The sequence below is a fragment of the Dermacentor silvarum genome, chromosome 5 (genome assembly GCF_013339745.2).
Source record: "Dermacentor silvarum isolate Dsil-2018 chromosome 5, BIME_Dsil_1.4, whole genome shotgun sequence".
In the NCBI taxonomy this organism is placed as follows: domain Eukaryota; kingdom Metazoa; phylum Arthropoda; class Arachnida; order Ixodida; family Ixodidae; genus Dermacentor; species Dermacentor silvarum.
The window spans coordinates 62,000,660-62,072,748 of record NC_051158.1 but is presented as its reverse complement, the minus strand read 5'-3'; the positions used below and the strand labels follow the sequence as shown (position 1 = coordinate 62,072,748).

Below are 72,089 nucleotides of genomic sequence, written 5' to 3'. Positions count from 1 at the left end.
TATATAATCGCCATGAAAGTTTGCATTGCCTTTCTGTATGGATAACACTGAAAATACAACTCGATCCTACCAGCAGTGGCCGCAATGCAATGATTGTGGACAAAATGCAAAATAATGCTTGTGTATAATGCACTTTGGCTGCATGTTGGACTCCCAGGAGGTCAAAATGAATCCATTTTCTTCCACCACACCATTTATCACCGCTACGTACACGCCTGTTGCTTAGGGACATCAAACCCCATGAATCAAATCTTTTTATGCGCAGCATTTGGTCACTTGTATGAGCTGTTATTATTGTGCACAATGTAATGGATGACTGTGGCATTTTTTTTAATGATGAATTCAAAAGTCTGTGATGACACGTGAATATGTGTATGTTTCGTGTTATATGATTTGTTGCCATTGAAGCTTCTAACATGTTTTAATCCCGGCACATTAGCCTCAACCTCACTTCACCAATGCTGCTATATAGTCGCCTGTTAAGACAGGGGGCGGCCTATACTGCAAGCTCACCCTCCGCTAAGTACAAAATAAATTATTAGTCATGGCTAGGTTGCGTGTGCCGCCGCCCGATTTAAAGGGTGCAGCCTTATCCACCCATCCATCCACACTTTTGTGAGCATGTCTCGGAAGTCCCCGATCGCGGGATCGAATCCCGGCCACGGCGGCCCATTTCGATAGGGGGAAAAATGCGAAAACACCCGTGCATGTTAAAGAACCCTAGGTTGTCCAAATTTCCGGAGTAGCCCACTACGGCGTGCCTCATAATCACATCGTGGTTTTGGCACGTAAAACACTATAATTTAATTTTCTTCGGAAGTCCCCCAGAGATGCTAGCACTTCAGCGGCATTTCTCCCAGTAACCACAGATTAATTGGGGTGAAAACGCATGGAAGTACAAACGTTAACCACGCATTAATAAGCAACTAAAAAAAGAAAAGGTAAAAAAGAGGAGGATTCGAACACGCGTCTTGCCGAGAATGGTGATAAGGAATCCGCACCCCACGCACACGACCACCTACCTACACGAGACAGTCAGTGCTGCATTTTACGTAGTGATATATATATATATATATATATATATATATATATCTTTTTTCATCAGTTTTTGGGTTTACAGAATCAGTCACGCTTAAACGTCTCTTTAAGGTTCGATTTGATAAGAAAGACATTGCATCGACCTGCCGTCGACAGCAATGATCAAGTCGAGTGCCTCTTCTGCCGACGGCGCCAAGAAAAGGACTTTGCTATTCCATCGGCTGTCGTGCGAAAACTTGTAAGCATAGCATTCTAGCGAACATTGCAAGGTCGCACTGTTTTGTTTGCTTCTGCCCAAAGTGACGCGAAACAAATTTTGAGTGCTTATGTACACGCTTTAAGCACTCGGCAACCGCCCATACATGGAGCCACTTGCGATTACTGTACTACGTAATCCTCTGAACGCGTAATGTAAGCATACGTTCCTCGTAATAATTTTTTATCATAAGGTCATTCACAAACCATTGCTTAATTATCACGTGCGGAGCACACTTAAGCGGCAGGCGCCAGTATATACCCGCGCCCTGCTGTGAACAACCCGCGGTCTGTCACAGCAAATCGATCAGCCCGTCCCCCGTGACAAGTAAGCATATCAGTGAAGCTGTTATTAAATCTCAAAGAAAGTATCATCGTCAAGCGAACTAATTAATTAACCAACGTGGTATCAGCTCTGTTGAAGGGGTCACAGCTTGCAAACGTATTTCTGGTTCCTGCGCAGTGTGCCTGTGATCAGTGCATTAGTCTTTCAAACATGCTATTTAACCTTAGCAAGTCGTACCAGAAAGTATTAAAAATTGATAAGGCGTAAATTGGCTTATTACGGACCAATGTAGCCCAAAGAAAGCCAACTTAGTAACCCATGTTGGCAAGTCCATATCAAAGTTGGTCCAATAATTCCCGCCTTGTTGAATGGACGAGCTCATATTGTTTACTGAATGTGTAATGCGGGCCAGCATTGGATCTCTATCAGAATGGTACAGCCTATATTCGCGCCACACTGTTAATCTTAGGCCATCATTCGGCCAGGAATTAGAATAGGCCAGTCCATATTGTAACCACGCTGTTAACCTTAGGCCATCACTCGGCCAGGAAGTGCCAATACGTATCGAACGTTGGTCCGAGCTGACGTGCCGCCTGGCTTGGCGCCCCTCGGGTTGTGCTCGGGCTCGGCACGCGCTCATGCCACTACTCCCGCATTTGTTGTCGTCGTCATCTTCCACTGGTGGCGGCGTTGTCGCTCGACATGCCAGCGTAGAATTTCACTTCTCTTTTGTTGTCTTAAAGGGGAGGCCGCGTTTACATGGTTATGATACATTGCTTAAAGGGGTTTGAGCGATGCATTGTCTTACTTAAAGGACAGATATAATTTTGAAGCAATTTAATTTCGAATAATCGCAAGGCGCAATGATGGGCGGATGCCGCCGAGCAAACTACAGACATTGAGCGCAAGCGACAACGGTGGAGTGCGGGCGTATCGTCAGTGACGTCGTTCTCTCCATCGCAGCCGAACGTGTGTGTAACCTCATAATTGAGAAATACTCTAATGATCCCCCGGGATTTACCCAGCAATAAGCACCGAGGCCGCATGTTTTAGCTTCGCTGTTTAACCATCTTCACCGAGTTGAAGGGCCGCCGGATTTTTTCGAAGTCAGCGAAGTGCATAGAAAAATTAGTTGTGAAAAAGAAGTCATTAACATGGACGAAAAAGCTGGGCAGCAAAAGTGAGAAAATATCTGTACCTCATAAGCGTGGACAGAATGCAGAAAGAGGTCAAGAAAGTTGACAACCAAGTACAGGGTAAATGAAAGTGTAAATAGACAACCAGGCGTCATCATAAATGCAGTGAAAGAGAAAGAAAGAGTAAATTATATGCAAAAGACAGCAATAAAAAATTCGTCGGCCCTTCCACTCTAAGAAGATGAATGAAAAGTGAAGCTCATTACCATCACAGCAGATGGAGGGTACACGTACCCGTTCACAGTGCTGAACGCAGGCCCCAAGCATTCCCTTGATTAAAGATTCCTTGCGCGTACTGCAAAATCTAAATTCACCAAGGTCTTCTCGACTAGTAGCGTAATGTTCATTCAACATTTCCAAGGTACTGTGTCGCTCTTCGTCGGAGCGGATCACACTGGTGAGGGCCAAGATGTTGGCGAACCACAAACCCTTGCTTTCGATGTCTCGAGTTTGCTCGGCGGCGTGGTTAGCAGCATCCGCCAGCCATTGATGCTTGCGATTCTTCAAAATAATGTTAAATAATTTTAATCTGATTATTATTGATTGAAATTGCTTCAAAAAAATCTGTCCGCTACGTTAGACAATAAATGGCTCATAGCCCCGTAAACGCGGCCTCCCCATTACGACGACAGAAGTGCAATTCTACGCTGGAGTCCTCCCTGCCTTTCCTCTCTCACTTGCTCTCTCTCTCTCTACGCTGGAGTGATCAGCGGCAACGGAGCAGGCTGTAGAAGACGACGACGACGAACGCCAGACACGGCCGGGCTCGACTGCCGCGCGCGCGCTTGCGAGCGCGCGCGGCAGTCGAGCCCGGCCGTGCGCCGGAGCAATAGACGAGAAAACGACGATAATTTTAGTATATTTATATCCTAAACATCTTAGTGATTGATTTTAGGCCCCTTTACAGCCACATTTAACCACCATTCTTAACTAATTTCTTAATCTGTTAAACCATTCATTGACTACTCATCACTACGTACATGGCGCTCTTTGGCCATATCTGGCCCTTGCGCCAATAAAAACTACACATCAATCAATCAAGACGAGAAAACGATCGCCTGAAGGCGCTGCTGCGCCTCCTGACAGCGCCCCCAATGTGGAAATTTCAAGCAGCGCGGTCGCTCCGTGGTGCAGTCTCCGCTTTGTTTACATTGTTTCGCCCGCGCTTTCCTTCGCAGCTCCTGCTCACGGCGCTCCGCTTTCGACGGCGGCAGATCGCCTGCTTGCTGAACAGCGATGCAAAGACTGCAGTGCGATTTCAAGACGGTTGCCGACGCCAACAGTTTTTTTCGTGGCGGCAACCTCAAGAAAGCGGAGCGTCTGCTTCCACACCTGTGTGGTGTTGAAAAATTGTGGGCGGTGATGTAACAGTGAAAGCCAAGTGCGTGTCGGAGGTGTCCAACAAAATTGTATACGACATCGAGTTAGAGGTAGACACTGAGTTCAGTCATTTAATCACTTTTATTTCTCTATGGTGCAGTCACAAAGCGGCCATGCAAGCTTGCAGAGATGTGCAGAGACGGTGACGATTGCGATTGGTTTCATTGGTGGCTGGGCGCGCACACAGGCTGCTCTCAATTTGGCTCCCAGGGAGTGGCATCAGCACTGTCGGAACAGAAAGAACACATGCATTTAGCACCAATAAGCCAACAAAATTAATTAACGATGTAAGTACTACATATGTGCATAATGCCTTATATCACGCTGTATAATAATTTAATGTATATTATGCCTTATTCAATGCTAGAGTCATGGCAACTCATGGTGTCAGAGAATGTCATTCATGGTGACATCAACGCCTTGTAATCCATGCCAGTTTCCCAAGTAATCCCCTATATATATATTTATATATATATATATATATATATATATATAGTATCAAGTTGAAGTGATTGTGCACACTCGCATCGCCACAGCGTAGGTCACGAAACTCATGTTTACTAGGTAAACCTCTACTTAAGAAACTAACGATCAGAAAAATGATAGCGGCGAGCCCACTCTTCCGTCGTCGAAATCTGATGTGCGGATAAAACGCGTCGGCTTTTATACATGCCTGATCGAAGGTTCCAGCTTAGTCAATGGTGTCCTCGTGCCTTCCAGAAATTACTAACCGATTCATGTCTTGCATACATACGGAATCCACAAGGTTCGCTGACAACACGCAAACGATAGAAGCAGTGATAACATTGTAACAGATATTCCCTGGTGAAACACGCTCACCGAAAACATAAATAATTTATATGCGTATTCAAAGCATCCCCCCCTCTCCCTCTAAAAAGTATCGTACGGATGCCGCGAAGAGGACGCGAAAGTGAAAAATCACAATAGGCGCAGTGTAAAAAACAACGTAAAAATGAGACAGTTCCACAATGTTTGTTACAGCTGGTATAACGGCTCAGGGTCTACAAATTGACTGCTTCACGTCGTGAGCGGCGTCGCTTTCATTACGTAATGCCGTCTGGCACCACCTCATAGCGCAGTGCATGAATACGTCGGGGGATCTTATGAGGTCCAACATAGTGTCCTAAATATTTGTGACATGTCCTTGTTAGCGTATTGGAGTCCAGCCCCGAAACGGTTGTCAAACTGGTACTCGACGTAGCGTAGTGAAATATTGTAGTGCCGGCTGTTAGTCCTCTGCTGATTCTTGATGCACAGGCGGGAGATAGCCTTGATAGCCTTGAGCACGCCGGAGATAGCCGGCGAGGACCAGGTTCTGTTCCTCGGGAATGTGCAGTAGCATGGTGTGGGGCATCGTCGCAGAGATCCTTCCGTAAGCCATCTTGAACAGCGCCATTTGCGTCGTTTCCGGCACTATCGTGTTGCAGGCAAATGTAACTTATGGAAGAACGGCTTCCAACGTCTTGTGTTCGAAGTCGACGTACATCGCTAACGTGTCGGCGAAAGTTCTACTCATACGTTCTGTAAGCGCTTTGGCATGGGGATAATAGGCGGTAGTGCTGCGGTGACTTTCTGGCTACATCGCATGATGGATTGGGTTAACTGTGCTGTAAAGGCCGTTCCTCTGTCGATGATGATGAAATCTGGGGCATCACGTCACAGAAGGATGTTCGAAGCACCATTTCTCAGCAAGAAGAATTTCGCCAGTTCGATTCACACTACCTTTTGGTAGAGCTTTTGTTTCAGCGAAGCAGTTTAGTTAGTCCGCCGCCACGATGAGCCACTTATTTCCGAAGGTTGACGTAAGAAAAGGTCCAACTATGTCCATTCCGATATTTTGTAATGGTCGGCAGTAGCAATCCCGCTGCCTTTTCAGGGGTCTCGCATCGCTATAATCCTTGCACATCTTCAAATATTGGGCGACGTCGGTAGCCAGGCGCGGCCAGTAGTACTTCTTTTGTATTCTCGCGAGCCTACGGGGGAATTCGATATGGCCTCCACTTAGATTATCATGCAGCGTATGCAGAACCCGACTTCAGTGATAAGGGCAGAACCAGAAAGTAGGTAGTTGGTGCGAATTGGGGAGAAATTATTTAATGCCCTTTTACAGCGACAACTCTATATAGGTCAAAGTGATGCTGTACTCTTGGAGTCCGACGCCCCACTGTGCAAGGCGGCATTAAAGCGCCTTCAAATTTTCCAGTCAGCACAAGACATGGTGGCAGCTTATAATTCTGAATGGCCTATCGCACATGTAAAGTCGAAATTTGATGAAGCCAAAAGTATAGCAAGGCACTTCTTTTACTTCATACAATAATTGGCTTCTGTGTCTGATGGCGACTGGTTCCCGGAAGCTATGACTCTGACTACAGAGAACACGGAATTTCGCTATGCATATCCTCGCCGAAGTGCGCGAGTATTGGTGGTGACTGGTGGCATCCTTTGAGGTCGTCAAATGCTGCAAGTTGCGGCGTTTCCCACTTGAACCCAACTGCTGATTTTGTAAGATGGGTCAATGGCTCGGCGTTGCGTGAAAAGTCCTGGACAAACCACCTGTAAGAGGCACCCAGGCTAAGGAATCTGTATACTGCTTTCTTGTCGGCTGGCTGCTGGAATTTGCGATGACAGCTGTCTATTGTGAATTTGGGATCACTCCTGGCTGGCTGAACACATGACGCAGAAACAGAAAGACTTCCTAAACAAAGCGACACTTTCTGATTTCAGGTTGAGTCCCGATAACTTGAATGCCTTTTATAGTTTACGGTGCCACCTAAGGCTACTGCCAAAATCCGCATCAAAGGCTACGACGTCATCCAAGTAGACGAGACAAGTCTTCCACTTCAAGCCTGCCAAGGTATGTTCCATCAGACTCTGGAACGTCGCAGGGGCCGAGCAAAGTCGAAACGACATGACTCTGCATTCTAACAGGCCATCTGGCGTGATAAAGGCAGTTTTTCCCAATATCTCTCGTCGACATCGATTTGTCCGCAGCCTGTTTTGAGATGCTTCAACGAAATATAATTTGCATTACAGAAAGGGTCGAATCTGCCATCTATCGGTGGAAAAGGGTGTACGTCCTTCTTCGGGATATTGTTCAATTGGCGGTGGTCAACGCACAAGCGGAAACTTCGATTCCTTTAGAGCGAAGTTGTTAGCCTCTAGTTGGTCAACATTTTGTGCAGCGTCGCCACCAGCAAAAAAAGAAGCCTAGCTTGCACTGCAGGCGCAATGCTAAAGATACCGGGGAGCTGATGGGCACCTAGCTAGTCCTGGCCTTTGGGCTAGGCCATGAAGAAAGAATAATTCAGGAGGCGCAACTCGGCTCTTTCCCGTGTCTTCATAATGTCACACAGGAGCGCAGCGGCGGACTAAAGCCCCTTAAGCTTCGTAAAGTAGCGACACTCTCCTCCTCCGCCTTCGCTGCTCCTCGTTTCTCCTTTCTTTCGCGCTCCTTCATGAGGCTCCTTCCTCGACCGTGGCGCCGCCTACACCGCTTGAGCGTAGCAGACGACCTTTCGCAGAGTGAATGCACACATAGCAATGCGGTGCGCTTTAAGCGGTCGCGTTGGAGTTCTAGCTCCGAGTAACTTCGTGCATAGCATAGGATTTCTATACCAAGAGGTGCATATGTATATATATATATATATATATATACATTGACACGTGCACTTGTTTATCTTTCACCCGCTAACACATGTTAAACGTCATCGCTCGGCGCAGGACGCGCCTGCATGTGTCGAAGTTTCCCGAAAGTTATCGATGCTCCTATCCATTGTCTGTTGTCACCGACGCTTATGTAATCTGATTGTATGAGCGACGCGAATTGTCTAGTACTTTCTGGAAGACACGCGGGCACTAGGGACTAATCTAGAACCTTCGATGCCTCATGTATAAAAGCCGACGCGTTTCGCCACTGATCAGATTTCGACGATCGCCATTCTGTAACTCTAATGCTCCACCGGTTATCCATCTTACGCATTACATGGCCTGACCAGCTCCATTTCTCCCGCTTAATGTCAACTAGAATATCGGCTAACCCCGTTTGTTCTCTGATCCACACCGCTCTCTTCCTGTCTCTTAATGGTTGGCTTAACATTTTTTGTTCCATCGCTCTTTGTCGGTCCTTAACTTGTTCTCGAGCTTCTTTGTTAACCTCCAAGTTTCTGCCCCATATGTTAGCACAAGTATAATGCAATGATTGTGCACTTTTCTTTTTAAGGACCGTTGTAAGCTCCCAGTCAGGATTTTGCAATGCCTGCCGTATGCACTCCAACCCAATTTTATTCTTCTGTAAATTTGTTTCTCATAATCAGGGTCCCCTGTCAGTAATTGACATTGATAAACGTACTTATTTACAGACTCTAGAGGCTGACTGGCCGGTGATCCTGAATTCTTGTTCTCTTGCCAGGCTATAGAACATTCTGTTTGTCTTCTGCATATTAATGTTCAACCTCACTCTTACACTTTCTCGGTTAAGGTCCTCAATGATTTGCTGTAATTCGTCCCCATTATTGCTGAATAGGACAATGTCATCTGCAACCGAAGGTTGCTGAGGTATTCGCCGTTGATCCTCACTCCTAAGCCTTCCCAGTCTAACAGCTTGAATAATTCTTCTAAGCATGCATTGTGTCTCCTTGCCTGATCCCTTTCTTGATAGGTATCTGTCTACTTTTCTTGTGGAGAACCAAAGTTGCTGTGCAATCCTTGTAGAATGCACAGCGACTTGTAGATCCGTGTGATGATGTGGATAGTGGCGTGTGGCGGTGCCAAGACAAAGTGCGTGACAAGCAAGCTTGAAGTGATGGTGATTGTATGGCAGCACCAAGAAGAGGATTGGTGATGATGATAATTGAAGAAGACCACCACGTGTCACGAACAAAGAAACGACACGAGAGAACGCAGAGCGTGAGAGCGAGCGGCAGCCTCGAACGCCAGCTCACAGAACGGCAGTTCAAGGCTCGGGTACCGGCGACCGGGTGTCCATCTACCATGCGGATCTGGTCGGGGATCCAGCTCGTGGTTGGGCTCTCCTGTGCACCAGCGGCTTGCTGTTCTAGCGGCCTGGTGCAGTACTTCCTGATGGGACCGGGACGCCTGAGCTACCAGCCTGCTGAGCGAGCCCGAGGACCTGCGACCGGGTGTCCTGCTACCGTGCGGACCTGTTCGTGTCGTAGATCCCGCTCGTGGCTCTGCTCTCCTGTGTGCCAGCGGCCTGCTGTGATAGCGGCCTGGTGCAGTGCTTCCTGCTGGCCACCGGGGCGCCTGAGCTACCTGTCCGCTGACCGAGCCTGCCGTTCTAGCGGCCGAGGCGTTACAGGCCAGGCATTGCTTTCCAGCTACAGCAGTGGCCTGGTTTCCTACCGGCCTGCTGTTTTCCTCCTACTTCCACGTCGCAACAAAGTGCGGCGTGGTGGTGAAGGCGTAGGACGTGGCCGTCGCAACATCAAATCAGCTAAGCTGGTGCCCGACAGCAGCTACGTAGCCACAACGACCACCGTCACGGGCACCGCAACGACGATGCACACGGGCGAGTGATGACGCATGAGTGCTAGGCTCATGTTTATATAGACAAGCGACTTCCGAACTCTAGTCCGCATAGATGTAAACCGTCTGTATCGTGTTAGTGTGTATATATAAAGTCTGTGTGTCGTGTAAAAAGCTCCCGAGTGCCGTGTCATTATTAAAACGATCCTGGGCCCAACGGAAACTCCGGCAAGTTAGTAAGTTTGTCGTTGTTTTCCCATCACAATCGGCCAGCAAAATAAACGTAGTTTTTTGCGTTCGTCACCTAGATCACAGCTCATCGATTCACTTCTTCCGGCGGGCATACGCTTTGCGCTCGTATGCAGTGGCAGCACAGTCAATATAAATATAGGCAGCTACTGACGATGCCGATATATATATATATATATATATATATATTGTGAGCAAAATACTCATCCTTCATATTCTTCACCTGTACATAATACTCATCACTGTGCGCGTCGTCTTCGTTCAGCGCGTGGCTCAGCTGAATAAAGGCGTCGAGACAACAGCTGTGCTGCTGCCTTACAAAGTGATGGAGCCTGCTTTCGATCCCCTAGACCTCTACGACGTCAAGTTCCACTGGAGTTTCGTTCGGGTCGCCGTTTGCTCCGCCTGTCCACTGATATGACCCAAGTGTTGCAACCCAGAGCCTCCGGCATCACCCCCTCTGCCCCCCAACGAGCCGCCTCCGCATGGACCGTTACGCCCGGCAGAGTGACCCCACTATATTCTCTGGTCTCCCGCGCGACGACGTCGAGGACTGGCTGGAGAACTATGACCGGGTGAGTGAGTACAACCACTGGGACGACACTCAGAAACTTCGCCACGTCGCCTTCTACCTGTCCCATGTCGCGAAGACGTGGTTCTTTAACCATGAGAGGGCCTTGCCCGATTGGACCACCTTCCAGCACCAAGTCCGGAAGATTTTCGGAACGCCATCCATCCGTTCTGAAGTTTCAAAGCGGCAGCTCGATGCGCGCATGCAACAACCAGGGGAGACGTACACTTCGTACATTAAAGACGTCCTTTCCCTTTGCCGCCGCTTCGACGCGACAATGAGCGAGACCGATCGCGTTCGACACATTTTAAAAGGCATTGGACACGTTGCGTTTAACGCACTAGCAGTTAAAAACCCCACCACCGTAGACGATGTCATCGCGACCTGCCAGCATCTGGATACTCTACAAGCCATCCGGTTACAGCCAGACGTCTGTGACACGCGACCTTCTTCGGATGCCGATTTGCGCACGTTGATTCGGGCTCTGATCCGCGAAGAGCTTCAAGCACAAGCCCTGTCGTGCTCTGCTCTTCCTCCAGCTCACTCTACGTCCACTGGGCTACGATGCATCATCAAAGACGAGCTGTCTTCCTTGGTTTCCGCTGCACGCCCTGACCCTCCGACACCGCCAAATCCGCCACTCACGTACGCCCAAGTTGCTGCCATGCAACTATCCGTCGCTCAGCATGCTCTTCCGCTTCCTGAGAATGACGTAGCAGCTTTTACGCCCCGTGCACCAGTACCTGCATTTTACGCCCCCTGGCGCTCCTCCCGCACAATGTGTTATTACTGTGGCAGTCGAGGCCACATCTCGCGGTTTTGTCGAAAGCGCCAGCAGGACGAACGCCGCAGCTACGATGCTTACGAGAGAGATCTGGTGTCCTTTCCGAGCCCATACCAGCGCCGCCCTTCAACACGTTCTTTCTCCTCACCCGCTCCATCCGACGCTCCTCGAAGCTACCGTCCAGGACGCCGCTGCTCTCCTTCCCCTCTCCGACGCTCAACATCGCCACTCCAGCCAGTAACCCACAACGACTACCACTCGGAATACTAGATGGTGCAGTTTTTGGAGGGAAAGCTGCATCGCTCGGACAAACACCTCCTGAGAGCCCGGCCAATTTTTTATTAGTGTGTGCTGAAGGTGCGCCTGTTCGAACAATAGTTGATACGGGAGCTGCTATTTCTATTATTCATGCCGATTTGTGCTCTCGTCTACGCAAGGTCACTACACCTTACCATGGCACTCCTTTACGTAGCGCTAATAACCTTACGATACGGCCATCATCACAATGTACCGTTCCAGTTTTTATTAATGGAATCCGCCACCATATTCCGTTCGCAGTGCTGACTTCCTGCGCTTATATGTTCATTATGGGTTGGGACTTTCTGCCGCTGCCGCTTTCATCTCTTGCCGACAACGTCTTGTCCAGATGCGCGAGACGAATGACACCGACGAGGGGCCTGAGTCCCACCACCGTCTGCGAACCGTAGCCGATTGTGTGGTGCCACCTGGCCACGAGCAACTTCCTGTGATTGCTTCCGACGTAATTGACAATGGCGATGTTCTAGTTGCCCCATCAGCCCGTTGCCTATCTAAAGGAATTGCGCTAGCGTCGAGTCTCGTGCGATTCATCAACGGCACGGCCCTTTTCGCAGTACTCAACGTCACAGATGAGCCGATTTTGCTTCCCGAAGTTGCTGTCGTGGTTTGCGGTGTGGACACACAGCCTGTCTTGGTGATGGCTTCGAGTACTGATACTGCAGACCCGCGCTCACCTGCAGATGCTGCTCCTGCTACTCCTCTCGCCAATTCAATCAGTGCGGATCTGACTTCGCAGCAAGCACATCAACTACTGGCCTTGTTGTCGAAACATAAATCTTCCTTCGACGTACACTCACCTCTCTTGGGACAGACTTCAGCGGCAACTCATCGCATACACGTCGATAGAAGTTCTATTGTCCGCCGTCGACCATATGGCGTCTCTTCCGCCGAACGCGAGATAATCGACAAGCACGTTGCCCACATGCTCGTGCGAAATATCATCCGCCCCTCCGCCAGCCCTTTGTCGTCACTCGTCGTTCTGGTGCGCAAGAAAGATGGCTCAGTGCGATTTTGTGTTGATTACCATGCCTTGAACAAAATAACCCGAAATAACGTATATCATTTGCCTTGCACTGACGACAACTTAGATTCATTACAAGGCGCGGAATACTTTTCCTGACTTGACTTACGCTCGGGTTATTGGCAAATTCCGATGCACGAGGCCGACAAGCAAAAAACTGCCTTTGCTACCCCTCATGGACTGTACGAATATAACGTCATGCCTTTTTGCCTCTGCAATGCACCAGCAACCTTCGAACGAATGATGGACACTGTTCTGCGAGGCCTTAGATGGACGTCTTGTTTGTGCTACCTTGACAACATAGTGATATTTTCTTCAACCTTACAACTCCACTTGCAGCGCCTAGACGAAGTTCTGACGTGTCTCTCTGCTGCTGGCCTTCAGCTGAATACCAAACTGTGCCATTTTGCCAGCAAGAGTATTATTGTACTGGGCCACCCGTAAGCAAAGACGGCATTCGGCCTGACCCCGAAAAGATTACCGCCGTTCTCCGCTTTCCGAGGCCTCAACGCTCCAAAGAACTTCGCAGTTTTATGGGCCTGGCTTCTTACTTCCGGCGCTTCATACGTGACTTCGCGACCATCGCGGCTCCGCTTCACCGACTCCTTCCTTCGGGGACTCCATATGTATGGCCAGACGAATGCCAAGCGGCTTTTGACACTTTAAAGCGTGCCCTCACGTCTGAGCCAGTGCTTTGTAATTTCGATGACTCCGCACCCACTCTACTCCGTACTGACGCCAGCGGCCATGGCACCGGCGCTGTTATTTTGCAACGACAACGTTTTGAGGAACGCGTGGTCGCATACGCAAGTCGGACGCTAACATCGGCCGAGAAAAATTATACAATCACTGAGCAGGAGTGTCTCGCCGTTGTTTGGGCCATCCAAAAATTCCGACCGTATTTACACGGCCGCCACTTTACGGTCGTGACCCACCACCAAGACTTATGCTGGTTGTCGACGTTAAAGAATTTATCTGGACGTCTAGGTCACTGGATACTTCGTCTGCAAGAATATGACTTCGACGTCACGTACAAATTTGGCAAGAAACACAATGATGCAGATGCTCTCAGCCGCTGTCCGTTACCACCGCAGTCCGACGTTCCCGGCCTGCCTCCATCCGTCACCGAGCCTGTGAACGCGTCCTCTGCAGTTCTTTCACTCGCCGCTCTCAACGGTCTTCCTTCTTTCCACCCTGAGACGTTTGCGTCCCATCAACGCGACGACGCTTACTGCCACACAAAGATGGAATGCCTTCACGGCTCATCTCGTCCTCCTAACGCGCGAGCCCGTCGCCAGTTACAGAACTTCGAGTGTGCAAACTCAATCCTCTACCGATACGTCTTCCACCCCGAAGGACAGCGTTGGGTTCCTGTCGCTCCTCGATCACTCATGGAACAGATATTGAAGACATTTCATGATGATCCCACGGCTGCAGACATCTCGGCTTTCACAAGACCTATGAACGCATACGCAGTGGTTTTTCCTGGCCCGGACTTGCCACCTGCGTAGCGAAATACATCGCTTCTTGCTCGCTCTGCCAGCGCCGCAAGCGGCCGACTTCACCTCCGGCTGGACTGCTGCAACCTCTTCCCTGTCCTGACGCTCCATTCGCAGTAATCGGGATTGACCTCTACGAACCGCTTCCATTATCAGCTAGCGGCAAGAGATGGGTCGTTACTGCAGTTGACCATTTGACCAGGTACGCCGAAACAGCTGCGCTACCTTCAGGATCTGCGAAGGAGATTGCGGCTCTCTTCTTGGAAGCCATCTTTCTACGACATTGAGCGCCACGCGTCCTTTTGAGTGATCGTGGCAAGGCGTTTCTTTCGAAGCGACTCAAGGACGTCCTCCGCACATGTAACACCATCCATAAGACGACTACCAGCTACCATCCTCAGACTAATGGCCTCACAGAGTGCTTCCATCGAACTCTCTCTGACATGATATCCATGTTCATCAACGCTGACCACACCAACTGGGATGCCATCCTGCCATTCGTGACTTTTGCGTACAATACCGCTGCACAGCGCACTACTGGCTACTCATCATTCTTTCTAAATTACGGGCGTCGACCGGCCTTTCTCCTCGACGTCTCTTTTTTGATGTCCTCGTCAACTTGTCCGCGCCAACGAGTGAGCAATTCATACCTCGCCTTGCCGCGTGTCGCCATCGCGCCCGCCTCAACACCGAGGCAAGTCAACAGGATCGGAAGACTCGCTACGATGCATTTCATCGCGTCGTTCTCTTCAGCCCCGGTGATGAAGTGTTATTGTGGACACCCACTCGAGTTCCTGGCCTGTGTGAAAAGTTTCAGTCATGGTTTATAGGGCCCTACACTGTTGTAGAGCAAACTTCCCCACTGAACTACCGCGTCACTCCCGCTGTCGCGCCTTCCGATGGCCGCTACCGTGGCAAAGAAATTGTCCACGTTTCGCGCCTAAAGCCATTCGAGTGACATGCCGCACGGCTATAACCAGCGGCCAGGTTGGCCGCTTTCGCGCGTGGGGGTAATTAGTGTGAGCACAATATTCAGGCTTCATCTTCTTCACCTGTAGATAATCATCCTCACTGTGCGCGTCGTCTTCGTTCAGCGCGTGGCTCAGCTGAATAAAGGCATCGAGACAACAGCTGTGCTGCTGCCTTATAATATATATTGTTACAAGCGTGAAAGTCTTGTGTTATTTGGGTATGTGCCATAAGCTGTAGTGGGACACAGATAAGGGGTGTGGAAGAAGAGGACGTTTGGCCAACCGATCATGGAACCTGGAATCCGAATCCATTGAGCATTTTTTTCCTTTCGGGCCGCCGATTTTTAAGAGAAAGAAAAATCTTAGAAATTGCATTTCTAAAAACTTGGCTTAGTTAACCTCACCAACCATTCCCTCCTTTTGGGCGACTTCACTGGGACACAGTCACAGGGATGCTTTTCTTGCAGTTTACAATTTCATTAGAGACACAAAAAGATTACCTTGCTGAATTTCTAAAATTATGAATTATTCCTATTACTTCACTTCTTTATGACAAAATTGCTTTATCTCAAAATTAAGATTAAATCTCAAATTAAGATTAAGTTTTTGTGAAGTTTCTCATAAACATAGTTGAAACCGCCTGCTTCTTGGCCAATCCCCCGCAGTGGGTATGCGCCAAAGTTTAGGAAACAAGACAAGACAACCTAGGCTGGCGCTCAAGACCGTCGGTTACGTCGTGTCCCAATAAACCCTCTCTTAACAGAATAACCCGTAACAGAGTGGTGGAGGTGCTGGGTACACGACGTCGACGTACTACGGAGTCCCAAGCGCTTGAATTCCGCCGGAGCCGCCGCCTTGCCGGTCTCTCGCCGACAACTGTCATCATGCCACAGCACGGAGGACCAGACCCAGCGGCAGTTGCAACCGCGCTAGGGTCAACGGCCGCTCCACCCACACGGCATTACATGGAACCGCGCTTGTTCGCGGGAAGAGCGGGAGAAGACGTGGACGAGTGGCTTACGCACTACAATCGGTGAGCCGATATAACAACTGGAACTCGGTCACCAAGCTTGACAACGTCGTCCTATTTATGAGAGAAACCGCACTGATGTGGTTCGAGAACCGCGAAGAGTCTTTAACATGGGAACGGTTTGTTGAGGAAATAGGAAAATGTTTTGGCGACTCTGATGCAAAAAAGAAACGTGCGGAGCGAACGCTTGCCCAAAAAACTCAAAGTCTGTGAGAGACATGTACAACTTATATAGAAGAGGTACTCAAGCTCTGCAAGATCGTAAACCTGCGGATGTCTGAAGAAGACCAAGTTGGACATCTTTTGAAGGGTATCGCAGAAGACGTCTTCTATTTCCTGATATGTAGAGAAGACCTCACCTCTGTCTCAGATGTTTTGCGTCACTGCCGCTCATTTGAGACGTTGAGTACCCGTCGTATTGCACCCAAATTTGGACGACTGGCAAACGTGACCACTGTCGCCAGTGTCGACACGATTCCGTCCACCGACCTTGCCTCTACTATCCGGGAAATAGTACGCGAAGAACTGCGGCGACACAATGAATTAATGTACAACACAGTTCAACCGCCGGCTACGTTCCCAGTATCTCACTCAGCGCCCGCAGCACCATGCGTTATTTTCCCACCGTCTCTGTGGGTCACGGACGTTGATGTGGCTGCAACTACGTGGGCACATCCGGAGACGTGTCCGTCAAAACAGCGATATGGGCAACGCTTTCAACCCAACCGTGGTGCACAGTGGCGTACGGCTCCTGTTCAGCGTACTGACATGATGTACCCAGTTCGACGACCTCTGCCGGCTGAGCTCTTTGAGTGACATTTTGTCGATCGCCCTCCTCCCTTGTGCTACAACTGTGGTGTCGAGGGCCATATTTCCAGATACTGTAGTGCGGCCCCACCACGCCGCCAACCGCCAAGGCACGACCGATCAGCAATACCTGGCCAGCAACGCGTTGGCCGTGCGTACACCTATGAAAGCCGTATGTCAAACAAGACCCCGAGAACACTGCGAAACCGTTCCCCTGCCTCCGATCGCAGCTTGACAACACCGCCTGCTCCTCGCGTACACCGGTCACCGTCTCCCCGGCGCCGCTACCTGTCGCCTTTTCCAGAAAACTAGTCAGCGCGGCCGTTGGAGGTGAGGCCGCCGGACAGTCTTCGATTTTGACAGAAATACCTCCGCAAATTTGCATGTTTAAAAATAAGTTGTGTGGGCGTGTAGACGGTGTCTCAACAACGGCCTTAGTGGACACAGGAGCGGCAGTTTCAGTAATGAGTCTTGCATTCAAACGCCTGCTAGGACGAAAGGTGCTGTTTTCATGGGACCGTGCCGATATGTTTCGTGGAGTGAGTGGAGAACTATTAGACCCTCTAGGTATGTGCAGTGTGAAAGTTAGCTTGGGCAGTGAAACATATAACGCGCAGTTCGTAGTTTTACCTCATGCTACGCATGACGTAATTCTGGGCCTCGATTTTCTGAAGCTGTATGGTGTCAATGTTGACTGCCGAACGGGTGAAATAACTGTAGATTCGAGCCTTCCGACCGTATTTGTGGATCACCCGCCATGTTACGAAAGTGAAAGTGCCCTTTGTGTGTCTGCAGATACCGTCGTACCGCCGTTGTCTGCCAAATGTGTCCCAGTCGCTTGTTCTCGTGCAAACAACTAAACATTCGATGCTACCATAGAGCCCGTTCCCCTTAGTTGCATTAAGAAGAATGTTCTGGTCCCCTATTGCACGCTGTCGGTTATTGACGGCCGTACTGGCTTATGGACGATAAATTGCTCCAATGAACCCACAATACTACAAGAGGGTCTGAAACTTGCACCTATTCGTGCACATCAAGTGTTGGCGCTCGCCATCCTCGCAGAAGGCCCCGATGCCACGGATGAGTCCCATTCAGCTGCATGCGCGACGGACACTTCCATAATGGCTATGGTAAACAAATCGCTCAGTACTAACCAAGGTCAGGAGCTCGCGAACATTCTACGAAAGCACTTCGCAGTGTTCCACTTTTCCCAGCAAGAGGCTCCACCGTACTTTCCCCCTTCTCGTGTACAGCACCGCATAGACACAGGATCTCACCAGCCTCTGCGACAAAAGCCATACCGGGTGTCCTCTTCGGAGCGCAAGGTCATCAATGACCAAGCCCGTGACATGCTAAAGAAAAACGTTATTCAAGAGTCGGGTAGACCGAGGGCAGCCCCAGTAATCCTAGTCAGAAAGAAAGATGGCACATGGCGATTTTGCGTTGATTACCGCCGCCTCAACGCCGTTACCAAGAAAGACGTATAACCTTTGCCACGGATTGATGATGCTATAGATTGCCTTTCTTCGGCCTCATACTTTTCGAGTGTAGACTTGCGGTCCGGATACTGGCAGATTGCGATGCACAAGGCCGACAGGGAAAAAACGGCAATCGTTACACCGGACGGACTTTTCGAATTTAATGTGATGACGTTCCGGCTGTGTAACGCGCCCGCAAGTTTTGAACGATTCATGGACAACATTCTGCGTGGTTATCAGCTATCACGCAGCACGATTTAAAAAAAGACGACCGGCGCTACGTGAAGCAAACCTAGTGCGTATTGTTTCCAGTGCAGTGGAGTAGCAGCCAGTATTTTTTCATTACTGAGATTTAATTAGTCATTTGCAAATAATTATTTAACTCGAGAAGTACTGTCCTAATTATCAAAGTGTCAATGAGAAAATTGTAGAGCAACATGAAAAACTCCCGATAAAGCTTTCTCTTGCTCTCTATCTGCTACATAAATGTGTTTTTCCGCCCAAGAATTTCAGCCCGCGAATACGCGCAGAATTGCCGCGCGACTGGCCGCTCGAGGCATTTTGCGTGTATTAGCGGGCTTCTTTCACGCACGAAAAAAACAAATTTATGTAGCACGTAGTGAGCAACAGAAAGCTGTATCGGTAGTTTTTCATGTTGCTCTATAATCTTCTCATTGACACTTTGATAATTAGGACAGTACTTCTCGAGTTAGATAATTAATTACAATTAACAAATTAAATCTCAGCAATCAAAAAATTACTGGCGGCTACTTCACTGTACTGGAAACAATACGCACTAGGTTTGCTTCGTGTAACGCCTTTCCTCTTTTTTTAAATCGTGCTGCGTGATAGCTGGGACACCCTGTATATATTGTGAGACAACGTTTAGGCGGTCACTCTCTTTTTTATTCTCTAGAGAGAGAGGCCCACCACCAGTCCCAGAATGGTGATGATGACTATGTACAAATGAGAATATGAAGCGTATGAATTATGCTCACACTAATTTCTCGCGCGCGCAACCGGCCAGCCAGGCCGCGACTTAGCCAGGAGGCAAACGCCGAACGAATCGTTTGACACGCGAAACGTGAAAGATCTCAGAACCGCGGTAACGATGGTCCGAAGAAACCTCGACAGGAGTAACGCGATAGTTCACTGGGGATGTTTGTTCATTGATAATGTAGGAGCCAAGGAATCGCGATTCAAACTTCTCACACAAACCGGGTGTACGAATGGGCATCCAAAGGAGCACTTCATCTCCAGGACGAAAGGAGACGTCTAGGCGAGAGATGTCGCAGCGTTGCTTGCGGTCTAGTTGACTGACTTCTGTGTTGAATCGAGCACGGTCACGACATTCGTGAAGTAACGAGACGAACTGTGCGGGTATACTGGCCGAGGTGTTAGTTGGGGCAGTTAAGAAAGTCGCGTCGATGGTGCATGTCGGCGAACTGCCGTAAACGAGGTAAAAGGGTGAGTAGCCTGTAGTTCGCTGGATAGCAGTGTTGTGAGAAAACGTCACAAAAGGTAAAAGTTTGTCCCAGTTGTCGTGGCTTGGCCCGATATACATTGATATTGTGATGATTATGGACGTTCGTCACTTGTTTGTGTGTCTTAAGACGAGAAAAACGCACAAGAAACGCTAGTAGGCAAAAAAAATGTTTTTCTTTCAAACACACGATAGGCAAGAAAAGGAAATGAAAACAAAACAAAACAATGTCACAGAGGCGCACACTGATGTACGCGACGCTCAGTCCTACACCACCGCTCGGTGGGTCAAAAGTTCCGAAAAAGCATCTCACGGTTTCGGTCGTGACGATCCACTCGCTTGTCGTTGCCGCGGTACGGTCGCCGAGGCGAGCCGAGGCAGAGGTGGCACGGTTGCTGCTGCTGGAACCGTCGCCGGCACACGGCTGCGCTACCGTGTGCGCGCCTGGCTATGGTGAGGACAACACTGCGTTGTCCGGCCACAACTCACGAGGACCGCGACCCAGGGTCGGCCCACGCGGACAGCACCTCGGTAGGCCTCGACCAAGAACAGCCCTCAGAAACGGCGCCCTGGCAGGAGCCGCTCAGCAGGCCTCGTCCGTGGTCCCAGAACAGGCCTCCGCATCTGGCCCGGGTAGGCACGCCTTGGTCACTCGGCCGCAGCAGGAACCACGGCCCGAGCTCTTCGTCCCGAGCGTCGCACCCGATCTACTGCCACCGTGGCTTCGCCGCTCGAGCTCCTTCGCAAGTTCGCCACGCAGCTCTTCTCTTCTTTTTCTTCGTTTTGTTCTTTTTTCTTCCAGCTCCCGTGCCACCTGCCCTCAGCTCGCCTTCTTCACTTCGGTATGCACTTCTACTGAGTCCACGTAATATATATATATATATATATATATATATATATTGCGTCCTTTGCCCACAGATATCATATCTGTTAGCGTGCGACGAAATGGCTCTGTTAAGCCATTTGTTTGAGGGTGGTATGCGGATGTCGTCTTATGAACTGTGCCGCAAGCTCGGAGTACTTCTTCGATCATTGTTGAAATGAAAGTCTTGCCGCGATCACTCAACAGTACACGAGGTTCACCATGACGCAGCACAATGGCATCCAAAAAGAAGTCGGCAACGTCTAAGGCCGAACTAGAGCGCAGAGGCAACGTCTCTGCACGCGTACCGTGTAAGGTGATCGACAGCTGTTACGATCCACCGATAACCTGCTGGCGTTATGGGCAGAGGTCCGACCAAGTCTATTCCAACGATGGCAAATGGTGTCTCGGGACATGGGATGGGCTGTAAAAAGCCAGCAGGAGGCCAAGTCGGTCGTTTCCGCCGTTGACACTGAACGCAAGAAGTGACGTACTTGGCCACAAAGGTAGACATGCCTGACCAAAAGAAACGGCTCCTAACGCGGTGGTAGGTTTTGTGGAAACCCAAGTGGCCAGCAGATGGGTCGTCGTGAAAGGCTTCAAGGATTTGTGTGCGCAGCGAACGTGGAAGAACAGGTACCCAGTGGTGTCCGTCAGTGTTGTAAATGTAGCGGTGCAGCACATCGTTCTCGAGCTTAAATAGTCGCTGTTGTCGACGTAATCAAGCATTCGGTGCAGAAATAGTACCGCACAGGCGTTGGATGATGCTGCTGTAGTAGGTATCAGAACGTTGACACGACGCAAACTGAGTGCCGCATTAGAAGATGGCATGTCAGTAACAGCTAGCGGTAATAACGGAGGGGGACATAGTCTGATCAAGTGGCGCGGAATGGAGAGACGTGCTCGAAGATAACAGTGGCAGGGGGCAGCGCAACAGAGCGTCGGCATCTTGGTGTTTTTTTCAGGACTTGTATACAACGTCAATATCGTACTCTTCTAATCGGACCACCCAGCGACCAAGGTGTCCAGACAAATTTTTCAGTGACGACAGCCAGCATAAGGCGTGATGGTCGGTTATGACAGTGAAGTGGCGTCCACAAAGATATGGTCGAAATTTTTGTATGGCCCAAACTACTGCAAGGCATTCCTGTTCTTTGATCGAGTAGTTCTGTTCTGCAGCCGTTGATGTGGGACTGGCACAAGCAACAACTCGCTCTCGTGCAGTGGTATCACGCTGTAGAAGGACAGCACCAAGCCCGTGGCCACTAGCGTCGGTGTGCAAACAAGTTGGTGCGTTCTCATCGAAGTGACACAGGACGGGGTCGGATGTCAAGGCTTGCTTGAGGGCCTGGAAAGAACGTTCGCAGTCATCTGTCCAAGTGAGAGCAGTGCCCGACGTCAGCAACTTGTGCAGCGGCGACGCCATGGCAGCAAAATGGCTGATAAAGCGGCGGAAGTAGTAAGCGAGGCCCAAGAAACATGTTAACTGTTTTTTTTTATTTTCAGGGCAAGGGAAGTGAATCACGGCAGCAACCTTGTCAGGATTTGGTCGAACGCCATCTTTACTGAAAAGGTGGCCCAACACTTTAATGTTATTTCTGGCAACATGACATTTCTTTGTGTTGAGTTGGAGTCGGGCGTTAAAAATGCATGTTAAAACGTCGTCCAAATGCTCAAGGTGCTGACGAAAAGTTGCAGAAAAATAACGATGTCATCTAAATAACACATACAGGTCTTCCACTTAAGGCCGCCTAAAACTGTGTCGATCATGCGTTCAAATGTTGTAGGAGCATTACATAAACCGAAGGACATCACATTGAACTCGTAAAGTCCATCTGGGGTTGCAAAGGCTGTCTTGTCCTTGTCCGCTTCGTGCATGGGTATTTTTCCAGTACCCGGATCGAAGGTCTAGACTTGAGAAATAATCAGTGCCCTGGCGAGACTCACTGGCATCACCGATTCTTGGCATCAGATATACGACTTTGCACGGGATCTGATTAAGTGCTCAATAATCGACGCGAAATCGTAAAGAGCCGTCGTTCTTGCGCACCAACAGAACAGGAGACGACCAAGAACTGGACGATGGCCGAGTGATGTCTCTTTTAAGCATGTCATCAACGTTGTCTGCCATAATTTTTTGTTCTGCGGAAGACACGCGATACGGGCGACGGCGTACTGTTGAGCTGCCTTCGGTTTCGATGCGATGCACAGCAACGGAAGTGCGCCCCAGATGCTTGGAGTGAACGTCAAATAAAGCGATGTGTTTTTGCAGTAGAGTCATAAGGTGTTCTTTCTGCGCAGCAGTCAGATCGGGATTTATCGCGGCCGTTGATGCACTGGTCGCAGCATGATCGTCAGTTGTGGTAGACAAAGGGGGTGATTTGGTGTGAAGGGGTACTAGCGAAAAAGGTTCGTTGTCAGTAAAGCAATTCACAGCGGTGCCCTGGGAGAGCAGAACTGAGGAAGAAGTATGGTTATGACCAGCGATGAACGCTCTACCGTCCTGAAACCGCACCAGGCTAGGAGCAATGCTAAGCCCACCAGATATGCACCAACCACTCGGTGCAAGGAACACATCACCATTTACAATCGTATCGCAAGTGAGTGTTAGAATACACTCACAGCCCGGGGAAATGAAACAGTCGGTACACGCGCCACAGCGTAGGATGTGAGAATCGACAGCGGACGAAGATTCAGTGTCCGTCATATGAACAGTTCGCTGACGGCAAGAAATAAAAGCTGACGCTGAGGACAGGAAGTCCCATCCCCAAATCATTGCGTAGGTACACGAAGATAGCACGCCAAACTGAATGTGGTCAAGGATACCATCAATAAAAACACGTGCAGTGCAAACACCGGAGGGCTGAATAAGAACTACATTAGCACAACGTAGGGGAGAACCATTATATGGAGTCTTCACTTTTCGCAAGCGAGAACACAAGTCAGTACTAACAACGGACAGCGATGCACCCGTGTCAACCAAGGTTTCAGTCCGTAAACCTTCAACAAACATCACAAGTACATTGACGGGCGCTCCGGAGGAGTTTCAAGTTTACCAATGGATGCAGCTTTCCCTCCTGAAGCTACACTATTTAGTTTTCTGGGCGGTGATCGGAGGACGAAGTAGCCGGTCGAAGAGGGGAAGAGGAGCGCCGCATCGGTGATGCAGAGTGACGACGCGAGAAGCGCAATGTACCGGCAGCGTTGAATTCCTGCGGAGATGGGGAGCGTCGAGGATAATAATTGTAGTACGGACGCCGACGTTGTGGTACAGGCCCAGAAAACTAATCTCTTTCAAAACCGTCATAGCCACGTCTTTCATCTTGCTGACGGCGTCGGCAAAACCTTGAAATGTGGCCGCAGATGCTGCAGTAGTATCCAACAGGTCGAGGTGGGCTCCATGCGTTGTAAGACTCAAGAGGTGGTGGTCGCGCAGTGAGGGTATTCAGGGACCCGTGCATTGCAGGTGCCTGCTGTGGTGGCTGCTGTGGTGGCTGCTGCGAGGGTGGCACCAGAGAGGCAACCTGAGCATAAGTTGGTGTAGGGATACAGGCTCGGGATTTGCGGGTACGTCACGGCAGCTATCTCTCACGATATGGCGTAGGCCGCCACCAGGAGGTGTCATATGGACTGCAGGAGGGGATGACAAAGCTTGGGCATGCAGTTCCTCACGGATTATGGAGCGAATCAGAGCACATAGCTCGCTATCGTGCGACGCCCTGAAATGAGACGTGTCAGGGTATAAGCGGATCTTAGTAAGCTCATCCAGGCGCTGACACGTACTGATGATGTCTGCGACGGTAGTGGGGTTCAGCACGACAAGAGCATTAAATGCCACAGTCGCAATACCCTTGAGCAGGTGGCCTACACGGTCAGTCACCGCCATCGAGCTGTTCACGCGGCGGCAGAGGGCGAGTACGTCCTCTATGTACGAAGTGTACGACTCTCCCGTGTGCTGAACACGCTCAGAAAGCTTCTTCTTGGCGATATCGGAACGGACAGAAGTGTTCGCGAAAATCTGTCGTAGGTGAAGTTTAAACGTGCTCCAGTTTACGAGATCGAGCGCATGGTTGGAAAACCAAGTTTCTGCGACGCCGGTGAGATAAAAGGCGACGTGTCGCAGTTTTGCAGATTCGTCCCAGTGATTAAACTCACTCACGCGCTCGTATTGTTCCAACCAGTCTTCAACGTCGTCACCACGAAGGCCAGCAAACACCGGTGGATACTTTTGAGGGGTGGTGACTGTCCAAAAAGGGGTTGCCGCCGGAGCAGCCAAGGTGGATGTCGCGGTATTGGCCTGCTGTTCTTGGGACATGGTCGAGTGCAGTTGGAAGAGGCGGCGACTCGAACGGAGCTCCAGGGATGTAGCGTAGGTGGTGTTGAAGATAGACCGGGAGCGAGAGTACGAGGAACCGGACAGCACACTCCACCACTTGTGAGACAACGTTTAGGCCGTCACTATCTTTATTCTCCCAAGCAAGAGCCCCACCACCAGGCCCAAAATGGTGCTGATGAGTATGTACAGATGAGAATATGAAGCGCATGAATAATGCTCACATAATACGTATATATGTATTCTGAGCGCTAACTGTGCAGTTCATCATCGTCTTCATGTGTATATACTCATCCTCATAATCATCATCATTTTGTCGGGTGGGGTGTTCATGGGCTGTCTCGCGCTGTGTGACAATACAAGAGCTCTGCCTTCGTCTCGGGCGTGGTCTCACAATATATATATAATTATGTATATATATATATATATATATATATATATATATAGTTCAATGAACAGGAGAACGTAGTAATAAAGAAGAAAAAATACAATAACACGAGTTTGCTTGCCAATACCTTGCCAGGCAATAGCGTATCGATCATCTATCATTGATCAGTAAATTCCAGGAAATGTTGGCGATGACTTCTAGCCCAAATACATGGCCGATACCTTGTGATAGCCAATCAAGGGCTAATTGATAATCGATAAATTATTAATAAACTCCAGAAAATGCTTAGGATGACTTGGTAGTACTTAGCCAACCCAAATACGTGGCCAATACCATGCGATAGCCAATTGATAGCCAATCAAAAGCTAATCTATCAGTAATCAATAAATTCTGGGAAATGCTGGGGATGACTTAGTAGTGCTTAGTCTAGCCCAAATACGTTGCGAATACCTTGCGATAGCCAATCGATAGCCATGCGATCAATAGCTGATCGATAATGGACAAATAATCAATAAATACCGGGAAATGCTGGGGATCACTTGGTAGTGCTTAGGCTAACCCAAAAGCCTGGGCTAGTAGGTGCCCATGAGCTCCGCTGTCTCTTTAGCATTGCGCCACCAGTGCAAGCTACGCTAATTTATTTTTATTTGAAATCGAGCGAATGGCACGATTGCTGCTTCGATATCTCTGACTGCGTGGAGTGAGGCTAGCATGCCATCTTTTGCGCACCTGCATACGCGCCGCTCTTCAGTATGAGCAGCCGCGATATACTTTCATCAGTGATTCGTACTGGTCGATTAAGCCGTTTAAGACAGTATCATCGCTGTCGCTGCTAGCGATAGCCGAGACCTCCTGCTTATGTTCAATAGCTAATCGATAATCGATCGATGCTCATGTTCGGGTGGCACAGTTGAGCTCCCGGGGAACTTCAGGCTGGCAGGTGAAAATAAAAAAGCCACGTATTTCAGTCTTATAAGACTCTATTTTTTTATTTATTCCCAAGGGCATTACAGAGGGGAGTTGGTTTTGATTACAAAAAAATTGAACGTAAACAGCATTAAATATACATAATATTCTAACTATAAAAGAGGCTAAGAAATTAAAAAAATAGGTTGAATTAAAATTGAATATGGGCTTTTGCGTGCCAAAACCACGATCTGATTATGAGGCACGCCGAAGTGGGGGACTTGGGAATAATTTGTAATAAATTAATATAGTGTACCCTCCGGGGTTGTTTAACGGGCACCTAAGTTTAAGTACACGGGTGTTTTTGCATTCCCCCCCCCCCCCCCCCCTACGAAAAGCGGCCGTTATTCGTCCCCGTGTTGCTTCTCGCGCTCTGTATTATCAGAACCACCTATAATTCCGTTGGATCCACGTCTCTCGAAGCTTTCTCTCTTTAGGAAACACACAGAATCCGAAGCTTTTGGCCCTTGTGTGGTTGTTGTAGCACCCAGGCACGCAGCAGGTGAATCCTCCCATCACACTATGGCTCTACACGAACCATAAACATTGCAAAAATCGCTCGGAAACAGGACGCACAGGCACGCCGGGCGGCTGGAGCAGCCGGATAGTACAAGCATGCACCGCGGCAGCGGTGACGTTGTGAAACTGGCCGGTGGCATTGGTCTATTGAAGAGACGGACAGTACACTCACCTTGCAGGCACATGATAGTAGCACTGTAGTGTGCGCTCGAGAGTTCTACCTGGTCCATTCACTTGAAATTCAGACTTCAAGCAGATGCACGGATTACTTACGTTGAAAGTACTTGAACGTTTCCACAGATACGTGATTGGTCTTTCCCGTAGGAACTGCATCAAAAAGACAGCAGTGTGCACAATGTTTACATGTTCCTTGTATATTACTATGACAAGTGGTTTTTGAGATGATTTCCTTCAGTAAAATGCCGAAATGGTTATGTTTAGCGCCATAACGTTAAGAAGTTTCTCAGGCGTAGGTGATCATGCGCGTGTCACCCCATTTGCTCCTTATAATTTCTTGGTCGAAATTGTTAAGCTATGTTCACGTGAAGATGGCCACAAGAGCAAAGCATTAATCTGTATATTCAGCGACATTGCGTTTGTTCGGAATACGATCATTCCACATGACAGCAATGAATATGTGTGTGTGACACTAAAACGTAATCTAAATGTGTTTCCGATCATAGGCGCTGTTAGATACGGACAATTAACAAACATCCGTCAAGTTCTCCTAACTCAACCGCTCGCTGTCACTTATCGATCCTGGTGCGCAGGGGCGCGTCGACCGTGATATCGGTCTCGTCAAACTGGTTGATTATCCCCACTCATGTGCCACGCGTGGAGCTTTTGTCTCCCCTCGGCTTGACTCTTCCCGAAAGTCAAACGGGAGGGTGTCACATTTCAAGGTGGTTGAGCCAGTTCCAAGCAAAGTTGCTTTGCTACTCTGAAATGCTGTTCGACAGCCACCCGGGACCTACAGCCATCTGAGCGCCTACCAGGCGAGGGGGAAATGTTGGACGAAGGCCACCGTCGGACAATGGAGCCCTTGGAGCGTCTCCATTGGCAGATTATGACTCCACTTCCGCGGGCCCCTACGATTGGATAAAATGACGACACCTGAGCGGACTCGACAATTGGCTGAACATGACGTGACCCCGAGAGACCGAAGGGGTTAAAAGATAGAGACATATCGAGAGGAAGGTGGTTCTTCTAGCCGTGGGCCACAGCGTCCGATTTTCTACCGGCCATAACGATGACTCTTTTACTGTTATCTGCTTTGTTATAATCCTGCGCATAATGTAAATAAACCTCCAGTTCTCAAAGTCCTCCTCACATCGCCGAACTCCCGCACTCAACGGCAAGATCCAATAGCGCCTACATACCTCCCAGAAAGACTTGACCTCTCCTACCTATCCACTTTGTTACAAGGTTACCCAGGGCCTTACATTGTTATTGGAGACTTCAATGCTCACCATTCTTACTGCGGAAGTACCGCAACGAATTGTCGGGGCAGGAACTTGACGGATTTCATAGACATTGAAGGTCTGACTGTCATTAACGATGGGTATCCCACTTACACCTGCGGAACTTCCTACGGCGGTTGCTTATACCTCAATATTGTATCTCAGAGCCTCCTGCCCTCTGTCAGCTGGTGCTCGGATGTAGAAACGCATGGGAACGATCATATACCAACATTTGTGGAGATAAAATGGTTTGCGCAATCAACTGCGTCTGCTGTATGCTGCACTGATTGGTCCACATTTTCTACATGTGTCAAAGAGTATTGCGGCGCCGGCACTTCACCATCTGATAGAGAAGACATCATTGCATCGTCAGTGCAGAAGACATCAAAGCTATCAGTCCACTTACATGCAGAACGGTGATTGATATTGAATATGAATGCTCCGCTTGATCCGTCATCGAGCGGAAAGGAAGTAAAGGGGAATGAAATCTCCATTAGCCCTTGTCTTGTGCCAACGAGCTCAAGGAAAAATACGGCGTCACCTTCAAAAAGTAACAAAGCAACAATGGAGGACCTTCTGTTCGTCGCTGGATCCTCTAAAGCGACTTTCTAGGATCTGGCTTATAGTACGAAGTCTTCGCGCCCCTCCTAAGCAAAAACACCCTTTCTCTGCTCTAGCACATCCCCAATCTCTGACAGAAGTGCAGGTCGCCTAAGACTTCTACAAGAGAGTCACCAGTACAGATAGTTTGACATGTCTAACTTTGGATCGACTCGCGCCACCTCTCAAAGAAGCTTGTCTTGACATTCCTTTCATGATGCCGGAATTGGACGCTGCACTTACTGCTGCGAGACGATTCTATGCACCTGGACCTGACGGTATTTCATATACTACTCTATGCCACCTTGTCGTAGAAGTTCAGAAAGGCTTGCTGTCGTACTATAACATCACGTGGTTATCCAGTAAAGCCCCGAAGCAATGGAAAACCAGCCATTTGGTGGCCCTCCTTATAGCCAGGAAAAGCGCCTTACAAAATGTAATCTTACCGGCCAGTTGCTTTAGGTAGCTGTGTCAGTAAGGTAATGTAATGGATGGTGCTCACTAGATTAGAATGGTTTATGGAAAACAATGAACTTTACCCTGAAATGATGACCGCATTTAGACGCGGACGACCTGCTATAGATGGGGGCCATTGATCTCGTGTCCACGATCGAGCACGAAAAGAGGGGACACCGACTTGTAGGAAAAGTTTTCTTAGACATAAAAGAAGTCGATGACAATGTACTGCGCGAAGCCATTCTTCATGTCCTAAGTAATTTGGGCATTGGCGGCCGTATCCACATGTGGATTGCAAATTACCTAGATGGTCACACAGTCTCCATGTCCACGAATGATAGCGAAACGAGAAGACACGTTGTGGTCCGTGGAGTGCCTCAAGGAGGAGTGCTCATCTCGACCCTTTTCAATGTTGCACTTATTAACGCGACAGGGTAAAGGGTCCCGTGTCGCAGTGACGCCGACAAACCCCGTGTCGGCGTGCATGTCGGCGTCCATGGCGGAGAAAATTATCTGCTACCACTCCGACCGCGCAGGCCCTCCGCGTGGCGCAAGGTGTTAGAGCAGGAGCAGATCATTCCCAACCACCCCGACCGCGCAGGCCTTTCGTCGTGGTGCAAGGGGTTAGTGAACAAAATTTGAATTTCTCACAGTGAAATTTGCGAGAAAAATGTAAACTACAACTTCAGCACAACCTACAGACATGGTGGCGTCGGACTGTTATTTGAATGTACGAGAAAACATAATTCTGCTACGAGGAAACTCAAACACAAACCTCTCTTGCCAGCATTTCTACCATAACACCAGCTCACTTGCGAAAATCTTATGAAGATGGCGCTGGCATCTTCGGCAGGTCAAACGGAGATTTGGCCTGCCAAATGCCTATTGGGCATGCGCGCCCGTTGGGGCAATAGCAAACAATTATTAACATAATAAAAAAAGGTCCTTGGGCCTTCACATTTTAATACAAGACGACATATATTGTCCCTGGAAGCGCGTCTTCCCAGCAATGCATCTCTGTTCCAAAGTGAAGTCGACTTTAAGGGGATCGGTGTAAGCTTGGTCTTTGTAAGCTGGTTTTCCCACGTTCTGTGTTGTAGTGAATGAAGCCTACTGGCCGGATGCGAATGACGCGATGCAAACCGGTCCCGATAACGCTATCGCGTTCTACTCTTAATGGCGAAGCTTAGGCGTCCTCCAATTTTTGGGTTGGCGGAATTGTTTTCTGATACAGTACGCATGAGTACCTACACCGACGATATATGCATATGGGCGCCCACAGTCATGCGACTGCAAAACCGTGCAAGATTGCAGTGAGCTGTTTCTGTCTCGGTGTCAGGGACTGTAACTAGCCCCTGGTAAGTGCACTGCGATAACGTTCACACGGAAGCTTTTGTGTCGGTAACCAATTATTATCAATGTCAATGCCGTCTCATATGCGACCCACCACAGATACCTCAGTGTTGTCGTTGACCCCGGTGTTTCATGGTCGAAGCATGTGGCAATGTCAAAAAGAAAATTAACTGGACTGCTCAAGTTTTTCGCTTTCAGGCAGGTATGAAGTGGGGCCCGTCTGAGCATTCGCTACTCCGGCTGTACCAGGCTCTCTTCGTCGGCTGCATTCATGCACCCTGCCAGTTTTATGAGGTATTGTCCCGTCATGTTGGCGTACGCTGAAAGTGCCCAGGCACAGATGCTGAGAACATGTGTAGGCGTTCCACGTTGCACCTCAAGTGATGATACAATTGACGAAGCGCGTCACCCCTTTGCCTGTATATCTACGATGCGAACCTCTTCGAGTAATTTCGCGGCTGCTGTGCTGTCACCGACACCACCCTTTATCGACTGTTCCTGACATACGGCCGGACTCCACTTTTTCAATCGCCATTAAATGCAAGGAGTCTGCCATACCATTATAAGTTGCCCCAGCTGACCTTCCACGTATGCCCCCATGAGTGATGTCCAAAATAAGGGTGCGTCTACCTATTCCCAGAATTTTAAAAAATTGCGAATACCTATTGGGGGTCTGAGACATTGAACACTTGAATATTTATCGAAAGAATGTGACCCCTTGGTGAATGTGTATACAGACGCGGGCCCTGGCCATGTTACCTGCCCGACCCGGCCCGCCACCCCTTTACCTTAGGCACGAGCCCGGCACCATCCCGGCTCGAAACTGGCCCGAAACCGTGCCTGAGACCGAAAAAGACGTGTTTTCAGAGTCGAGACGTGCGAGGATAACTCGCTGCAAGTTACGTGCACACCACCAGAAAATCCGAGCATGGCCCGGGCCCGCGTCAAAAAACTAGAGCCCGGCCCGGGCCCGGGTCAAAAAGCACATGCCATGCCCGAGCCCGGCCCGAGCCCCTGAAAAAACTGCCCTACCTGGGCCGGGCTCGGGCTTTCGAGTAAGCCCGAGCCCATGCGGTGCTCTAAGACAGTTCACTATATTTAGCGACAGCCTCCTCAAGCATGGACAGTGACGACAAATCCGCTCTGCAACTACTTAGAGTTGTAATGAAAGAAAGCTATTTCAGATAGTTGGCTCTCCAAACTGCCGAGCTATACACTCTAGTGGAAGAGAACGGGAACCGCATTACATTTTAATGGATTCCCAGTCACTACGGTATACACGGCAACGAACTGGCCGATACCAAAGCAAAGAAAGCACTTGAAGAACCAGAGTCACTGCTTACAATTCCTTTTTCAAGAGCGGATTCCAACTACCTTCTCTCAAGTGTCATCCGAAGAGCGACAGAAAAGCACTGGGACAATCCGGATAATCCCTACAGACGACTCCAGAGATTCGTCCCTACCATAAAATTTAGGCTACCACCGAAAACTCAACCCAGCTGTGCCAGTCTTATGCACAGACTAACGCGGGGGTACATGCACCTCATGTGACGCACCGAGTCTTCAGGCTGTGAGCGATGCAACGTGAATGAGACTATGGGTGATGTGCTTTGCGACTGCCCTCAGTACGTGGAAGAGCGTCAAAAGTTGAGCAATGACCTTATGCGCCTCGACAGCCCACTGTTGTCGGAGGACGTTAATTTAGACTCAGCCAGACGTTCAATCGAGTTTTAAGGCCATCCAGGTGTTACTCGACTTCTTAAAAAGTATGGGCTTGGACTGTAGGCTTTGACTTTACCAAACTGCTTGCCATATGTTTTACATCCTCCTTCTCTCGTCAGCGTCACCTGTAATGCGCTTCTTCCCTCTTTCTTTCCCTCTCCACTTCCCCCAACGCAGAGTAGCTGGCTAGAGGAATGCACCTCAGGCCGACCTCCCTTAAATTCTTATCATTAAAATTTTCTATCTACCTATCTCAGTCCCATCGATCTTCCCAGATGCGCTTTTTTTTATTCCGATATCAAGTATATGGACACTCCCAGCTAATTTTCGCTGTCTTCGTCGCCGTTGCCATCGCCTTGGGTTTCCAGATATATTTAGCATATCTATACTATGTGCTTATGTATGCCGCATATGCGGACTGTACTGCTACGTTATTCAATCACTAAAGCTACTCATACCAGGCCTTACGTTCTTGACTAAATTGTTCCTGAGAATTTTAAAAATGGCAACCCATAAGTAGATGTCATGAAACAAAACAATCACATCGCATGCCTTCAATACATCTCCCCAGAGTCTGACATAAAAAACTGCAAACGAATGTAATTGCTCAAACCGGAATGCGATGTAGGTGTACTGGCGCGGTTTTCGCCCTTAGGTGAAAACCTGATACTGGAAAACAGGGATTAATACACCGCCCTCCCCTAACACCCCCCTCAACACCTCCCCAGGAGGATCTCGACACCTCCCCCCCCCCCAAAAAAAAAATTTATTCCGGACCAACCCTCGTACAGGCACTCATCCTGTAAACAAATTACGTGAATCCACGCACTGTGGTAATCGCCTTAATATTTACTCTTTGCGGAGGTGGACGTTATGTTGCCTTCATTTTGAGGCCCAATTTTGATGTTCAAGCGCAGACGACAGTGCAGCACTGCGACCTGCAGGGCGTGGAGAATCCTTGACGTCGTGGTAAACGCTTGCGCGTGAATGAGATGTGAGATTCATGTTTGGTCTTTCTGTTTTTCCATTTTTAAGTCAACGTACTCATATGCACTATACGGACAGTACGAGCACTACCTCTGTGTGCAGTTGTAAAATTTAACATGTGGCACATTTCTCTCGTTATTGTTGAGATCCGAACGACTAGACTGGAGAATGAAAGAATTTACAAAAGGTATCCTGGAGAGCTGGCTTCCCAGCGAGCACTGCTAATGCTTGCCTGTGAGGTCGGGAGAAAAAGAATGTTCCCCACTTTGTCATCAGCTGCAATGATGATACTGCTTCTTCTCGTAGGAATTGCGGCCGTTGAAAGAAGCTTTTCCACCATAAACAGGCTGTTAACATCAGATGTCACATGACGCCGGCCCATGTCGACGCGCTGATGAAAATTTCTATCGAAGCTTCAAGTATCCCCAATATTAGGAGCGCCACAGACGAAGAAAAAGATGAATATTTGCAGTTTGTGGACCAAGCCTACCTGAAAACAAAAGTATTAACTTCAAATTTTAAGATAATACATGAAAATTGATATTTATGATTAGAATTTATTTCATATCTCATTCTTAAATAAGAAAATCCCGTTTAAGTATTCTTCCCTTTTCTACCTACTGTCGCCCGATTCATGGCCAATCCCCCGTAGTGGGTTGTGCTACACATATATGCACCAAAACAAACCAAACCTTTATGATGTGAACCAAGAAACCACGACGGGTATTGTACATACGTGCGGGGTGACACGGTGCAATTGTGTAGTTTGTGTAGTTTGTGTAGTTTAATTAGGTTAATTATTATTTTGAGAATGTGGAAGCCACGATTGGCCTAGTATAGTAGTTTATTTGGATAGTGTATGTACCGGACTGACCTGCTGACCTGCTGGCTAGCTGGCATGTACTCATGATGGATGGTGCACGGCGCTTAATCACCTTTTTTTTTTTGCTGAGCCACCGTAGGACCAAATTGAAGGCGTGGTTGCAGACACGTTGGTTGTGGGAATGTGGAGTACGCGCGGCGACTAGACTGAGTAAAACAACACTCAAATCTCGAGAAAGAATCCATCCGCGTTTTGCTCGCTTTGTAATGTTTAGTGGCGCCACATTTGACAAATGTTGCAAATGACGTGAAACAGCTTTATATGTTTTGTTTTGCGCCGATGGCGCTCCCTCCAAAATACTCCAGTGATATTTATTATTTATTGGAAATCTTTTGTTTCAAGCACTTTTAAGTAAAAAAGGCTATTGCTAGTAATTACAAGACACTCTATGGCTGTATTAATATGCAACACTCGTTGTGAATTACCGTGTACATGAAAAATAATGTCAATTTGCATGGACCTGGCCGGCAGAAAAATTAGGTAGGTTTACTGCTCCCCTGTATAATCCCCAATAAACATAAGACAAGTTTCTCTTCATATAATTCGAGTGAAGGGCTTGCTACTAGATTATTGAAAATTTCAGAGTTCCAGCTTGAATTGTTTTGTCGCCTCTTCGGTAATGCGTAACCAAGTATTGCCATAAATAGCCAATTTGAAATAATAATAACTCATGAAATGTTCATCACAACGAAAAACAACTTCGCATAGATAAGCATACTGTAGCCTAGAAAACCACTAAATATTCTTGGTCTGCCTTGAAAAGAAAAAAAAAAGTTAGTAATTCATAAACATATATTGTCTTGCCCATTTTCATTGGAGCCAATATAAATTTCCACACTTTAGGCGCAATATCTCTTCATAGAAACCTCGTATAACATTTCATTTAAAGGCCCAGCAAACTTCATTTTGTTATGTCGAACATTTTTGCCGGAAACGCCGTACAACGGAGGCTAGTACAGTAAAAACGCAGTTTCTTGGTCCTTCTGTTTTCATTGCCGTTAGGTAACGCTTCACGCTAGGCGATACTACTAGGTGTCATTGGAAAGTGGAGAAAGTAAGCATTCTAGTACAATATGGTTCAAATCTGTCCAAAGCGCGTAGAAAGCACAGTGCGTCCGCGAACAATGTCTAAAATTCGGAGCGCGTGCCGCAAATAAATAAATATATAAATCTAGTATATTATGATATTTCTTACCTCTAAAGCTTTTTCACCAAGTGCAGCGAACCCACTACTACTTGCTTGCTCATCTGTGTCTTGGTGATTGCCGTCTGATGGAGTGTTTGTTGCGAGTGGATATAACTTTCGAAGATCATTTATAGTGCCTGCATAAAAAGCACGGTTATAATCAATGTAACCTAAAATATATAGACATGTGCGAAAGCAAAAATAGAAGGTAACCATTACGCATACATACTTTAGAGCTGAAGAAAAACGATATTTTATGGCCTGCGCATCGCTGCTCAAAGTCTCGATGTGTTACATGGGGCCACATTTCTTCATTAACATGTCAGTGCTTTTTTGGTCACAGAACGTAGCATTTCTGTTGGAGGCTAACTCTGTATAGGTATGCTTGTGATGTGTCAACGCTGGCCATGTCAACAGGGACATTTGTCTTCATTAGGGCTGCGTGTCGAAACGTTGCCTCCTGAGTAACATCTTGTTGTACTAGTGTTATTCACTTACAGCTTCCAATTAACCTCTGCCTTACTTAGTTCTGAATGTGCTTCATACACTCCGTGAGGTATAGACACTTCAGTGAATGGATATATGATATACAAGCAGAAAATCCTCATTTCATAGCCATGGTTCTTAACCTATCCTAGCATATTGTTTAACCCGCCGTGGTGGCGCAGAGACTCTGACGTTGCGCGGCTACACCCGAGTGCGCGGGACAGCATCCCGGAAACGGCGGCCACATTTCGTTGGGGGCAAAATGAAAAAAAAAAAAAAAACGCCCGTGTACTGTGCACAGTGTTGTGCGGAAGGCGTTCCAAGGAACGGCGTTCCTGGAACTAATTACTTTTGGGAGGAAAGGAGTAACGCCACCGTTCCATTTAGGTTCGGTGGAACTGTAACGGCAACTCGTTACGTTTATGAAGGTATGCCAGAGGGAACGGCGTTCTTTCTGTAAACGTTCCACGGCATTAAGCAGACGCACGCACGTACGCAGCACGTCACGCAGGGCGGATGGGCGACCCCGTGAGGCACAAAGAACTACCGCTTGCTTGTCACGTGACTGTGAGGCATTTTTTTCGTGAGATCTATGTTGTATGTTTTTATTGCTAGGCTTCAAGATTGTCACGTGACGTTTCTTCCTGTAGTTTCTTTCCTCCATGCCGGCATGCCGGCCTGCCGAAAAGAAGCTATGAAGTCAGGACCGCAGAGCCACTCGAGGGACTTCGCAGCGCATGGAAAGTTTTCAGTCCTCACGTCCTCACGGGCTGCGAACCTTTCTTGCCGAGGCACAGGATGAGCTGTCGCGGTCCTTGCTGGTATACCAGTTGAATACCCGCAGTCGCAGATGAAGAACTTCGAGGGATTGAACCAAATTTTCCTCAAGTACAACACGGCAACACCGTCAAGCACTTCGGTGGAACGGCTCTTCAACATTGCCAACGAAGTGATAACAAAAAATCACCATCCCTTCCACTGTCGGCTCCGTGTTCTTCACATGATTTCGCAGCGCAAATCATCAAGGATCGCCCAAATTTTGGCACCAATCAACTCAGATTCTCACCCGGAATCTGCGGATACCCGATTCGGAGGTGGGCAACGATTTTTGGTGATTTTACGGCTGAAACCCACGCCATTCTTTCGCGCCGCCTCGGTGGCCGAGCGTGATTCAGGCCTCGGCTTTCCTGAGCCTAGGCGGCGACATGTTATCAAGAATGCAGATTGTTGACCGAAGCGACGACGATATTCGACAGGAAATGGAGGACGATAACGGCTGGAAAGTCGTTAGATATAAAAGACGGGCCAAGGAAGAAGCGAAACGTGCCATGCCTAGCGCTAGCCCTAGCTGACTTCCCAAGGCGAGCGGAGCCAAGATAATCTCGCAACTTAATAGGGCCAGCAAGATGCCTAAACTACCTATGGGAGACTACAAGATTGTGATCAGACCAAGAGGAGGGCTGCAGTTATCCCAGCTAAGCCTACTACACCTAGGACAAACCATCTATGAGGCGGCAGGGATTCGTTACGATGAACGGGAGGCGGATACCATTTGCCCCAACAATTTCCAGAACATTATAGTCGTCAGTACTCCGAATCAGGACCATGCGGACAAGTATCAGTGCATCAAGATAATCAAGTTCAACGGCAAGGAATATGAAGTTGGAGCCTACGAAACGGCCCCGGACGTTACAGCTAAAGGAGTCATCCGAGGTGTGCCTGTCGAAGTTTCCCCGAGAGACATTACGGCAGCCGTTATTACACCAAGAAATCGGACGGCGATCGCAGCCAAATGACTGGGAAACACCATAACTGTGATAATTTTATTCGGGGGTTACAAGGTTCCCTCGTACGTGAATTACGCAGGAGTGCTCACGAGATGCTCGTTATACAGGAAACAAGTTGATTTTTGCAAACAGTGTAATAGACTAGGACACAGAAGTGACGTATGTCCGAAGCCTGAGGATAAGCTATGTGCGGGATGCGGCAAGGCCAACCCGGAACAACCACACATGTCAGCCTAGGTGCCAGTTTTGCGGGATGGACCACCACACGGCCGACAAAATCTGTAAAGCCAAGTTCAAGAAACCATATATAGTCAAGCGCCGAGAATAGCTTCGCCAAGAACAAGCATTCAAGCAACAGGAAGAACAGCAGCAGCAGCTTCGCTTCGCGGACGGGCCTACTGAGCGAGGCCGATCCAGGTCCAGAGGCAGAGCAACGACTAAGGACAGATCCCGATCCAGGTCGCTGGCGAGATCCAGGTCCAGGTCCCGGGAAGACAGGCAAACCCGGCCATGACGCCTAAGGTGAGCTGGTCAGATGCGGTTAAAGGGCCGCGCCCTGGGACACCTGAAGGGACTGCGCATAATTCTAACAGTACTAACGAAATAGCTGAGATAAAGAAAGAGAATGCACAATTGAGAGAACTAATAACACAGTTAACCAAGGAGATTCAGGAGCTTAAGAGGGACAAAAAACAGGCAAACAAAGAAACGCGATCCCCGAGCCCCGGGAGACGGGAGGTAATTTAAGAAACTAGAATGGAAGAGGATAATACTCCACCTCCACCCAAGAGAAAGGCGATCAGCGACACAGCTATGGTTCAAACCCAGAACTTCAACCAGGCAATTTCCCATCAGCAGAAGGCGGCTAAGGAACAGGCAGAAGCTACCAGCAATCTTTCGCTGGCAATCTCGGTGATCTTGAGCAGGCTGGATAAAATGGAGGCCAATATGGCCGAAATTAATACTAGGATAACAGAACTTATCCCGAGAAGAACCCCATCGCCTCCAATCAACAACACTCCTGTGATCAGCTCGGCAGGGAATCTGCAAAATTTACAAGCAGCTGGGAATTCTAGCTCTTCTAACATTTAAAGTCCCTTGATGTAGGAAAGTACCGCCACTCTTTGTACTTTGCCGCCGGCGCGCGACCTCCTCGCCTCCTCCTCGCCCCTCGCGAGTCCCTTCCGTGACAGACGGCCTTGGGCGCGTTTTCCTGCACGATGATTGGTCTCCCTGCCGTTGCGCTTGGAAACGAGCGGAGCTTGCGTTTTGCTTGTGTTTTGCTTTTTCGTTAGAGCCATTTTGCGCCTCAGCTCGGCTGGCTCGGCGTGTAGAGAACGTCGCGCGCTAACATTGCACGCTGTTTCGAGCACTGTCTGCTGGTGCTATGCCGTGCTGCTGCGCATATAACTGCAGCAAGAAGCGTGATGATGGCTATGCAGTTTTTACGATACCGCAAGGAAAGCGTGATGGCTTTCGCAAAGTATTGGTATGCGTGTTGCAGTGTCTACCATGAAGTGAGGTGATGGTGACTATGAAAGATGTAAAGGGGCTCCAGCTGCCTCTATTAAGTCGAATGCTTTACCTAAGCCTTCGAAGAATGCTTAGCAGTCAAGCGTCAGACTCGCTACGCCACTTATACCAGTTAAGCCAGCTTTTTGTGTTATGAAGCCAAGCTCACCAATGTTCACTGCATATATACAGCTATTTTGTAAATGTCACTTGCGCTTTTCATCAACTACACTCGGACAAAACTCAAAACTTTTTACTCATTTACCTTCAATCCAGTAAGTGGCAGCGGCCAATATTAATGATGTTGCGGTTAATGGCATTTCGAAGAAGCTCGTACTAGCCAACTGCGATGTCACGCTAGGGGATTAAGCAGGACGTCATGACAAACGGTCGATACCCTTGGTTGGAAGACACGCTTTGAGGGGTGTTTGCCACTTCGTTCTTGGGCTGTATCCAACTATAGAGCTCTTAAAATTAAGGACTCGATTGAGCATGCGCGCCCAGTATGAAACGAATCTCCTGAGCATTCGCGCATGGCATATTCTTTGCAAATAGTGGCTCGGCTCAAATAAAAACGTGGTATCTCTTACACGTGGAGTGTCGTTTTGATCGCAACAGAGCCGCTTTTTGAAAAGGACAAGCTCTTAGCGCAAGAACGAATTGCCCGTAAACTTTCGGCCACACTGTTGCTGCTTTATCATGTATTAAACGGTGTAGTTTTGTGCCATGGTGTAATGTTACTACTGTTGTTTTCTTGGGCATGTCTTTTTCTCAGCTGCCATCCGTACTGCATGACATATTTGTACACTAGCATTGTTTCTCATTTTGAATATTATATGATACTCTTCTACGTTATCTGTATCTTGTCAAATAACGTTTTCTGCGCATGCACGAAAATAAAGCATCTTACTGACCATTCTTTTTGTTTTTTGTGTGATAAATGTTTTTCTGATGTCTAATCAAAATCACAATTTTAACTATCCTACTACATAATTTAACGGTATGTTGGTGTGAACTATCAAAATACCTTTTCCAGAGGCGTATCTTTTGCCTAAAAATATAGAATACCTTCTCCCATAGGTATACCGAGTATTTTTTAAGCTTCATTGACACCGACGCCTAAAGAATAATCTGTAAATACCTTTCCTCAGCTTCTGTTATTGTGGGTGATGAGTGGCTGCTGGCACCGCTTCATCGCACTGAAATTGTGCAACCGTCCTATTCAATGCAGAAACCACAGCTCAAAAGCTACTTTGACATTGAGAGCAACACATGGACGGACGATGCTCTCGCCAGTAATTAATTATAAGAAGGCACACTGAATATAATACCTGCGGTGCACATGCGTGCACATACAAGAAAAAACTGCCAAACATAGAGCGATCTGCCACAAGCAATACTAGATCAGATGCAAAAAGTAAAGCAGCGTATCATGTGGCAGAAAAAATAACTGGAGTATAGAACTCGCCTCAAAGCTCCTTTTACATCAGTGTGTGTCATTCATACGGCTTTAAGATGAAACCAACCTTATCATAAACGTTGCCTTCAGCATTCTCCATGCTGTTATCACCATTTTTCAAAATATTCTACGCCACTGGAGCGCGCAACTGGCCCAAAATAACGCACCTCCATCGAATTCTGCAGCCCGTCCGCGGGAGCACAGGCGCAATAGCGTGCCGTGCGCAGCGCGCGCAGCCAGCGGGCGAGGAGAATTGAGGAGGAAAGCGCGCGCGCGGAGGAGAGTGTCGCTACTTTCAAGATCAAGGGGCTTTACTAACATTGTTTTAAGAGCGCCCTCCTTCCTTCCGCCCCCCCTCCGCGGTAACCCCACCGTAAGATGGGAAAGCGTGAGAAAAGAGACCTTATCATATGGCAGTGGAATTGCAGGAGCTCCGAATCCAAAAAGGCTGTCCTGCAACAATACCTTAAGAACAAGACTAAACCGGATATGGTTCATCAGGAAACACATGGACTGGCGAAACAGCCGGGATACCAAGCTATCGGGCCCCCGAATTGGAATAACAGAACATTAACTACACTAGTGAGGAAAGGGCTAGTGGTGATTCGGCATGAAACCCAAATCTCAGACATTGAACACGTGCTAATAAAGCTCCTCCCCAGATGGAGGAAATCCTCAAGTATATTTATTCTAAATTTATATAGTAATCCAACCCAAAAAAGACAGCGCTTCATAACTCTCTTTAGAAAGGCTGTGGTGATGGCAGGGACTAGTCCTCTGATCATTGGGGGAGACTTCAATGCCCCGCACGGTGCCTGGGGGTATGGTTATACGAGAGTAAAAGGCAAAATGCTATGGCAAGACATTCAAGATACAGAGTTAACGCTCGTAAATGAGCCCGCCTCCCCTACACGTATAGGAACCGGACTCAACAGAGATACCACACCGGATCTAACAATCGTCAACAAGGTGGTAACCGCCAAATGGAGAAACACGTTCGAAGACCTTGGGAGTGATCATAGAATTATAGAAATCAAGATCGAAGAAAGCGTAGAAGCCGAAAATAATAAAGCCGTTAAATGGATCGACTGGGATAAGTTTCGCAAAATAAGAGACGACAGGAAGCAAGAGCCGATCGAAAACATAGAACAATGGGCTAGAGACGTCATCAAGACGTAAGCGTAGCCACTCACACTATCACGCCGGACCAACCGGTAGAGGAGATTGATAGTCGGCTCGCACATATGTGGGAGGCGAAACAGTCTTTACAATATAGATGGCGTCAACAAAAGTACAATAGGAGTCTACGTAAGCGAATAGCTGAGTTAAACAAAAAGATTGAAGAGCATAGCAAACAGTTATGCAAACAGCAATGGGATGAGTTCTGCAATGCTATGGATGGTCAGATTTGCGCTGGCCAGGCCTGGCGTATACTCAAATACCTGTTAGATCCAGACAATCAAAAACTATGCCAAAAACATAACTTGCGAAAACTTTTGCATGGACACAAAGGGAAGGAAGATGAACTCATCGCGAAGGCAAGCGCTACATAACTTCTCTCCAACCCAATAGTCGAGCATGGGCGATATAAAGGAAAGCCTAATGTGTCCATGGATGAGGACTTCACTACACAAGAGATTAGAGCAGTGCTTCAAAAACTCAATACGAAATCGGCCCCGGGACCAGACAGAATTAATAACAAGATGCTAAAAAACCTGGATGATCAGGCATTAGAGAATATCACGAAATACATAAACGAATGCTGGACGAAGGGCTCTATACCACAACAGTGGAAGAAAGCCCAGGTCATACTTATTCCCAAACCTGTCAAATCAATTAATATTTCAAATCTGCGGCCCATATCTCTCACCTTTTGCGCAGGAAAGCTTATGGAGCACGCATTTTTTATCAGAGTAAACAATTACCTGGAAGAAAACGAAATATATCCAAATACTATGTTGGGCGTTCGGGCTGGTCTTTCTACTCAGGACGTTATGCTGCAAATCAAGCATCAAATACTAGATAGTAAAACGAGGTCCACCAGAGCTACATTAAGGTTGGATCTCAAGAAAGCATTCGACAAAGCAGCACATTCGGCCATACTCAGTCAGGTCAGCCACCTAAACCTCGGAGAAAGGGCTTACAATTACATCCGAGACTTCCTAACGAATAGGAAGGCTACCTTCACGATGGGGGAACTCAAGTCAGAGGTGAGGGACATGGGCAGTTCGGGTACGCCTCAGGGCTCCGTGATATCGCCCATGCTCTTTAACCTCATTATGATAGGATTGCCGGAAAAGCTCGAAGACATCGAAGGAATCAATCATTCCTTGTACGCGGATGACATTGCCATATGGATCTCGCAAGGCAGTGATGGAGAGAGAGAACAGAAATTACAGGAAGCGGTATGTAAAGTAGAGGATTACCTTACAGGCACGGGGCTTGCATGCTCCCCAGAGAAATCAGAGCTTCTCCTTTACAGACCCACCCTCAAGGGCAGGCCGCCCAAGGGGTACATCAAAGAGAGAGAGTACGAAGACATACACATTCGTACAAAGAATGGCGGGGCCATCCCCATCGTTGAACAAATTAGGGTCATGGGACTCAATATTGAGTCTAAAGGAACTAACGGCGAAACCCTTAGAAAGCTCGGGACCAAGGTCACCAACGCTATTAGGCTGATTAGGAGAATCACGAACAAGTATCAGGGAATGAAAGAGGCTAGCATTGTTAGGCTCATTCAATCTTTTGCGATAAGCCACATCATTTACGTAGCTGCTTACCTTAACTGGTACAAGGCAGAAAAGGACAAAATCAATACGCTCATAAGGAAACCTTTTAAGCAGGCCCTAGGCTTGCTCGCGACAGCACCAGTACAGAGAGATTAATGCAGCTGGGCATGCATAACACCTTAGATGAATTGATCGAAGCTCAGCAGATAGCTCAGCTGGAAAGACTCGCCGGCAGCTGGACTGGCAGAAGCATACTCGACAAATTACGAATAAATTACCATAATCAGCAAGGAACGAAGGTTACGTTGACCAGAGAGATCAGGAGCAGGATTAAAATCCCCAATTTACCCAAAAATATGCACCCGGAATTCAATCAGGGCAGGAGAACGAGCAGAGCTAAAACTCTACTGAAAGCCTATGGCAATGATGAGGAAGCGCTGTTCGTGGACGCCGCGGAATATTCAAATCACCCAGCATTTACAGCAGTAGCAATTAATACAAAGCAAGAAAGCGTACGCACGTGTTCAATCAAAACCAGTGTCTCTGCGGTTGCGGAGGAGGTTGCCATCGCTATGGCTATCGCTTCTCCCAAATATAGATACATTATTAGCGACTCTCAATCGGCTATACGAAATTATGCCAGAGGACGGATATCAGTTGAAGCTGCAAAAATTCTAAACAGTGAAACCAAACTTATATCATCTGAGGATTATTACGACAAGGAAATCATCTGGTTTCCAGCCCATACAGACTGCGAATCCACCGCCAACCCAAACCTTAACGAGTCTGCCCATCGTGTTGCGCGAGGACTCACTAACCGCGCCCGACTAGGGGGGGCTCTGGCCGAGGAGGAGATGGAACGGATGGATAGGGCTAGGCTTTTCTCATTCAGTGACATTACCCAATTCTACAGAAAGTCGAGGTGTATATATCCACCTCCTAACCCAAAATTAAACAGGTCTCAGGCGGTTGGCTGGAGGCGACTTCAAACTAGAACTTACACGAACCCGGTACATCTTAACCGCATGTTTCCAGATTTATACCCCGAGGCCAAATGTAAGTTATGTAATGATGAGTAGCCACCCTAGAACACATACTCTGGGATTGTAAAATAGTTCAGAGGAGCATTGCAGTCCCCCCGGATGAACTAAGGGCGCGGTGGAGAACTGCACTGACTAGCTCTGATGTTCAGGACCAACTTTGGGCCATCCAGCAAGCCCGGGAAGCTACCGAGAGGCAGGGTCTCTCTGCTGCCCCCGGCGCGGCCTAGACCCAGACCATCTATTTGCCGGATATTTATTAAGGTTTACTCACTCACTCACACTCCACTGTCGAGAAAATGGGGGTAAGCGAAGCTTGTGGCAAGACGACGCAGTCGCAGGCGTTCCGCTTTTTTTGTCCTGAACTCACGAAGCACGGTTTGGATGCGGGCTAGTTGGTATTGCATTGCAAACTTGACTTACAGCGCATACATAGGCAAAGGGACAGAAAGAATGCCGAAAGACAAGCGCTTACTTCCAACTGAAGTTTTATTTCGAATAACATGCATATATAGCCAAGACACTTCGACAAACCGCCCCCTACAAAACATGATGTCGCCATGAGCAAGCGCTCAAAATTCCATCTAGCCTCAACCGCCCTCTTAGGAAGAACGAGAGCGCATGTGAGACCCCAGAAAGCAAGCAAGAAAACCCATCCGTTAATGCAATCGACGGCTTACTGACCAAGTCACCCTCAGCGACTGCTGCTGCCTCAATGATAAGTCTAGTGCTTTCATTAGGATGCCAAACTAAGACAACCTTTTAAAGAACGGAATACAGCAGCATTATGCGTAATGTACTCCAAGAAACCCTTCTCGGTCTTTTCGCACTTTATTGCTATGTTCTTGGAGTCTAATATTTAGACATCTACCTGTCTGCCCTACATAAGACAGACCACATTTCTGGGGTATCTTGTACACTACATCGTTCGAACAATCCGTATAGTTTTAATATGATTAATACTACAGGGGAGTAAGTTTCTTAGCAGCAGGATTAGTTCTAACGCAAAGCTGTGCAAGTTTCTAGGCGTAGAGAAAACTACACCTACACCTGTAAGTGTGTGAGAGATCCAATGAATGTACGGGAGAACAGCTGTTTTATTTCTTCCATCATGTACTTGATGCTCGATGCTCTGAGGATCATTGCTTCACCTACGGCGGAGCTCCTCTGAGACTGAGACATGAAGGGTGCTATGATACCCAGCTGCCTTCAGCCGAGCAATCCGCGAACCTAAACTATGTTCTATTAAATGATATAATGATTTATTAAGTGCATTATGACAAGCAATTATGATACCTCTCCTGATTTGCTTTGAATGGGCTGACGCATAGGATAATAGAGGCTTATTGGCACGCGGCTTATACATCCAGCATACATGATGCTGAGTAAAGGATAGTTTCAAATCTAGAAACCTAAACTATCCATTCTCCGGAATTTCATGTGTGAGTGAGAGCGGCGCTAGGCCTTCTTCAAACAGGACCAACGCCTGACTAACGGAGGCCGCGACACTGCAGACATCACAGTTTAACAGAATCAAATAGTCATCCCCGAAACGAAAGCCCTTCCCGATTTTTGTATCACCCAACCATGGTTCGATGTTCTTGTCTAGGTGAGCCAAAAACAAATTGCTCAACAAGGGAGTGATACAGGACCCTATGCATATCGCGCTTTTCTGAAGGAAGAACATCCCATTCCATTCCGCGAACGTCGAAGGAAGGTATAGCTGAAGGAATTTTATAAAATCCGACACGGAAACACCACATCCATTTTGGAACGCAACAGCACCAAAACTAACAACCAAGAGTGCCTGATGCGGAATAGAATAATATAAGCCTTTTATGTCTATGGACATGGCCTTAAATGGAATGTCAGTGTTGTGAAAGATGGTGTACAATATCCGAAGATCTTTTAACTAGAAACGGATCATTAACTTATAGCTTCTTAAGGTGAAACTGGAGCCAGCAGGAAAGGGACTTTTGCCAAGTGCCATTTTCCGAAATAATGATACGAAAAGGCGTCTCAGGTTTGTGGGTATTTGCCGAGAAAAACAACCGAAGCACCAACCCTTCCTTCCTATCTACAGATTGTGCAAGACTGCTAAGATTCAAATCCGTTAACATGCGTTTTGCCATTGATTTTAACTTTTTCAGTTCTCCTAATAAAAGCAGAATGAATGGAAGCTTGCGCGTTTTTCAGGAAATTGCTTCTAGGTGTGACGAAAAACCCACCTTTTTGGACAACTGCTGCAAGATAAAGCCCCTCGTCAGTGAGGGGCTTTATCACCCTTTCAACGGGAATAGAATTTCGACGACGAGAGTACAACCGGAGCACATATACACCCTATAAAACGAAACGGTCACTCTCACATTCCGGAGCATGTCTGCACACATCCAGCACCAAAGTCAGTAGCTCCACTGGAGAGTTGCTTCCCACAGTGGCAAACTAAGGCCCAAGAGCGAGGGTCTGTATGACGAAGTCCGGAAGGGTCACACCTACATATGTGTGAACATGCTTCGCTGCATTAGGAGTAGAGAAATTCTATTTAGTAAAGAAATTTATTTACATAAATTCTGTTTAGTAGGAGTAGAGAACTTCGTGGAAATTCCATTACTCATGATGATGATAATTTTCTTTCGCGCCTCTCGGACTTACGGCCGTCACTGAACGTTGCATAGTGCAGCTTGCAACACTGACATCGCGTGCAATGCCGACAACGCGTTCCAGCAGACCCACACCGTGAATGCGGCTCTCTCTCTCTTGCTCGCATAGCGCGCAAAACCTCTTCACCTCGCAGGGCACGAGCGTGCGAACGCGCCAGCGGTGGACGAAGACGACGACACTCGAACGCAATCATATGGTTCGCATAAATGCATGCTCTGTAAGCGTGGCTGTATAGCCTAGTAGATACGACGCTCGCCTTTGGACCATGGGTTCGCGGGTTTGAATCCCCGCCTCAGCAAGAAAGTTTATTTTCTTTTATTTCGGGATAGTAACTTGATACGAACGACAAATTACGGCTGCCTTAAACAGCTTCGCTGTTAAAAAGACTCTATTTAGTCTACTTCCCATATTGTGCTAAAATTTAATTGGCTTTCATCTTTGAACGCATTGCTTAAGCGTACGCACATACACACAGCTTTACGAAACAGTTAGGAAAGCGTCTTAATTGGGTGGTCTGTAATGCGTGATTTATTTTTCTGCCCACCGAAAACTTTGCATTTCAATTCGAACATTTTCATGCAAGGTTTCAACCAGCATGCGCAGGGAAAATATTAAAAAATAAACAACCTACAAAAAAGTTTGCAACCCTATAAAATTCTGCAAGAGGTCACTCGTGCATACTATTAGAAACTAATGATCAATTAACAGAATTTGGTGCAGATTTGAACTTAGCAACTTCAAATTACGCTGAAGTGGTTCCATGAGTGAATGTGAAAGTTTACAGCATTTGTTTTTTTTTTTTGCAAAACATATAAAGATTTAATCACTTACTGCACTGTGATGTCCGCACACATGTGCCGCCCTTTGCCCGGGCGAACCCAGCACTGCATCCACACCATACCTTACGCTTCTTTGTGCACTGCCAGGGGGTGAGATCGACATCATTACAATAAACTTGCGGGGCGAAGTCACCTCCATCGCAGAACATTGCATCTGTATTTTCCGGGCATGCTGAGCAAGAAATAAATAGTAACAACATACAAATGAAATGATCAGTAGAAAAAAAAATCTCATGCTGTAAAAGACATGCGCCGACTACAAATTCTAGTGATATTAACACTTGCGGTTGTTGCATCACAGCGTTGTAGCGTTGTCTAAAGTGGTTGTAAATAGATTTGTGCTTGAAGGCTATCACAGTCATCCTGACAAAAAAAAAGTCGCACTTTTGCCTAACAGGCGAACCATTCATGGTGATAGCAAATTTGTAGGCAGCCATACGAAGTACGGATTGTAGTTTTATCGGCTGTATAAACTCGTAAAATTTCGCTTACTAAATAAATTATCAAACATGGTCTCACGTGCGCACAGGCAAACATAAGCACATCTGATTGGATAAGCTCCGACAGTCGCTGTGAAAATGCTGAAACGAGGAAGAGCAGCACCAGAAGCGAGCGAATTAGCGCTGCTTGCAGTGCGAATTAGCCTAGATTAGCATAGGAGCTGCACCAATCAGAGATAATATATAAAGTAAAAACTATGTCTCCTTGAAAAAAATGCCAGAGACACTTATGACTGCTTATGCGTGGGAATGCGAAAGCTTTATATCACCTTTGGTGACATATTTTGGATGGATGTTTTCACGTGCCCAATAACGCACGCACTAGGCCACTGCTGTGGCGTGTGCAATGACGCTATTTGATTGATGTTTTCACGTGCCAAATGCGCACGCACTGGGCCACACCTTTATGCAGTCAAAGGGCTGCCATATGACATGTGCAATAACCTTCGTGTTTCCGCTCGAAATAAGCGGCGAGATCACAGTGCACAGGAAGCTACGAGACCTCGGCGAACCTAGATTCTGTACTCATCGGAGATTGTTTTCAAGATAAGGCCCTTGTGGCCGCGCTCCCCCGCGCCATGCGCTGCCGTCGCCGGATTAGACCGCCCGGCGGTGCCCTGCGCGCACTGGAAGACGGCTTGCTTCCTCCTCGACCTCCTCCCTTGCGTGCGTGAGATCAAGGCTCCCCCTCGCAACCCCCTCGGCTCCACCTCGCACGCTTTCACTCGCAGCTACAACACACGGCACCCGGCCACAATGTATCGCTGTTCAACTTTACACGCAACATGACGGCGCTCTCATTGGCGAAGCCAACGCCGATGGCGATGACAACGGCGGAAATGTACCTGGAGTGTCCATATCAGCGCTATCGCAATAATATTTGGTCTGATGCCGGTCATTAAAAAGTCAGCTTACAGTGCGAATTAGCCTAGGAACTGCAACAATAAATGACAAGATATAGAGTAAAACTTCGTCTCCACGAAAGAAATTCGGGAGAGGCACCTAAGAATGATTAGATGTGGGAAGGCAAAAGGCATTCTAGTCCAAAGGGCTAGAAAGTTGGGCGTGTTGGTACGCTAACATATCTTGTATTAGAGCTAGAAGGGAGACGGACGAAAACTAGAAACAGGCAGGATGAGCGCTAACTCTCAAGTGTTGTTTTTTATATAGAATTGATCACCAATATATGTGATTGCAAAAACCTAAGCAAGGAAGCATCGCATCGTGAGTGAGTGAGTGAGTGAGTGAGTGAGTGAGTGAGTGAGTGAGTGAGTGAGTGAGTGAGTGAGTGAGTGAGTGAGTGAGTGAGTGAGTGAGTGAGTGAGTGAGTGATATCGATGCCCGGCTAGCGTAAGTCTCTCCCAATCATTCAGTGTGAAAGGCCTCAATTATTTCGCGTTTAGTAGAGCATTCGTTTCTTGAAATGACTTTTTTGTCCACAAACAAAGGTGTACAACCGTAACCGAAACAATGCGACGCTAGATGTAACGTATTAGGATTGGTAAGTAATTTATGTTATTTTAGTCGGCTATTGAGACCCCTAGCGCTCTGTCCAATGTAATATTTCTCGCACATGAGTGAAATTTGATAAACTATGCCAGTGCTTCAAAGTGGAAATGAAAACACATGACTAACACCGTAATATTTTTTTTCTTCTACCGCCCCCTTGTTCTACTGCCCTGTCAGCTTCTAGTCTTCGTCCGTGTCCCGTCGCGCTATAAACCAAAAATACATTGTAGTCCCTTTCATGAAACGTTCTGAATGGATGTTTTCACGCTCCCAATAGCGCACGCACTAGGCCACACCTGTGATGTGCAAAATGATGCTATTCGATTGATGTTTTCACTTGCTGATTGACCCTCAGGCCAAACCTTGAGCCAGCCATATGGCTACGACGTGACGTGTGCAATGACGTGTACATTATAGTCAGCCACAGCCGTGGGGCCGCCGGGGGCGTCAGGGAAGCGTGCTCGCCTCGCACTCCGTAGACCGAAGTTTGATTGCCACCCAGACAGAAATGTACCAAATTTTCTTTTCAAGTCAATTAATTTAGAATATTTACAAGAACCTCCTTGAGAAATCGGACGTCAAACAGAGCATTTTTCACGTCTGTTTACACTGCGCCGTCGGTAATTTTTGTTACCATCGCTTGGTCACGCCACCGCCGACGACGCCAAATTTTCGCGTAATGGGGCATATGATGCTTTCCAATTGAAATTGATAGTATGCCGTCTGTCAAGGAAAGTTATTTCCAGCTGCTGGAGGAAGCTGCCAGCAGGTCAAAGGAAGGCCGCTAGTAAATTTCAATATAAAGATTTGCAGCAGATCCAATTAGTTGGAATCTATATACAGCGAAGCTTTGTGTGAGTGCATGAAGAGTCGAAACACGATTACACGCACGCACGCACGCACAAAAATTATACTGAGCCTTCGTCAAACGGAGTCGCTGACTACTCGCGAATACGACGGACGCCTTGAACGCAGCATAGTTTCAGAGGCAGCGAGCGCATACGTACGTAGCCTAATTCGAATTCATTCTATCCGTAAGGAACGTTTATTTCAGCCTTACCTTGAAGCTGCCAATGCGCGAAGTCTAGCTTTCTGGCTTTTACCAGCATGGCCGACGCCACAGCTGCCGCGGTTGCACGCAGGCGACCGCCATCCGTTGGTGTTGCAAGGAACCTAGCGGCGTGTGCTCCTCTATGATTGGTTCACTTATTTGGCCAGGGAATAATTAGGCCACAGCCACGTTAACAAAACTCAGTGAAGTTCGCAAAGAAAAGCTTAGCTTTTAAACGTCCCAGTTTAGCATTCGACAGCTGTCTGTGTGGTTCAGAATAACTAATTGATAGGACGAAGTGTGGCACCAGCCAAAAGATCTTAATTTTTTTATTCCTGACATTTAAAAGCCGGACCAACTCGTTCTTCAAGGCTAAGCTTTGAAGAGGCAGCAGTGCGGTTATTATACTTTCTTTATTTCACGGCCGTTCTAGCTCCCCATTATGCCACGAAGTCCTTCAGCGTGCAAACAATGGAGGGTCGCTAAGGACAGGTTGAAGTTCCTTCTTTTCATCCGCGTACGCCAAGACTACTGAAAAAGGATCTTGTAGGATTTATCTCCGCTTTTAAGATTGCTACACTTCTCTCCTCTTCAGCGTCTGGGTCAATTAGGTGGTCCTTAGTTTCCAAGTACTCGGTTACCGCGCTGCGTGCATGATCAAAGTTCCGAATATCGTTCGTGTGCAGGCAGAGGGCTCTATAACGTTTTATTGCGATATCAATTATATGGACACTTCACTCAGATTTCTGCCGTCGGCGTCGCCGTCACCGTGAGGTTCCGTATAAAGACCAAGGGCGATAAAATCGTCGCCGCGCGCCGTATGTGCGAGTGAATGCGCGCGTGGGACGCGCGCTATCACGGAGAGCAAACGCACGGCGGAAAGCAAACGCGACTTCCGTGGCGCGAAACGCCGTGGTGTTATGAGAGGGAGGGAGGGGGGGAGTGAGGGGGGCGACTCTTTGATTATTCGTCGCCATGTGATAGAGCTTGGAATAAAGCTATCCTTCAATGCGTGTCACCTTTCTGTATTTAGAATTGGAGTTATGAAGTGTTTAGTTTTACGAATGCGCCCATTAACGGAAGTCAGCTGGCCACTTCATGCTCCAGGCTCAACTGTATAGAAGTTTTAATAGAATGTAGAGGGGAGAAAAGGCTGTCGATTTCTGCAGTATTTAGTACGCGGAAGGATTCATCAACTTAGCAGTCAAACATATTTGCTTTTCGTTCAAACTTGCCCACCACCCGCTCTTCAATGTGGTCCATTGTAAGTGCGGTGACTGTAAAGAACATGCGAGTGCCCATCGTAATCACGGTGGTCTGATTGAAAAACTTCCTTTGCAAGAAAAGCCGGCAGATCGCACGCCCTGTGGAAATTGATGTTCTGCGAAGCAGTGCGCGAGGAGCCTACCAAGTTAACGAAACGACCATGAGAGCACCAAGACTTAGGCGGCTCTTTTATGACCTACGTGACACGCATGTCATGAGATTCATGTCATGAGTCCTCAGGAGTCCCTTTAGTTACACCAAAGAGTCTTTAAGGCGAAAGCCTTAGTCACGCTCATGACTATGACTTCGACAATCAACCTTTAGCGTTTGCCGTCACTTAGTACCACCACATCCGAAGCAATTGCATTGGTTTTTCAGTGTTAATCTTTTGAGTCATTCTCATTTTTGCTGAGTCATACTCACGACTACGACTTCTACCACCATCCTTTAGTGTTTCCGTCACTTAGTACCACACCCGAACCCATTCCATTGGGTTTTGAGTGTAATCATTTTCGCTGAGTCATTCTCATTTTTGCAGAGTCATGCTCATGAGTATGACTTCTACCACCATCCTTTAGTTTCTCATTCACTTAGTTCTCATGTCCGAACACATTTCAGTGGCATTTGAGTGTGAACATTTTTCGCTGTGTCAGTTTCATGACCTCGATGACACGCATGTCATGACCTATCATTTATGTTCGTCATACACTCCTGTCATACTATACCAATTTCGGTACCTACCATGTTTACGAAATGACCATGAGAGCACCAAAACGTAGGTGGCTGTTTCATGACCTACGAGACACGCTTGTCTGGACATTCATGTCGTGAGATATCATTTATGTCCGTCATATACTCTTGTCATAGTATGCTAATTTTGGTACATACCAAGGTTACGAAACGACCATGAGAGCACAAAGACGTACCTAGATAGATACTGTCAAATTAGCAAATGTTCGCCAAGAAATGATTCACATTTAAATATAGGTGCTCGAGAGGCATAGCTTTAATAACTTACATATGTACTCGAACCTTAGTGTGTTTCGGTTTTCAGTGATGTGCTTTGTTCGAGACCTATGCGGGCTACAGACATCGCCAAGGGTGAGGTACGGTGTGGACCAGTGAACGATGCAAGAAGACACAATTGGTATGTTAACGTCGGAGCTAACCTGCACTACACGCTTAACAAAGTGGGGCCTGAATTGCTCACGAACATTGAAGTTCTGTCCAACATAGGACAGCTAGAGGAAGCGGACCTGGGATGGAAACAGGGAAACTGAAGGCTCGCTGGCGCACGGGGTCTTGTTGCTATTTACAGGGTGCCCATTTTTAATGCGTTAGCATTCTTTAGGTACCTGACTCACACTACGGGGGATACAATTCTACTACAATGTTTGTGTATAACCGTGTGCCTACTGCGGATATCTGGGTATTTCGTGATCGGGTGGGTAATATGAGGCTGCTCTAGGTAACAGGGTTTGAAACCAATCATCGGAATAATTTGCGTCACCGACTATGGGGCAGTGCGTACATACTTGCCGCTCTTCAACGAACATCTTACAGGCCAACACGGGTCTCTGCAGACGCGGGCCTGGGTATGTACTGCTGGGTAAGCCACTTGGAACGCTAAGGTATGGCCCACTCGGTCGGTACTGGTCTCCAAGAATCGGTGCGCGACCCTAATGTTTCACTTAGGTAGACTCTTAGTGGCACTCGCACCTGGGCGTTGGTGTTCCTTAGGTTAAGTTTGGATGTGTATGTTTTTAAAGAATGACACAGACACGGAGAACCATCGCCTGGAGGTCTTCTTCGTCGTCTTCTTCTTCCAGCTTCGGCAATTAGGTATGTGCCACTCTAAGTGTGACACCCTACAATGACGAAAAAGATCCCTTAAATTTCTCCGATGCAAAGCGGAATCGAACTCACGTCACAAGGGTTTCTCAAGGGCAGCAACGCAGGGCATTTGCGATCTACGCCCCGAATTCGTTAGGTATGTGCCGCTTTTAAAGAAACGCCTTTCACTCCATCACTTTAGCAAGCTGCGACATGAATAGACTAGGTATTAGGCGCTATTCAGTGAACATTTAAAGCACTTTTGCCGGTAAGTATGTGCACTCAGTGTGCGACATGCGAGGGAACAGTTCTCAGCTTTCGCAGGCACCGGCGCGCCACGTTTGTCGTCACGGAGGCCACGCGCGAACATCTCGGTAACCGGATCACGTGGCGCAGCGTGCCTAGATAGAAACGCGAGAGAGGAGTCCGGTTGTAGCATAACGTGCTTTTCAACGTTAGCACGCACCGCCGCGCCATACAATTCGGTGTTCACGCGCAGGCTTCGTGATGACGGCTTTAGACTGTGGCGACAGTTCTTAGGAAAGCGCAAAAAAAGACTCCCGCTGCAGAACACGGCCCATACATAACTTATTTCAATGGTGGCCATACCTGGAGTCGCTAAATTGACTCAGTGCCAACTCACTGCTGTCGACAATCATCGTGAGATATCTTGTACAGCTTTTTCACGGTATTTTTAAGTGTCACATTGAATAATTCTTGTATTTGAGCGGGATTATTCGAAGCGGCGGACATTACTAGGACGAAAAATCAAAACACATATTCAGCTAATACACGAAAAAGTGTTACCTTCCTAATAATTTATTTAAAGTACATATTGCAATTTGCGAATTGTAGTCAGTGAACGTGCAAAACGCATAAACTTGAAATAAATTTCAAAGATGCCACCAGTTTTGAGATAATATTTCCAGAATTCTGGTGCGAACTTAATGGGCGTTCCAGTTCCTTTTCTGTGGCAATGCATAACAGAGCATTTTGTTTTAAAGTAAGTAGAAGAACAAAAAATTTCTATGGCGAGTTTCGTGGACCATATCTCCAAAGAGGTGTCATTGTTGAAACTACTTCTGAGTATATACGCCTCGCGAACACACCGGGCACAATTCCTAAATTGCACTATGCACCATAAAGTAAATAATTAAGAAGCTAACTTGTAAATTTTTATTTGTTGATTGCGTATCGATTTGTCGTGCAAGTAGTGTCCATCTCTCTGAATAATCAACCTCAAGCAGTAGAATTATGTTATCTGTACCAGGCGATGTTAAAGAATTGGGGAAAACTAAGAAATTATAACCCTGTATAATGTAGCACGCAGTTTCATTTCATATGTGTTTACACGCCACAAAACTCCAGCCTGGTTTTATCATCATTACTTCATCATGTCAGGCCCTAACTTGCAGAATTTTCAACTCGCAATTTTCAAGTCGCAAATCCTCTAAATGTTTGGTGAGATACCTATAAGTAAGAAAAAAATAAAAAGTGCTATATTTGACGTTTAAACAACTTGTTATTGTATGTTTGTCATTGCAGAAAGAAATTTACAGTAATTAGAGTTTCCATATGGACCTTTGCCAGGGAGAATCGTGTTGGTACACACTGTACTAAATTCAATTATGTTTTAAACAAGGGCTCTACTTCTCTCCTTACTTTTCTTGTGTTTCTGTGTTTTAAAACCAATTAGTGCGCAACAGCTCCCAAGTAAGATAATCTGCTTTTACACCTGCTTTAGTAGTATGATGTAGTCAGTCGTCAACGCCGTTTTAGTGAAACGAAAATTCGAATATTAAATTCATCAAGGTATACAGTACTATGACTTCTAGGTTGGCTACAATAATAATATTTCGTAAGAATAAAACTTACATCCCATGAGAGGTGATACCATGGAAGCAAACAGCATAATCATCAGGTTGGCTTCTTTTGTCATCATTTCTATCTCTCAAATTGAGGTCTGCAAGGCCAATATATAAAATATCTATGGATACAGCAAAATGACGCAGTAAGGCTCCTTCCAGCAAAACAATGTGTAGTTTTATGTCTTCTCTGCGCTACCAACCTCAATGGCAGCTGATCCTAACGATCGAAACATTACAAATCATGAAACATTTGCTTATTTGAAGTGCGAAACGAATAGTGCAGTGTAAACATATTTTCACACCTACTTCTGTCTGTCAAGGAATCGGTGATATAATTTTTTATGCGTAGCTCCACAATGTAAAACTGACTGCCTTATTTTTAGTGAAATCAGTTTGCTGACAAAAACCTGCGCTGGTAGCTGGTATTATAAGTACATCATGGCAGTTCTCACTTTGGCATCGTAGCCACTTTACCGCAGCGGCTCGCCTACCGAGTTGATAACACAGTTTGATATCTGCGCTTTTCGATCTCTACTTCTGAGGTTTGGTTCCACAAGTAAAGCAAGCTCGATAGACTCCGGCATCTATATGTCGACTTCCTACATAAAATACGAGAAGCCGATGGCAGTGTAAATAACTCGCGTACAAAATTACTCGTCCTAACTTCATATGACCGTTAAAGAAGAGGAGAATTATGTCCCCTACCGTAAGTTGTAACGCCGTGGCGGAGGAGGAAAAGAAGTAAGAAAATGCAGTCAGGTCAACCAGGCGCACGTCCGGGTTGCTACTCTAGGCGAGGGGAAGGGGGTTTGGAGATGAAATTAAAGAAATGGGTGAAAGTGAGAAAGGTTCTAGCAAATGTGGCACTATATCTGGGCACTATATCGTGCCCAGAAACCGTTGGTTATGAACTACAAGCTCATGGTACACTACGGTGACTTTAATGCATGAAAATGGATGCCTCACCTTTGAAGCCAATGCTCAAATACCAAACTGTCTGAATCCCGCTGTAGGAAGACAACATACATTATTCACAAGAAGTTATCGGTATCAATGTAAATAAGCACTGAAACAAAACTCGAATAAACAGTTACCATCACAAAAGTACTCACTTACCTGGCTTCGGAGATAGGCACAATTTTGCAGTATCCAAAAAGTGCTCATAAAACAACGAATTTACAGCAGTCACAAATTCCCTGTGAAAACCTTTTGTGATAGAACAAAGAAAAACCGGAAAAGTTCTTTTTTTAGTACAGAATTTTTTTTTGTGGAAGAAACAGACAATATTTATTGTAAAGCTCGATTTTTTTCTTTGTGTTGCTGACGACATATTTTCCGAAAGTGATATGATTTCTGCTTGTCTTTTTACTATCTTCAGTTACAATTGGTGTTCCACTTCACTAGCCACGCAACTGTAGGCAGATAAATAATGTATGTGCGAGACAATTAGTCTTACTTTCTGAACAAGATAGCGCTACAACCAGGGCGAGTCATGCCGATGAGAACATGGCTATATAAAATCGCAGAGTAGATACTTTGATATGTCGGGTATTGTTGGATCTCTTGAGGCCTGATGCCTTGCCAACGGTTTCATTTCATATGTTATATTGTTGCGGTACGACGTCAAGAGAGGACAGGGAGACGTTCTTCAAGAACAGCAGGACAACCTGTTCTAGCAGAACAGAACTGAGACGCGTCTTCTTCGTCGTCAGCCAAAAACCCACTGACCCACTAGACGGAGTCCGTTAATGCCCTCATGGTCGTTGTCGTCTGCCTATAGAGCACACGCGTCAGTACGTGGCGTGCCACATGTACCATCTATTAGAACCGTGTCCCAGCATTTTACTCGTTCGTGCTACCTGAAAGCTGCAGTCATCAACGGAGTGAAATTGCTCCGATACTGGAAAAAAATATTTAACTTTCTTTCTGTGAAATTGTGGAGCCAACAAACAAATAATTTGGTCTAAGCCTGGAAAAAAACTGAAAACATAAAAGAATTGAAATCATATTTTGGAAAATGTGCATGCTTTCCCGGTATTTTATTGTTTTTTTACAAGAGTATTACTGTAAAATCGTTCAAAGAGGCAAGCGTTGATTAAGCTAGTGCACTTATCGGGGTTACCGAAGTTATGGCTCGGTGGCTATATGTATTATGTAAACTTTCATTTACTTATTGTGCATAAAGATTTCCATTACAAAATGCATTGCAATATTACAAAGTAAACATGCAGCAAGAAATGTCCATATCTATTGAAAAGTGCATCCAGAAGATTATTTCGGTGAAAATCACATTGAAAACTAATTTGCACCCTGCAAACCTCACGACGACAATTACTGCACATTGTAAATGCCTAATTAAACATTTGTTCAATAGCGCATTTCAATTTCCTATAGAGTACAGATACCGGGGACGTCACAGATAACCTCACGGTGGGCCGCTAGGTAAGCGACACCAAATTGACCAAGAAAAATAAACCATGTTTCCTTTCAGACGTTTTCGCAACAACAACACATTAAAAATAAATTATGGAGTTTTACGTGCCAATAACACGATTTCATTAGGAGGCACGCCGTAGTGAGGGCTCCGGAAAATTTTGACCACCTGGGGTTCTTTAAAGGGATACGGACACAAAATCTGAAATTTTTAGGATAATGCTGAAAGTATGTGATTACACACACTTTCAGCATTAAATAATCCTCCGTGTGTGATTACAGCTCATTTTGGAGCTGGTGGCTTTATTTTTGGCGTTTTTGTGAGCGCGCGCCTCGCCGCCCGACCCGCGGGAGTTGGAACGCGTGACGTCACGACATCCTCGTTGGATAGCCAGCCGGCCGGTCGCGGTCATTCGAAGCGCGCCGACGCCGCCATCGCGAGCTTGGTTACGAGTTCTGCTGCCTCTACCAGCGATGAGTACACGTTTGAAGACGAGAACCATTCCAACTTGGCAAGAAATATTACCGCTTACGGTTACGATCGAGCCTTCGCGTCAAGCGACGAAGAAGAGCAGGCGGCCGTGGAAGTACCGGTCAGGTTCTCGCGAACAGTAGCGCGAAGATTTCGCTCTGCACCAGACACTTGTGCAAGAATTATTTTTTATTTCCTCTATAAACTTGCTTTTTCAAGATCGCACGCAGGCGAGGCAGCTGCGGGATATTTCAGCACTGCGTGGATGACTGAATAGTAGTTTATGGCGTCGGCGTGAGCAACTGCTGTGAGGTATCAGTACTTCCGAGACTCTCACGTCCACTTTGCCAGCCGCCCGACAGATGGCAGCAGTTGTCTGGCGTTCTTCCCAGATTTTCCTGCTTTTAGCCAGTGGAGAGGCAGAGCTGTGTGTGTATCTGCCCCGCTGCCATGTATATATGGGGCTCTTGCGTTGCCCAGGAGGCGCTGCGAAAATGGTGCTAAAAAGCGCCCTCAATCCGAAACTGGGTAGTACCAAGCTCGGTCGTCTGCTTCGGAAAGCACCTTTACAATATGGACCCGCCACTATCGGTTGTGTTGTACCACGGCTTGCAGCCGATTTTTTCAGGGGTTGCACGCTGCGTAAAGGCAGGAAATTATGCAATGCCGTATACGTGTACGCCGTTCAAGAAATAAGCGGCGAAGTTTTAGCGCGGTGTCAATCGCAAGTGAAGCGAGTCGCGTACGAAGTTGAACTTCGGGTAAGATTTGCACGCTGCTATATTCAGGCGCACAAACGCGAGGAAATGCTTGCCTATAAATGAAGTCACAGGAGCGATAAGCAGACATCACGTGTACGGAATAGCTCGAGAGCACGACGGTACGCGCCGCGACGGCAGCGGTCTTTCAGCATGCCGCGATGTACGAACTGCTCGAGCGCACGATCTTATACGCGCCGCGACAGCAGCGGTCTTTCAGCATGCCGCGAAACGGCGCGATTCCTGCAATCTTTGTTGACTGCATGCCGCTAGACAAGTAGTTATGCCTGCGCTGTAGTAGCGGCCGTCTGTCCCTTTAGTAACTGATAAATAACTGATGCAATCCATATGAGCTCGCAGTAACGTACGTACGTGCGAATCACGCGCTGCAGCACGAGCTCGTGCGCTGCTCGCTTGATTTAGCTCTTAATGACAGCGCTCGAACATCGATGTGCAGTAATAAATACTGCCTTGGTGCGCTGCGTTTACGTATTGGCTTGAGGTCAAAGATGATCACATTTAACTCTCGAACCTGTATTGCTCGTTGTGGGATAGTGAAGTTATCCAGCGCGCCCGACGCTCCGCAGCGTGAGGCCTTGAAAACAGTTGAATCTGATGTTGGGATTCAGGCCTTCTTGTTCATGGCAGCCCACGACGCAGTAGTAACGGCGGTGACGCTTTTTCGAGGCTGAGCTAGGTCTCTCTGGATCGGCGTCGCCGATGTCTTCTGCTTCCAGCATTACGTCCCACGGCACACGTAGAGTCCGTTTTCGTTAAACTATAGGCTGCGGCCAGCTCGCAGCGTGGTCTGTGAGAAGTGACGAGCCATTTGGCACTCGCAACAGGGCAGAAAAACGTGCGAATCGACGGAAAACTCTGGCTCGAAACGTGCTTCACTACAGCCACGGCTCAGTACTACCTGAGCTGGTACTACCCAAATGACGTGTTTCGCCGACACCAGGCGCCGCTACTATACCTCAAACTCCAGCGCAAGACGCCCATAGGACTGATCTCGTGAGTCGCGCTCGCGCTCGCTAGCCTTGCATTGTTTTACTGTGCTTTGCCAACATTTTTAGACATTACTGCCTTCGTGCCGAGCCTCGGGCATCTTGCCCTAGCCTCGCCCTCACACTGCTCAAGAAGGCTGTCAGTGAACGGAAACAATACCGACATCTTTTCATTTCTTTTCAAACACTCCGCAGATCATTTCTGTCTTGCGTTTTCGTGAGAAGACCGATGGCACAGTGTCAGGCTTTAGGCGTTGCCTTTTGAGCGGCATGCCGAGGCTTCTCAACACAGCCGGACTGGTCATGTAATCATCGTCAACGAAGTGGTCCGCGCAAATGAAGTCATTTTTAGAGGTCTCTAGGCTGGGCGTGATGGCTGACAGGCAGGTATCCAAAGTTTACGCACATTCTCGTCTATGGGAAACGTGTGCAACGGCGTGTCACGAACGACGATGCCGCGAAGAACGCGTCAATACCGAGCGACGACTGCGGGAAGGCGCAAGTAAGACGCGCCACCTGTGTGGAGTGCCGACAGGGATAATGTTTCAGACGGACCACGTGCGAAGATCGCAGAAAGGGGTTAAACAAACGCTGCAAGGGACCGACACCTCCGGAAACACTCCAACGGCTGTGGCCGACCTTGGCCGCGCGCGCGCGCCCGGGTGGGTGTTATGGCGTCAAATTTCAGCTTCTGCCGGCGGCCGCTTGGAGGCAAGGTGCAACAGAAAATCGCAAAAAAGATGTTTCTCGTTCTTTTTTTTCAAAGCAGCTTGTTGTATTCGTCATTTTCAACATTTCAAGTTTTGTTCCGACGCAAAAAACCACCCCCGCGCGCGAGCGCGGCCAAGGTCGACCACAGCCGTTGGAGTGTTTCCGGAGGTGTCGGTCCCTTGCACGTTTGTTTAACCCCTTTCGGCAATCTTCGTACGTGGTCCGTCTGAAACATTATCCCCTTCGGCACTCCACACAGGTGGTGCGTCTTACTTGCGCCTTCCCGCAGTCGTAGCTCGGTATTGACGCGTTCGTCGCGGCATCGTCGGTCGTGACACGCCGTCGCACACGTTTCCAAGAGACGAGAAGGTGCGTAAACTATGGATATCTGCCTGTCAGCTACGAAGCCCAGCCTGGAGACCTCTAAATATTTAAGGGTTAGGTCCCCGAGGATCGTGTCCGCGTGTAGAAAAAACTATCATGATCAGCATCAGCTCGAGCGTCGCAGTCTTCTTCAGAGCAAGGCCCCTCTTCCCTGCCGGCCGGCTGAGCCGCCGCTATCTCTCTTTCGCCAGTCGACCTTCTTTTATGCCGCGTTCCCCGCTGTGTCGAGTTGGGCCCAGCTGCGAGGCTTTCGCGGCAAGCCTGCTGGAAGATGTGCCCGACTAGAGTTGAACCTTGCTGGGAGTAGCGAGGCTAGGCCGGCGGGGCTCCTCGGTGACGCGCGCTCTTTCCCTCGCTCCTCCGGCTGCTCTGCGTCCGTCTATTGACAGGGCTGCTGATAAATGAAAGGAAGGCGAGGAGGACGTGGCGCCGCGGCCCAATTGCGGGAGAGAGATAGGCAGCTGCCACGCAAGACTGTGGGTGTGTGTGTGTGCCCGCGCTCCGACTGCGGCACATGCGCGCAGCCCTGCCGGCCTCGGCCGCCTGTGACGCCGGCTCACTGCGGGCTCCCGCCTGTCTACGAAAAAGTAGGTCCACGGAAGAGTGGGGCGTGAGAGGACTTCGCGTTAGCATTGCTTATATATTGAGGTACAGGGTGCTATTCTGTCAGAGTCCGCCTAGTGGACTGCCATTTCGGCTGTTTGATTGGCTACAGCTGCACGATCGAGGAGATTGGCTCCTTCTCGATCGTGCAGCTGGAGCCAATTGCGACAGCCGAAATGGAAACTCCACTAGCTCCTTCTCGCTGGTGCAGCTGGGGCCAATCGCGACAGCCGAAATGGACACTCCACTAGCTCCTTCTCGCTCGTGCAGCTAGAACCAATCGCGACAGCCGAAATGAACTTTATGAGCATACCCCTCTTGGTCAAAGACACTTATCTGGAGACGTCGTACAAAAGACGTCGTACAAAAGCGTGAGGAACGCGCTAGGAACACCGTCGCCCGTGGATGCCGATGCGTCACACCCCCTGCAAGGCACTAGGAGCTCCTTCGCCCGTGGACGCCGAGCCAGTTCTTTCAGAGCCGGGCATTGTATCATCACCATCAGCCTATACTTATGACCACTGCAGGACGCAGGCCTCTCCCTATGATCTCCAATTACCCCTGTCTTGCACTAGTTGACACCAATTTGCACCTGCAAATTTCCTAACTTCATCTCACCTAGTTTTCTGCCCTCCTCGACTGCGCTTTCCGTCTCTTCGTAACCATTCTGTAACTTTAGTGGTCTGCCGGTTATCCATCCTACGCATTACAAGGCCTGACCAGCTCCATTTCTTCCTCCTAATGTCAACTAGTATATCGGCAATTCCCGTTTGCTCTGATTCACACCGCTCTCTTCCTGTCTCTTAACGTTAGGCCCAACCTTTTTCGTTCCATCGCTCTTTGTGCGGTCTTTAACTTGTTCTCGAGATTCTTTGCTAACCTCCAAGTTTCTACCCCATATGTTACCACTGGTAGAATGCAATGATTCTACACTTTTCTTTTCAACAACAGTGGTAAGGTTCCAGGCAGGATTTGGCAATGCCTGGCGTATGCACTCCAACCCAATTTTCTTCTGTAAATTTTGTTCTCATGATCAGGCTTCTCTATGAGTAATTGACCTAGATGAACGTACTCGTTTACGTGCTCTAGAGGCTGACTGGCTATGGTAAATTCTTGTTCTCTTGCCAGGCTATTGAACATTATATTTGTCTTCTGCATATTAAACTTCAACCCCATTCTTACACTTTATCGGTTAAGGTCCTCAATCATTTGCTGTAATTCGTCCCCATTTGTTGCTGAATAGAACAATGTCATCTGCAAACCGAAGGTTGCTGATTTATTCGCCATTGATCCTCACTCCTAAGCCTTCCCAGTCTAAGAGCTTGAATACTTCTCCTAAGCATCAGTGAATACCATTGAAGAGATTGTGTCACCTTGCCTGGCCCCTTTCATGATAGATACAATCAAATCCCCTATAGCTAAAGGCCAACATAGCAAAACCCACCAGAGCACCAGCTTTGTTGGACTTCCCTCTTCACAGGGTGGAAGGGCTTGTTTTTTTTGTTTGTGGTGATATGAAGGTGCCCGCCATATATGTAGGAGTCATGAGGGAGGTAGTGGCCGAATACTGCACCAGGGAGGCCAATTCCTGTTCTGGTGAGGGAGTGACTTTGTTGAACTTTCGTGGGCCTTCCTAATTTGGTGGCACCTGGACTAGTGTAGCCCCACTAGCTCTCCGAAAAATATTTTCGCCGGGGTCAGGCGCCACTACATGCCTGAAATAGTAGTGGACTGGCGGAGGATTCGAACTTACGACCTTGTGTTTAGAAGCAGGCCGTTCTACCTCTGCTCCACGCCACCACGCGCGTAATCAAGGAGTACAGGAGGCATACGTGAATATTTTGGCAAATATCTGCAAGGATTCCACAGCTATCTTGGTTCTCCACAAGAAAGTTACCTAAGAAGAAAGGGGTCAGGCAAGCAGACGTAATCTCTGCAATGCTATTGACTGCATGCTGAGAAAAAGTATTCAAGCTCTTAGACCGGGAATGTTTAGGAGTGAGAATCGACGGCGAATATCTCGGCAACCTTCGGTTTGCAGATGACATTGTCCTATTCAGGAACAATGGTGACGAATTACAACAATTGATTGAGGACAATAAACCAAGAAAGTGTAAGAGTGGGATTGAATCATATGGCCGATGTGGAGAACAAGCCTTTGCCGCCAGACGATGGTCATTACCGACGTTACCATCTTGCTGGTGTCATCAGACGTGTCATCATTCGCATGTCACGAATGCACACAATTTCTCGCCTTACGCAAGCACGTCATTCGACGTGGTAACGCTTTAAACAGCCGAAAAAATGCTGATTGGCTAGCTACATGCAAAATGCTTCGTATAGCATCGATTGCCAGAGTGCATGGGATATTCACAATCTCGTCGTATTCAATCAGGAGAGCGGCAATGTGTCCTAAATACGTACATCAACGCTTTGCTTATGAGACGGTAGTGTTAAGTCTCACACACTACGCTGCAATATAGAGGAATGGGAGCTAAAGGTCTTCGTCCACTCTCCTACATACTGGGAGGCCTGAGTTGGGAAGTGAAAGAGAGTACATATTCTGAAGATGCACTTCTTGGAAGCTTGCTGAAGCTGTTTCGTTTTGAAGCACAGCTTCAAATGTTGTGTAGGGGTAATTATTGAGACAATGTAGTATTTCCTAGAAATAGCCTTGCATTCCATTACTATTTGGAACTTTTGCAAGTTGTAGGGGCAATTGGCGATTGTTTTGAATCAAACCTACTCTGCTTAGGCTGTTTATTTGCGCCCAACTAGCTCAGGCAATGACAATCAACTAATCCCGTTTGACATTCCTCATTTTGTTCACATTCCTCTACGGAGCATGTTCTCTCACACAACACCTTAGATACCAGTGTACTGGTATCTAAGGTGTCTAAGGTTATTAAACCTTGATAAACATCGTGAGCCTTTATATCGGACAAAAGTATCAAGTCGCCGTGTTGACTATATCTCAGCAAGGCAAATGACGGATGTTAAAGGACTGACAACCGATATTTATGGGCCCAGTTTTTTATGGCGCATCGAAAAGGTCATCCTCAGTAGTGTTTACACCTGCGGCAGTTACTTCCAAAAGTGCGCGGATATTTTGTAAGCAGAATTTTTCGATCTGAGCAGCCTCTAAAAAATAAAAGTCCCTCCTCCAGCAACGCTGAGAAGTGGTAGCGATGCCGATAGCCCTCCTCGCAAATTGTGAAAGCCACCCATCGTCCTGCTTCACTGGAGGGAGTGCGAATGTGTTAACCACCTATATTGTCACCTTTTCAACGCCTTTCAAAGGTAAATAAACTGGTACAATAAGTTTGCATTATTGTACGGACCTTTTCTTGGAGTTGTACTGCGTTTTCTTTCCGAAGTACACGCCTAAGTCAATGCGGGCTGGCCCCCATCGTCGTTATTCAGTCGATAGACGAGCCAAGCCAAGTCATCGAAAACGAAGGCAAAGGCAGTGCCACTTTTCTACTGACTAAAACAAAAGGCTTATCTGCACATTGTAAGTTAGAAAAAAATTAAATTATAAAGGATGTTACTGCATTTCAATATTAATAACCATACACCAAGTCCAGGAACACCATACACTAGTTGAAGGTCACGTGGTAGACCTCATAAGTACGTTCATGTTTTTGCCGCATGGGGCGCCAAAGGACATTTTTCGCGACTTTTAGTAATGAAATAAAAATATAAATCCATGTTTAATGAGAAAAAGAGGGCCCGTTCTAGCCAATACGATCGACGATCTTTCCATCCGCGGGGTTATCTCAATTGATGTTCTGAGCGGTTGGCTGCCCCTTTAACCTATAAATGGGGATGTTCTTATTTTTCTTGAATGAGAGCGGATTGCTCGTCACTGCTATTCAAAAGATTATTCAGCAAGAAATAACCCGCGAACGCGTTCACGCGTTCTTAAAAACCAGATCGCGTAATGGCGTTCCTTCAGTGAAATACACAGGAATCTACACAATGATTGAAGACTGGAGAGGAAGTATTTCGATGAAGCCTGCAAACGAAGTGTTTGACAAAGGGAAAAGAAAGCAAGAATAGAAAGGAAGCTTTTTGTTACATCAGTTTAGAATATGTGAAGAGTGGTGATTGGGATGATCAGTGCCTTAAAATGAGATCTATTAATAGCTGATTTCGTTAAATCAAGATTGGATTCGGTTAATCTGTGCTATAATTCAGTACAGCGGTTAAAATGGATGCAAAATCACACGCTTCCATTCCGTGGTCCTTTGAAATGGGAAGCATCAATGAGCGAAAGTGCCCTGTATATCCGCGATGGATATTTGCTTCGACCCAATAGCGCATTGTGGTTTACAACCATCTTTGCCCTTGTTCCGGATGGTAGCAGACGTCAGCTATGAATCCAATCCAACTGCTCATATCTCGATTGTTTTTTGATGGGAAATAGTATTTTAATTACAAGATCTAGCCTAATCACCGCTCAACGGCCACATTTGACTCACATTAACTAAATAAGTTCGTATATGGTCCTGCGATGTTTTTTTCACTTTCCTCTTTATAGGAAAAACCATGCCCCCTGCAAATTTTACTGTACAGACTCGCATTATACGTTTACATATACGTCGACAACATTATTTTTACTTGAGTAATTAGATTTTTCTTGTCTTTGCGATACATTTACATGGACCTAACCTGCTTCTTTTGTTTGCTTTGCATTGCCGAACCACAGTGCAAACTGTATAAACAGCTCAACCAGGAGGTGCGTGATTAAACCATGGTAGATAAGCGCAAATTGAAAACGGATACAAATGGACAAGGACGACCGCTTCCTCGTCCATGTAATTCCCTTCCCCAGCGACCATCCTTGTCCACTTTGTTCTTTGTGACCGTTATAAATTTGTGCTAATTCACTATCGTAATTGCGCAAGACTAACTAGCCCAGCACTGAGCCCTCCTGAAGTATGTGAATATACTCACCAACCTTATTCCAGGTAGAAGACGTTCTTGAATAAATATTGCAACAGAGTCACACCGCGACCGCACACTTAGTAATTTGCAATACGTGGCCTCTTATTGTCGCAGTGCCGTGTTTTTTAGTGTGGCCGAGGTAGCTGCTTTGAAATTCAGTCAGCAAATTTATATTCACCATCAGACACCTTGTGGAAACTACTACTAAGCTCCGGGGCAATATCCCTGCGAGTTAATAATGCAGTCGGAACTCATTCAAACAATTTGATTGACGAGCCAGAGATTCGTTTACCACATTTGCATAAAGTATTTATACCGATCTTAAACCACGTGAATCACCATATGCTTTTGTAGGTTTCGTGACACCATTTGATCAACTTTTTTTGTAACAAGCCCGCGCACAATAAAATGAAAATAATCTAATGTTGCCATTTCAATCTCATTATTTATTCGATTTCTCTCTCCCTCTGCCTTCCCCCCCCCCCCCCTTAGTTTGTTTACTGCGGATTCTGGCTCGTCTTCATAACTGCCTGAGCCTGCTTTACACCCCCGCCGTCGTGTTCATCTCTTCTGGGATGTTAACAAAAGCATTGTTACAGACACTTACAAAACGGTGTCATTGAGGCCTACATGCCAGAAACAGTCTAAGTTTCCCTGCTGGCTTGCTCTTGTGCTAACCCAGGATGATCCTCTGTGATTGAACTCGAGCTTGGCAACCCTTTTCTTACTAGCACCAAGTTTGCAACTTCCATTCTTGTTGTCCATGTGATTAGTTTTTTGGCGAAATTTCTTTTCATCCTCTAACGGCGTTGCGCTCTGGTCAGGTCTGCGCACTTCTCAGGTGCATGAGTGTTTCCACTCCTAGAAACCTATCTGCTTATAATTGTGCTGGGTTTCCAGTATCAGCAAGGAGGCGGTGTGCGCCCGAAAGTTGTATAGGGCTGGTTATCATAAACTACCGCTGCCTAAAGTCAGCAATTACATCGACCTTGGAAGTGTGCGCAGTTTTCTATGTAGTGTTATGTCAAGAATAGGTCGCTCAGCTAGCCCATTAGCTGCTTCATGATACGGTGAGGTAAACCTGAGCGTAAATCTACGTCACTTTCCTTTAGGACCTTCTTCATTTTTGTGGCTCCGATGAACTGGCGCAATGTACAACAATTGTGTACAGGTTGTCCTCCACCGCCTCCACAACCGCTACATTGGCCGTCAGCTGAGCAAGTTGGCATTCCGATGGTAAATCTTGTACACTTGCACAAATACCAGAAGTGGTTAGATGATAGCAGCAGCGGTACCCTTTTTGATAAATTAGCGAACGCAGATGTAGAAACTATCAGCTAGTTTTCTTCTACCTCTTCTACAAGCCGCTTCCTAGACGGGTCATCAAAGCGCACACGTTGGCGAGGTGATGTCAAGTCTACCGAGTTGCTCCCAAGCTGGAGCAATCATTCACCATTAGTCTTTTATGTGTGCACAAAATGCATCACTATTCATTTCCTGGACTTTTTTCTGCCCTAAGCAAAACATGCGCTGGTATTTACTTCGCACCCCAAAACCACTCTCAGCTTTCAGTGCTCAGTTATTTATGAAACAAATATTTTTGAAAATGTCAAGAAATATAGGATAAATGCGAAAGTCAAAGCGGTATTCAAAAACTAATCTTGCCCGTATGTAGTCTAGATTAGCAAACACCGTATAACAGAGGTATGTCCACGAGATTTAAAGTTTGATTTGAAGCAGCAGCACACGCTGCCTGCCGATGGTCAGCCCAACCTGAACTGGTGGCACCAAAGCTGTATTTGTTTTGCCCAGTTTCCTGATTTGGTTGTTGCAAATATTGGGAGCAAATAGACCTATTGGAACAGAAGGTTGTGCATCGTTAGCGAAAACCGCATGCAATATATGGCTGCGCAGCACGGTTCTCGCCATGTCATTTGTTTCTCTGATGGTGTGCGCGTACATAAATTGTTATATTACCGCCGCTTTCGTCTCATTGTAGCGTGATGTTATTTGTGCTGAATGTTTTTCACTTGTTCTTGAAATCGTTGCAGTAAATGGCATCAAAACATTAGCTGTTCTGGTGCGCGTAGTGACCTAGCTGAGGGCTCCTGCCAGACTGCGCTCATGGGATGAGCCGTGCTCTCGCGTGCTTGCACTTTATGATAGGGTGAATCCCTTGTCTTTTGAGTTTCTCGGTTTAGGCAGTGTAGCGTAAAAATACGTTATTAACCAGCTTCACGCACGTAAATATATTTATAAGGTGCCATAAACAGCGTTACATGACAATAGCAACGACATATCTTTATTGAAGTACCGTTCCGATGCTTGCATTGTCACTATTTCTAAAATCGTAGGATATATTAGGCGCGCAGTTTTTATTGTGCAATCTCATTTTTAATACGTGGCATGTAGGTTATCACATACGTCACACAGAAACCTTCGCTTACCAATGAATCGAAGCAGGATAGAAACTTTCAATAGGTTACAATAATCACTGTTACAAGTTCCAGTAATACTGATCAAGTTGGCTGAGTTCTAGTTTACCAGAGCTCGCCAAGAGAGTTCAGTGCTTTGGGCAAATTACCTGCACATGCTAAAAAGCTTGTGCAGACATGAGGCTATGACCGTGGTCGAGACGCTGGGTCATAATTCACTCTGTCCGAATCAACCGGAACTGAAATCGAAAGTGCCCGCGTTGCAGCATGGAATGCAGGTGCATGCTCCAGACATTGTCTACTACGTTATTGAACGATTAAACATGTTGAAGCATCAGCATGGTATGAACTAAATTTTCGTGGTCCCTCATCAAAAACGGGGGACAGCACGTTTAATTTTCACACTGACGCCTTTTAACATTGACCATTCGGAACAAAAGGACCGGCATATAAAGGCTTTATTTTGGTCGGAGTTCTTTCGTGTAAATATTGAACTTAATTCTGTGGCTTGGATCAAACGTGTGAGCAGTGTATACATATTTCCGCAAAGAATATATGGCAGAAGGCACATTTCAACCTATTACAAGGCAATTCGCACCATCTGAATTGTTCGTGGACTCATGCTCTTTGCGTTTTCAGGAATAACACTTATTGGTACGTGCTCCTGTTCGTGGTGTTGTCATGCATAACTTGCATGTTCAGATTACCTCTACTTCCTTAAAAGACAAGTTACATGCCAAACATACGTTGTACATTCCCGAAAACTTGGTGCGGGGGGGAGGGGCGGAAGATCCTACAGGCAAGCAAGCTTTAGTACAACTTGTTTGTCAGCACACATAATCAGAATCGATTTATTCAACATTGACTTGAGGGTGGAACGCGATTATTATATGCACCCATTGATTTCTAAGGAAATGACTCGCTGTCTTCCTCCAAGTTTCCTGCAATGATTCACAAATGTTGGTGTTAAATTTGCGTATAGTGTGGAAACAAGCAATGCAAGCAAGTGAATAAGGCTACGTAAGAACGACACGTTTGACTCTGTCTAGTGCACTTATATTGTATTTTTTATTTTATGATCATATAAATAAATTCACAATCATAAAAAAAACCAAAGATAATTCTCAGAGACTTGCTGTGTAAGAACCGGCCGTTGATATTCGGGAGGTCAAAGGTTCCTAATTTCATAGATAACAAGGACGGCGTGCAAATCCCACACATGTTGAAAATCACGCCATGAGTCACACTTGAGAACCTGAAAGAGAGTCGACCACAGCAAGGTTTATTGAGTCATTTATAACACCAATTAGGCTGCACAAGAAGGTCAGCAAGGGGCACCTGGGAAGAAAGGTTGTTCCTCTGTACACACAGAGAAATAAACTAAAATAAATATGGTGACTATGTCGAACGTCTGACATGGAGAGAATATTTTATTCAAATGATGGCTCTGTGTGTGTGGAGAAGTTGTTAAGGGGAAGAGAAGCTTAGTCACTAAGGAAGCTTTGCACACGACGTGCTATAGTGAGACAAGCGCTCTCTTGATGCTAGGATAAATATCAGAGGCCACCTAAGCACTGCTTACGAGTTGTGAATGAGAAAGCATTAATGTCCAATTGGGTGCCGCTGACCTGTTCATCGAATTATGAAACCCTCATGGACAAACGAACGCATGGACAAGTTTGTCAAAGGCCTCATATATAGCAAAATGCAAGTGCACTTCGATCCGAAATGCCATGCTATCTTTCCCGACTGCCATATAATCTAATGCGGACGCTTCTGACTAAGCAGCAGGGATTTTGGCGTCACCGCTTTCATGCTGCTGGGCTTGGCAAGGAAAATGTCGGTCCATGTAGCATGATTTCATAAAGCACAGTGCACCGGCCTGCTATCTAGGAGGTAATGCTTCAGCCCAGTGGGTAAGACACTCGGCTGGTGTGCGTGGGGCCAAAGGTTTGAAAGTCACTACCGCGGAAATGTATCCTTTAAACTGAACGCTCTACTATGCCTTGTCTCGCAAGGTCACTCATCTCGTCGCAATCACGCCGCATGATCCACTGCGGAGAAGCGTCGCAGCTGCGCTCGCGCGGAGCCTGGCCGGTGACCACGTTTAAACGAGGCGAGGTTTTAACGGCTGCTTCGCTGGTTCTTGGTCGCTAAGTTTCGCCATGGATGACGCCCCGGCAGGGCCGTCCGTACATGCTGAATCG

The 72,089-nt window shown here is 47.2% G+C and overlaps 1 long non-coding RNA gene across 2 annotated transcripts; it reads right to left on the bottom strand.

The window, feature by feature from the left end:
- Positions 1–27,117: 27,117 nt before the first annotated feature.
- Positions 27,118–57,341, bottom strand: LOC119453410 (uncharacterized). Of its 2 annotated transcripts, none has more exons than XR_007466855.1 (7): positions 57,246–57,341; positions 57,096–57,136; positions 56,835–56,918; positions 56,137–56,248; positions 48,095–48,274; positions 35,596–35,723; positions 27,118–27,266 (listed from the first exon to the last, which is right to left on the bottom strand). It is a non-coding gene; the product is annotated as an uncharacterized LOC119453410 (long non-coding RNA). The 2 variants fall into 2 exon arrangements; XR_005192291.2 differs by having other exon boundaries at positions 56,137–56,224.
- Positions 57,342–72,089: the final 14,748 nt, after the last annotated feature.